Genomic DNA, 72089 nt, shown 5'->3' with positions numbered 1-72089 from the left:
TGGCCCATGAGGTCTCTTCCAACTCTTTGACTCTATGACTCTATGACTATGAAAACTGGGCAAATTCATTGAAGATGATATGATGGTGGAACTCAAGTTGAATAGTTTCCTATGAAAACTGGGCAAATACATTGGAGATGATATGATGGTGGAACTCAAGTTGAATAGTTTCCAATGAAAACTGGGCAAGTTCATTGGAGATGAAGATATAATGGTGGAACTCAAGTGGTAGGCGAGTTCTTTTATACATCCCTTACAAATGTGTATGTATACTGATGCACTCATGCCTTGCTTGAAGTCTCCCCTGCGAGACTTCAATAGGTCTTTGGTCAGATGTAGTAGGGTTCAGCTTATGTTCAACATTTCCAAGGGGGGCATCTAAAAGAGACATGTCCTCTCTCTGACCTTATCCTAGCTGAAAGTCAAAGGGACAATATGTCGAGAATAGGAACAGCCTGCGGGAGTCAGAAATATCAGCGATGATTTATGCAACAGGTTATTCCTGCGTGCCTTTGGAAAGTTCAGGCCTGCCTCTGGGGGATGGAGGAAGCGGAGAATTTGGAATTTGTTTTGCATTACTTCCTATCCCATTGCTCAGAATGAAGTTCATTGTATATGTGTATATTAGACTGCCAAGCTGATGAATATATATATATATATATATATTTGTAATGTTTTTTTTTCGATAGAGTTACAAGCTGGGTAGATGCGGGGAATGCCGTGGATGTAGGCTACCTCTATTTCAGTAAGGCCTTCGACAAGGTCCATGACCTTCTGGCAAGGAAACTAGTCCAATGTGGGCTAGGCAAAACTACGGTGAGGTGGATCTGGAATTGGTTAAATGGATGAACCCAGAGGGTGATTCTGCCCAAGGCTTCCTCTTCATCCTGGAAAGAAGTGGCAAGCGGAGTGCCATCAGCAGGGTTCCCTCCTGGGCCCGTCCTGTTCGGGATCTTCATTCACGACTGAAATGAAGGGTTAGAAGGCAGGATCATCAAGTTTGCAAACAGGACCAAATTGGGAGGGATAGCCAATACTCCAGAGGACAGGAGCAGAATTCAAAATTATCTTGACAGATTAGAGGGATGAATGGCCAAAACTAACAAAATGAAGTTCAACAGGGCCAAATGCAAGAGACTCCACTTAGGCAGAGAAAACAAAATGCAGAGATACAGAATGAGGGATGAGGCCTGGCTTGAGAGCAGTAATTGTGAAAAGGATATTGGAGTCCTTGTGGACAGCAAGTTAAACATTAGCCAACAACAATTAGACCACACCTGGAATATTGTATCCAATTCTAGGCACTGCAATTGAAGAGAGATATTGACAAGCTGGAATGTGTCCAGAGGAAGGCAACTAAAATGATCAAAGGTCTGGAGAACAAGCCTATGAGGAGCGGCTTAAAGAGCTTGGCATGTTTAGCCTGAAGAAGAGAAGGCTGAGAGGAGACATGATAGCCATGTATAAATACGTGAGAGGAAGTCGCAGGGAGGAGGGAGCAAGCTTGTTTTCTGCTGCCCTGGACACTAGGATGCGGAACAATGGCTTCAAACTACAAGAAAGGAGATTCCACCTGAACATGAGGAAGAACTTCCTGATTGTGAGAGTTGTTCAGCAGTGCAACTCTCTGCTCCGGAGTGTGGTGGAGGCTCCTTCTTTGGAGGCTTTTAAACAGAGGCTGGATGGCCATCTGTTGGGGGTGCTTTGAATGTGATTTTCCTGCTTCTTGGCAGAATGGGGTTGGACTGGACGGCCCACAAGTTCTAGGATTCTATGATTATAGACCAGGGGTTCTCAAACTTTTTAAACAGAGGGCCAGTTCACAGTCCCTCAAACTGTTGGAGGACTGGATTATAATTTGGAAAACAACAAATGAATGAATTCCTATGTACCTTGCATATATCTTATTTGTAGTTCAAAAACCACTTTAAAACAATACAATAATTAAAACGAAGAACAATTTTAACAAATATAAGCTTATTAGTATTTCAATGGGAAGTGTGGGCCTGCTTTTGGCTGATGAGATAGGATTGTTGTTGTTGTTGTGCGCTTTCAAGTCATTTCAGACTTAGGTTGACCCTGAGCAAGGGCCGGGTAAATGACCTTGGAGGGCCGTATCCGGCCCCCGGGTCATAGCTTAAGGACCCTTGTTCTAGACCAGTGGTTCTCAACCTTTCTAATGCCGTGACCTCTAAATACAGTTCCTCATGTTGTGGTGACCCCCAACAATATTTTTGTTGCTACGTCATAACTGTACTCTTATGAATTGTAATGTAAATATTTGATATGCAGGATATATTTCCATTGTTACAAATTGAACATAATTAAAGCATAGTGATTAATGATGAAGCAATATGTTTGGGGGAGTATGGACAATGGATGAAGGGATTTGAAGTACCTTCAACCGATTCAGCTCTGACTTCCACAGCCCAATGAGACCCATATAAATTACAGACCAGGACCAAACTTGGCACATAGGACCCCCATGACAAAGAGAAAATACTGGAGGGGTTTGGGGAAAGTAGACCCTGATCTTTGGGAATTGCAGTTGTGTGGATTTATAGTTCACCAGGCAGCAAAGAGCATTCTGAGCTCCACCAATAATAGAACTGAACCAAACTTGGCATACAGGACTTTCATGACCCACAGAAAATACTGGAGGGGTTTGGGGAAAGTAGGCCCTGACCTTTGGGAATTGCAGTTGTGTGGATTTATAGTTCACCAGGCAGCAAAGAGCATTCTGAGCTCCACCAATAATAGAATTGAACCAAACTTGGCATTCAGGACTTTCATGACTAACAGAAAATACTGGAGGGGTTTGGGGAAAGTAGACCCTGACCTTTGGGAATTGCTTCGCGACCCCCGGAAAATGACCCAGCAACCCCCTGGGGGGTCGCTACCCCCAGGTTGAGAACTACTGTTCTAGACCAGTCTTCTGTTTCCCTTCCTCCAACCCACAGCCCCTAAATATTCTCCACCTCTGCAATGTCTGTTTCTGTTTCTGCTTCCTCCTATCTAGGAATCCAACGTCACGTTTACTCCACCGTCTTTCTCCCCTCGAGGAATTCTAGTCATTTGACTTGACAAACTTCATGGTTTGCTCCTATTTGGAAAGCTGAGCATGCCGCCTGGTTCCTCATCACGGGTTTAATATCTCCCTGGGAAGCGTCCTAGGGAAGCGGAACAAACCCCTTGTTTTCCTGTTTTAAGAAAATCATCATAATAAAGTCAATCTGTAAAGAGCCTCATCCCCACAGGTGATATTCCGTTACCTGGAAGATTGATGTTCCCCTTTTGCTCCCCCTGGACCACTGTGTGCAGTTACCCATCAGTCACTGGGCTTGAAATGCGTAACGTTTCCCTGACCTGCAGGGGGGCCATCTGTCATTCTCCATAATAAAAACAGGGACTGAGAGTTTAATAAAGGAATAAATAGCGGCGGATCACTTGGTAAAGATGCTATAACTTTTATTTCCCCCTATAAAACCCAACAGAAGATGTTGGAGGAGAGAGAGGCAGGTAAACAAAGGAGAAGGTGGCACCAAAACCTAGCCCAGGAAGGAAACAAAGGACAACATTTGCTCAGAAAGGACCATGGAAATACATGGCCATGCGTACGGGAGAGTGAGGTGTATAAAGCATGTGCCATAACCTGGAAGAGATGGATTTTCTCCCATTGATCTACTATTCCACTAGGTAAAGGTAAAGGTTGTCCCCTGACATTAAGTCCAGTTGTGTCCGACTGGAGTGTGGTGCTCATCTCCATTTCTAAGCTGAAGAGCCAGCATTGTCCATAAACACCTCCAAGGTCATGTGGCCAACATGACTGCATGGAGTGCCATTACCTTCCCGCCGGAGCGGTACCTATTGATCTACTCACATTTGCATGTGTTCAAATTGCTAGGTTGGCAGAAGCTGGGGCTGACAGCAGGAGCCTACTTCACGGTTCACTTATTGTGGACTCGCTGTTTCGCGGATTTCAAAAAGTATTAATTTAAAATCTATATCACGGTATTTTCACTGTTTCGCGAGTTCTTGCTGCTGCCGCTCTCCACATCCCCACCTCAGTCCTCCCTCCCTCCCTCCAGCCTTGAAGGGCCTTTCCTTCCTTTCCTTCACTTTATTTTGAGTTTATAAAGACTTAAAATAGTGTATAACTACTAAAATAATGTTATAAATACTAAAATAAATAGAGCATCCCTACATCGTGGTTTTTCACTTATTGTGGGAGGTCCTGAAACGTAACCCCAGTAATGAGGGAACACTATACATACTACACAGTGCTCTTCAATATCCTATCTCTCTAAAAAAAAGCCAATGGGATTCTGACCTGCATCAATAGGAGTCTAGTGTCTAGATCCAGGGAAGTCATGCTACCTATCTATTCTGCTTTAGTTAGAGCACACCTGGAATACTGTGTCCAAATATGGGCACCACAATTGAAGAGAGAGATATAATAAGCTGGAATGTGTCCAGAGGAGGGCGACTCAAATGATCAAGGGTCCAGAGAACAAGCCCTATGAGGAGCGACTTAAAGAGCTAGACATGTTTAGCCTGCAGAAGAGAAGGCTGAGAGGAGACATGATAGCCATGTATAAATATGTGAGAGGAAGTCATAGGGAGGAGGGAGCAAGCTTGTTTTCTGCTTCCTTGGAGACTAGGATGCGGAGCAATGGCTTCAAACTACAAGAAAGGAGATTCCATCTGAACATGAGGAAGAACTTCCTGATTGTGGGAGCTTTTCAGCAGTGGAACTCTCTGCCTCAGAGTGTGTTGGAGGCTCCTTCTTTGGAAGTTTTTAAACAGAGGCTGGATGGCCATCTGTTGGGGGTGCTTTGAATGCAATTTTCCTGCTTCTTGGCAGAATGGGATTGGACTGGATGGCCCATGAGATCTCTTCCAACTCTAGGATTCTTTGATTCTAATAATAATAATAATAATAACAACAACAACATAATAATAAATAATAATAAAAACTGGGTGCAATGCCTAAAGACCTTGGCCTGCACTTAAACACAATTGGTGCTGTCAGGGGTGCTTAGAATGCAATTTTCCTGCTTCTTGGTAGGGGGGTTGGACTGGATGGCCAACGAGGTCTCTTCCAACTCTATAATTCTATTATTCTTATAATAATAATAATAATAATAATAATAATAATAATACCATATTTATGAATAATAATATATACTGGGTGCAGTGCCTAAAGACCTTGGCCTGCACTTAAACACAATTGGTGCTGTCGGGAGTGCTTTGAATGCAATTTTCCTGCTTCTTGGTAGGGGGTTGGACTGGATGGCCCATGTAGTCTCTTCCAACTCTAGGATTCTATGATTCAAATAATAATAATCACATAATTATTATTAATAATAATAATAAATACTGGGTGCAGTGCCTAAAGACCTTGGCCTGCACTTAAACACAATTGGTGCTGTCGGGAGTGCTTTGAATGCAATTTTCCTGCTTCTTGGTAGGGGGTTGGACTGGATGTCCCACAAGGTCTCTTCCAACTCTAGGATTCTATGATTCTATCTGGAGATATCTCTATCTCTAGAGATATAATTGCAGGATTGGAATCTACCACACTGGTTCCATAGCTGCCTGGCTTTCCTTGGATCTTGCAGTGGAAGCTCGTGAAGACTAGCCAGGAGCCTTTTGCTTTGGTGTTTAATGTGACCATAGCTGGAGGCCGGAATGGTGCCCCAATGGCCTCCAACATCTGTGGCGTGTTTGTTTTTCAGCCTAGGGATGTTGGAAACGGCACCTAAAGCCAATGTAAGCTGGCTGCCCTTCTGGAAGGCGAGATGCAACAGCTTGAGGCCCGCCTCTCTCCACTTTGGCTCATCGGGGAAGCTGAAGTGTTTTTGGACAGCGCCGAGAAAATTGTCCTGGAAGAGCAACAGAGGGGAGATGCCTCTAGGGAGGAAGACGATTACGAAATGAAGGATGCAATCAATTGGGGGAATGCGACACAGAGGAGCAAGGACTATTAGGAGCCTCCGAGCCATGCTTTGCCTGGGGAGCGGCACAGTCAATATCCGGCACTTTTCATGGACAGCAAACGTGAGCCACTTGTACAGTGACAAGAGTTAGGTCTCAAAGAATATGGAAGGTTCTGAAAGGGAAGGAAGAGGAGATGTGACATTGAAAGCATCCAGACGTCTCTATTCCGCTATGCAGGTATACGCAATCCACGGCCAAACCATGGCCAAATCCACGGCCAATTCTCCAGAGGAGACTAAACCAGACTCTGCATATTCCACTCTTACCCTCAGTAAGTTGTCTCTCCACAAGGAAACTCATGAAAAGCCTTTTAATACAATTTAAAATATACAAAAACAGAATTAAATATCATTGGTTCTTCTAGATCAGGTATGGGCAAACACTTGGGCTCTTTTCTCAGGCCCTCCTCTCTCTCACCATCCTATCCCTCCTTCCTTCTCTCTTTCGTTCTTCCTTTCCTCCCTCCAATCCCTTCCCTCCCTCTTTTTCCCTCTCTCCTTCCTTCCATTCCACACTTTCATCCTCCCTCCCTTCTCTCTTTCCTCCCACCTTCCCTCTCTCCCTCTTTCTCCTTCCTTCCTTCCTTCCTCTTTGTCCTTCCTTTCTTCCCTCTTTCCTCCCTCCTTCTCTCTGTCCCTCTTTCTCCTTCCTTCCTTCCTTCCTTCCTTCCTTCCTTCCTTCCTTCCTTCCTTCCTTCCCCTTGTCTTTCCTTCCCACTTTTCTCCCTCCTTCCCTCCTTCTTTCTCCCTCCCTCTATTTCCTTCCACCCTTTCGTCCTTCCTTTCTTCCCTTCCTCTTACTCCTTCCTTCCCTCCTTCCTTCCTTCCCCTTTGTCTTTCCTTCCTTCTCTCTTTTCTCTCTCCCTCCCTCCTTCCCTCCCTCTTTCTCCCTCCCTCGATTCCCTCCCACCCATTCGTCCTCCTTCCCCCCCTTTCTCCTTCCTTCCTTCCTTGCTTCCTTCCTTGCTTCCTTCCTTCCCCTTTGCCTTTCCTTCCTTCTCCCCTTCCTTTTTGCCCCCTTCCTCCCTCCTTCCCTCTCTCCCTCTTTCTTTTTCCTTCCTTCCTTCCTTCCTTCCTTCCTTCCTTCCTTCCTTCCTTCCTCTTTGTCTTTCCTTCATTCTCTCCTCCCTCCTTCTCTCCCACTTTCCCCCTCCCTCAATTCCTTTGCACCCTTTCCTTCTCTCCCCCCTTTCTCCTTCCTCCCCCTTTGTCTTTCCTTCCTTCTCTCTTTCCTCCCTCCCTTCTTCCCTCCCTTTTTCTCCCTCCCTCAATTCCCTTTCACCCTTTTGTCCTTCCTTCCCTCTTTCCTCCCTCCTTCCTTCCCCTTCTTTCCTTCCTTTTCTCTTTCCTCCCTCCCTACTTCCCTCCCTTTTTCTCCCTCCCTCAATTCCTTCCACCCTTTCATTCTTCCTTCCTTCCCTTTTTTCTCCCTCCTTCCCTCTCTCCCTCTTTCTCCTTCCTTCATTCCCTTTTGTCTTCCCTTCCTTCTCTCTATCCTCCCTCCCTCTTTGCTTCTCTCCCTCTTTCTCCCTCCCTCAATTCCCTTCCATCCTTTCATCCTTCCTTCCAGCTTTCCTCACTTCTTCCCTCTCCCTTTCTCCTTCCTTCCTTCCACTTTGTATTTCCTTCCTTTGTTCTTTCCTCCCTCCCTCTTTCCTTCCCTCCCTCTTTCTCCCTCCCTCAATTCCCTTCCAGCCTTTTGTCCTTCCTTCCCTCTTTCCTCTCTCCTTCCCTCTCTCCTTCTTTCCCTCCCTCCCTTTTGTCTTTCCTTCCTTCTCCCTTTCCTGCTTCCCTCCCTCTTTCTCCCTCCCTCAATTCCCTTCCACCCTTTCCTTCTTTCTTTCTTTCTTTCTTTCTTTCTTTCTTTCTTTCCTTCCTTCCTATCCTTCCTTCCCTCTTTCCTCCCTCCTTTCCTCTCTCCCTCTTTCTCCTTCCTTCCCCTTTGTCTTTCCTTCCTTCTCTCTTTCCTCCCTCCCTTCTTCCTTCCCTTTTTCTCCCTCCCTCAATTCCCTTCCACCCTTTCATTCTTCCTTCCTTCCCTCTTTTCTCCCTCCTTCCCTCTCTCCCTCTTTCTCCTTCCTTCATTCCCTTTTGTCTTTCCTTCATAAGCATATGGTCAATGTCAACAGAAAGAAGGAAACCATGAAAATGAACACAATGTGGCTACCAGTGTTTAAAAAAATCCCTAAAATAATAACATAGAGGTGGTTGTTCGAGTGGTCCAGCATTTCTGTGTTGTTGTAAGGGTTTTGACTGTGTATTCCTGCAAGTCAAACCAAATGGATGGCTCTTGAGGTCTCTTTGTTAGTATTTGCGAAGGTATGGAAGAGTTCCAGTATGGAAAGGACATGCAGGGGTGTCGGGAAGCTATACAAATCCAGCTTCTTCTCGTTGCAGAATGGAAACCTGGAGATGGAGAGCTCTGCGCAAGATGGAGGATAACGTCCTAACCCCGATAATCTGCTTGCGTTGTCCTCCTAACTAGCAAGCCAATCTATAATATGGATAATATCACAGCACATGCGTGGCTGGCAGAGAAGAAGGCAGGAAGGGGAAGCGAGTCACAAAGACAAATGGGCTAATTTCCACCCATGATCATAAAGATCTGTCCCCAGTTGTGGCCATCAGCCCAAGGAGGGGAAGAGAGGCCCACAACTTTATATTGCATCCTCTAAAGCTGGTTTCCCAACCTTTCGAATGCCACAATGCCTTAATACAGTTCCTCATATTGTGGTGACCCCCAACCATAACATTATTTTCATAACTCTCATTTTGCTACTGCTGTGAATCATAATGTAAATATCTGATATGCAGGATGTATTGCCCTATCTGACTGCAAGAGGAAAAACCGGATTAAGTAATCAATGCTTATCTCAGATCAATCACAAAACAATAAGATTGGCTTTTCTTGCAGGCCGATTCCGGACTCGTTAAGCCCCCTGGACATTAAACTCCATAATCCACTCAAGAATGCATTGTATCCCTTCGTCCCGCCTCCCTCCCTTCTGATTCGCTGAAGCGCCGAGGCGGCAGGAGCCTCCTGATTGGCTCAGGTGCACCGCAGAAGGCCTTGATGCATGGGTGACGGCCAAGCCTCCTCCCAGCTGTTTGTGCGTCAGCCAATCCCCTTCGAGCCAGGTGAGGGATGGGGAGCGGGAGTGTTGAACCACACAACTCTGTATTTTCTATAAAAATGGCATTTATTTGTGTAACCACATGCTCTGCTTGGCGAATGATCGCGGCTTTGCATCCTTTTCAGCTGAATCGCTAATAAACATCTCGGTGGCACTTCTTCAACTTTGGTGGGATTCTTTTTGGGAACCTAGGGAATTAAGATACTTAAAATTAGGCTTCTCTTTGCTCACCAACGTAGTGATCCTTCTTTGGTGGGGCTGCAGGGTCTCTCCTCCTGGGGCAGACCCTTCTAAAGTTCCTATCGACTTCACCCTCACTGCGGGAAAACATGCAGGTCAAGAATAGGGCTCCACAGTCACCTACAGAACCACCAACAGGACACCGAACTTGGAGGATAATCTCACTCAGACAATGAGGGATTGCCTAAGTAAGTTAAATACACTCAAAGAGCATTCTGAACTCCACCAATGATGGAATTGAACCAAATTTGGCACACAGAACTGCCAGAACCAACAGAAAATACTGGAAGGGTTTGGTGGGCATTGACATTGAGTTTTGGAGTTGTAGTTCACCTACATCCAGAGAGCACTGTGGACTCAAACAGTGATAGATCTGGACCAAACTTGGCATGAATATTCAATATGCCCAAATTTGAACATTGGTGGAGTTTGTGGAAAACGGACCTTGACATTTGGGAGTTGTAGTGAAATCATGGTGGAATTTAAAAGGGTCTGGCCCTGAAGGACAGACCCTGCAGACCCACTAAAGAGGGCTTGCTACAATGGTGAGCAAAGAGAAGCCCAATTTAAAAGCTTTTTCCTAAATTCCCAAAAGAAATCTCACCAAAGTTGAAGCGCCACTGAGATGATTTTATTGCGATTCAGCGGAAAAGGAGCAATATTTTGCCAAGCTGAGTATACAGTGTACAAAAATAAAGCCTTTTTATACATAAAACAGAGCTTCCAGGTTTGAATCTCCCATTCCCCGCCCTCTGCTGGCTCAATGATGATTGGCTGGCGCTCTTCAGCTGGGAGGAGGCTTGGCCTTTTCCTGAGTACCTGGGCCAATCGCTGGGCTTCTGCTGCCTCGGCGTCCTGACGAATCAGGAGAGAAGGGGAAACAATGTATTCTTGAGAGGATTATAGAAGTAGGAAATGTCCAAGTGGCCAGCGAATCAAAGACAATTCAGTTGTCTTTGAATTGATGTAATAAACTTTGATGCCTGGCAAGCCTGACATTTTTCCAGTGCTGAGATATAGAAACAATTAGGGAATCTAGGCAGTGGTTTCAGTGGATGAAAAGTTGAATCAGTAACAGATTAGGACAAAGTATGGCTTTCCAAAGGCTTCCTTTGTCCTATTGAGATATGGTCATAAATGCCAAGTGACCGCTTCCTGTGGGGGGGGGGCAACTCCGAGACCAGAGGTCATGATCCTTTGTTATTGTCCATGCAAATATTGTCTTTTGATAAGGGCCTTTTCGACTGAAGATTTCCTCCTTTCCAGGGTCAGGGAGGGGTGGGGTCATGTTTGATTTCAAGAGGCTGGCCAATCCAGTGGATGGGGGCTTTTGGTGGGAGGATTCGCTGTCTGTTTCCAAAAAAGAAGAGAAGGACAGGTGGAGAGCTCTTCAGCCTTCTCTGCCAAAGGGATTCCTAAGACCAGTGTTTCTCAACCTGGGGGTCGGGACCCCTGAGGGGGTCATAAGGGGGTGTCAGAGGGGTCACCAAAGATCATCAGAAAACACAGTATTTTCTGTTGGTCATGGGGGTTCTGTGTGGGATGCTTGGCCCAATTCTATTGTTGGTGGGGTTCTGAATGCTCTTTGATTGTAAGTGAACTATAAATCCCAGCAACTACAACTCCCAAATGTCAAGGTCTATTTCCCCCAAACTCCACCAGTGTTCACATTTGGGCATATTGAGTATCCATGCCAAGTTTGATCCAGATCAATCATTGTTTGAATCCACAGTGCTATCTGGATGCAGATGAACTACAACTCCAAAACTCAAGGTCAATGCCTACCAAACACTTCCAGTATTTTCTCTTGGTCATGGGAGTTCTGTGCGCCAAGTTTCGTTCACTTCCATCGTTGGTGGGGTTCAGAATGCTCATTGATTGTAGGTGAACTATAAATCCCAGGAACTACAACTCCCAAATGACAAAATCAATTCTCCCTCCAACCCCACCAGTATTGAAATTTGGCATATTGGGTAAGGTAAAGTAAAAGTTTTCCCCTGACATTAAGTGCAGTCGTGTCCAAGTCTGGGGTTGGTGCTCAATTTCTAGGCCAAAGAGCTGGTGTTGTCCATAGACACCTCCAAAGCCGACATGACTGCATGGAGCTCCGTTTTTGGCTATTTGTGCCAAATTTGGTCCAGTGAATGAAAATACATCCTGCATTTCAGATATTTTCATTATGATTCATAACAGTAACACAATTACCGTTAGGAAGTGGCGATGATAATAATTTTATGGTTGGGCACAAATATTTATTATTATTTATTTATTTATTATTTATTTATTTGCTTTACTTCTATACCGCCTTTCTCAGCCGAATTGGTGACTCAAGGCGGTTTACATAATAAAGGATATCACAACAATATTGAAAAAGGCAATTAAAACACATTATACACGACATACAAGGTCAAAAACAATCATTCTCGTAATCGCAGTGCCTCAGCAACAAATCAAAATCAGAATCCGTAATCAGAATCCTTTATACCAATTCCTATGTTCAGTTGTACCATCTTCCTGTATTCCATTGCACTATTTAGCCAAACGCTTGTTCGTAAAGCCAAATCTTGACCTTCCTCCGGAACGCCAGCAGTGAAGGGGCCTGTCTGATGTCCACAGGTAGGGCATTCCACAGCCGAGGGGCCACCACTGAGAAGGCCCTGTCCCTCGTCCCCGCCAGATGCGCCTGCGATGCAGGCGGGACCGAGAGCAGGGCCTCCCCGGACGATCTTAATGTCCTAGTTGGTTAATAGGTGGAGATGCGTTTGGAGAGGTAAGTAGGGCCGGAACCGTTTAGGGCTTTATAGGCTAACGCCAGCACCTTGAATTGTGCCCGGTAACAGATTGGCAGCCAGTGGAGCTGGCGCAACAGAGGAGTGGTGTGCTCCCTGAGTGCCGCTCCTGTTAGCAACCTGGCTGCCGAACGTTGGACCATTTGAAGCTTCCGAGCAGTCTTCAAGGGCAACCCCACGTAGAGAGCGTTGCAGTAGTCTAAGCTGGATGTAACCAGAGCGTGGACTACCATGGCCAAGTCAGACTTCCCAAGGTACGGGCGCAGCTGGCGCACAAGCTTTAACTGTGCAAATGCTCCCCTGGTCACCGCCGAAATACCCGATATGCCCAAATTTGGATACTGGTGGGGTGGGTGGGATTGATTTTGTCATTTGGGAGTTGTAGTTGCTGGGATTTATAGTTCAGCTATAATCAATGGATGGAGGTAGGGAGGGAGGATGGAAGAAAGGATTGGGCCACATACTTTGACTTTAGAATGGCAGTCTATAGGTCATTTAGAATGAATAGATCTCAATGGTGATGCAAAACACCCTTTACTTGGAGGGAGAGAAATGCTGCCATAAGAAGACATTCTGGGAACATTTCTGGCAAGAGCAAAGGTGGGATCCCATCCTCCCCGCATCACTTTTGCTGCAGCAAAACGCTCCGAGTGTAACCAGATTACCCAAGTCTGGATAATATACTGACAACTGAAACATTCCCAAAGGAGTGTCTTCTTTCTGTGTTCTTTTTCCACCTCATTAGTGGCTGTTTTTGTCAGGGAATCAGTACGGCTTGGAAGTTGGTAGCATTTTCACTGCCCAGGGAAAGGGACCAAGGGATGCATGTTCCAAGGAAGCGGAGCGTTTGGTGCATGCAACGAGAAGGGAAGAGATGAACACAATGTTATGTTTTGGAACAGAGAAGAAAAGACAAAGAAAGCCCCCACCTCCCCAATTCTTGGTGTTCAGAAAAGGGAAAATGCATAGGGAGTGTCTTTGTGTCACCGGTGGCTCCACAGTGCCATCTAATGGCACTTGCCCACTGAGCCAACAACTAGGCAGACACTTGAGACTGGGAAAGGAATCTGATTACACAAAGTCTGGAACATTATCTGCTCCTCCTTTGAAAATGTTGTTTCCTGTATAATTGTGTGGTGCTGACTTTGACTGTAGTCGGCATACTCCAGAAACTTTGTTTTTGTGGCTTACACAAACGAGGTTGAATTGGTTGAGACTATTTGACAGATATGGGCAAACCCAGGGCTGGGGCCGGATGCGGCCCCTTGGGCTCTTTTCTCACCATCCTATCTTATCCTTCCTGTTTTCTCTTTCCTTCCCCCTTTCTTTCTTTCTTTCCTTCCTTCCTTCCTTCCTTCCTTCCTTCCTTCCTTCCTTCCTTCCTCCTTCCCTCCCCCTCCTTCTTTCTCCCTCCCTCCTTCCTTCCCTTCCACCCTTTCATCCTTCCTTCCCTTTTCTCTTCTCTTCTTTCCCTCTTTTCTCTGTCCCTCTCTCCCTCTTTCTCCCTCCCTCCATTCCACCCTTTCATCCCTTCCTCCTTCCCTTCCTTCCTTCCCACCCTTTCATCCTTCCCTCCCTTTTGGCTTTCCTTCCTTCTCTTTTTCTTTCCTCCTTCCCCCTTCCCTCTTTCTTTTTCCTTCCTTCCTTCCTTCCTTCCTTCCTTCCTCCCTTTCATCCATTTTTCCTTCTCTCTTTCCTCCTCCCTTCCCTCTCTCCCTCTTTCTCCCTCCCTCCGTCCCTTCCTCCCTTTCACCCTTCCTTCCTTCCCTTTTGTCTTCCCTTCCTTCTGTCTTTCTCCCTCCCTCCATTTCCTTCCAACCTTTCATTCTTTCTTCTTTCCTTCCTTCCTTCCTTCCTCCTTCCCTCCCTCCCTCCCTCCCTCCCTGCCTTCCTTCCTTCTTTCCTTCCTCCTTCCCTTCCTTCCTTCCTTTCCACCTTTTCATCCTTCCTTCCCTTTTGTCTTCCCTTCCTTCTCTCTTTCCTCCGTCCCTCTCTCCCTCTTTCTCCCTCCTTCCATTCCCTTCCACCCTTTCATCCTTTCTTCCTTCTTTCCTTACTCCTTCCCTTCCTTCCTTCCTTTCCACCTTTTCATCCTTCCTTCCCTTTTGTCTTCCCTTCCTTCTCTCTTTCCTCCGTCCCTCTCTCCCTCTTTCTCCCTCCTTCCATTCCCTTCCACCCTTTCATCCTTTCTTCCTTCTTTCCTTACTCCTTCCCTGCCTTTAGTCTTTCCTTTCTTCTCTCTTTTCTTCCTCATTACCCCCCTCCCTTCCCTCTTTCTTTCTCCTTCCTTCCCTTTTTTCTTTCCTTCTTTCTCTCCTTTATCCTTCAGCCTTCCCTTCCTTCATCATTCCCTTCCTCCTTTTCATCCTTCCTTTCCTCTTTCCTCCCTCCTTCCCTCTCTCCCTCTTTCTCCCTCCTTCCTTCCCTCTTTCCTCCCTCCCTTTCTCCCTCTTTCTCCTTCCATCCTCTTCTTCCTCAATTTAAAAATCTACAAATATACAAACATTAAAACAGAATTAAATATAATTGGTTCTTCTAGATCAGATTATAGGCAAACCCTTGGGCTCTTTTCTCAGGCGCTCCTCTGTCACACCATCCTATCCTTCCTTCCTTCTCTCTTTCCTTCCTTCTTCCCTCCCTCCATTACCTTCCCTCCCTCTTCCCCCCTCTCTCCTTCCTTCCATTCCACCCTTTCATCCTTCCTTCCTTCCTTTCTGTCTTTCTTTCCTCCTTCCCTTCCTTCCTTCCTTCCTTCCTTCCTTCCTTCCTTCCTTCCTTCCATTCCACCCTTTCATCCTTGCCTCCCTTTTGCCTTTCCTTCATTCTCTCTTTCCTTCCTCCTCCCTCCCTTCCCTCTTTCTTTCTCCTTCCTTCCTTTCCTTCCCTTCCTCCCTTTCATCCTTCATTCCTTCCCTCTTCCCTTTTGCCTTGCCTCCCTTCTCTCTTTCTTTTATTCTTCCCTTCCTTCCAACCTTCCCTTCCTCCCTTTCATCCTTCCTTTCTCTCTTTCCTGCCTCCCTCCCTCCCTTCCTCCCCACCCTTTTATCCTTCTCTCCCTTTTCTTGCCTTCCTTCTTTCTTTCCTTCCTCCTTACCTCCCTCCCTCCCTTCCCTTTTTTCTCCTTCCTATTCTTCCGTCCTTCATTTCTTCCCTCTTTCTTTCCCTTTTGTCTTGCCTTCCTTCTCTCTTTTCTTTATTCTTCCATTCTTTTCCTTTCCTTCCATACTTCCCTTCCTCCCTTTCATCCTTCTTTCCTTCCCTCTTCCTTCCTTTCTTCCTTCCTTCCTTCCTCTTTGTCTTTCCTTCCTTCTGTCTTTCCTTTCCTCCCTCTTTCTCCCTCCCTCAGTTCCCTTCCAGCCTTTTGTCTTTCCTACTCTCTTTCCTCCCTCCTTATCTCTCTCCCTCCATCCTTCCCTTTCTCCCTTTCTCCCTCATAAGCCATCCTTCCTTCCCTCACTCACATAGGGCCAACTAACACATCTCAACACAGGATTCCTCTGGACAGGAAGAAGCCAAGCTTTGAAGCTGCAAGGGTATTCAATGCTAATCAAGGTGGCCAATTGCAACATACACACTTGCCTCCAACAGACAAGAGTTCTTTCTCCCACCCTGGACATTATTCTACAGATATATAAACCCCACTTGCCTAGTTTCCAACCGACCTCACAACCTCCGAGGATGCCTGGGCAGAATGGCAAGAGGGAATGCTTCTGGAACATGGCCAGACAGCCTGGAAAACTCACAACAACCCAACACAAATATTCTTTGCTGAACCCCCAAATATTTGTTGCCATGTCTCACATTTTCCCATTTGATTGTATTCGATCGTTCTACTTTGGCATAGAATCATAGAATCCTAGAGTTGGAAGAGACCTCATAGGCCATCCAGTCCAACTCCATTCTGCCAAGAAGCAGGAAAATTGCATTCAAAGCACCCCTGACAGATGGCCATCCATCCTCTGTTTAAAAGCTTCCAAAAAAGGAACCTCTATCACACTCCAGGGCAGAGAGTTCCACTGCTGAATGGCTCTCAAGTCAGGAAGTTCTTCCTCATGTTCAGATGGAATCTCCTTTCTTGTAGTTTGAAGCCATTGTTCATTGTCCTAATCTCCATGGAAGCAGTAAACAAGCTCGCTCCCTCCTCCCTGTGGCTTCCTCTCACATATTTACACATGGCTATCATATCTCCTCTCAGCCTTCTCTTCTTCAGGCTTAACATGCCCAGCTCTTTGAGCCGCTCCTCATAGGGCTTGATCCCCAGACCCTTGATCATTTGAGTCGTCCTCCTCTGCACACATTCCAGCTTGTCAATATCTCTCTTGAATTGTGGTGCCCAGAATTGGACACAATATCCCATCTCTTTTTGCACAGCTCTTTAATCCGCTCCTCATGGGGCTTGTTCTCCAGACCCTTGATCATTAGAGTCGCCCTCCTCTGCACACATTCCAGCTTGTCAATATCTCTCTTAAATTGTAGTGCCCAGAATTGGACACAATATCCCATCTCTTTTTGCACAGCTCTTTAATCCGCTCCTCATGGGGCTTGTTCTCCAGACCCTTGATCATTGGAGTCGCCCTCCTCTGGACACATTCCAGCTTGTCAATATCTCTCTTGAATTGTGGTGCCCAGAATTGGACACAATATCCCAGCTCTTTATGCCCAGCTCTTTAAGCCGCTCCTCATAGGGGTAATTCTCCAGACCCTTGATCATTTGAGTCGCCCTTCTCTGCACACATTCCAGCTTGTCAATATCTCTCTTGAATTGTGGAGCCCAGAATTGGACACAATATCCCAGCTCTTTATGCCCAGCTCTTTAAGCCGCTCCTCATAGGGCTTGTTCTCCAGACCCTTGATCATTTGAGTTGCCCTCCTCTGGACACATTCCAGTTTGTCAATATCACACGAAAGTGAAGAAAACAGAAAAAAGTCATTTATCGTGGCTTTTTGGGGGTAATTATCTCATTACCAAGGAGTAGACATTTCCCTGCTGGAGGAAGGCAAAGGAGAGATGGGCGAAGATGTGTTGTGATTCTCCAAAAGGTAAATCAGGGGGAATCAATAATTTAACACATTCCAAGCAGGTCGGTCTCCTCCCGCGAGTAATCTGTCTTAATAGCCACTTGTGGAGATGATAAATGGTGAATAATTTAGTGTGTGCGTGTCTACACGCGCTACACAACACACACACACGTGCCGACGCCTCCCCGCCGTAATTAAAGAATGTGAAACTTCCTTTGTTACACAAAATTATTGCTGAATAATTCAGAGCCGGAGTAATTACTAAACGGCGCAGGGACCCACCCGCAGAAAAGGCGCCCCTCCGGAGATGTTTTGGCGTGAGGGATTCGCAATGGAGCCAATTACCTCCCAAGCATGTGGGTGATTTAAGCCCAAGTGAACCTGGGAATTCGGAAACGATTTCGACTCAATATTATTTTTCCCCCTAAAGAAAATTATCTACTTATCTTAGACTAATACGTTGCAGTGAAATGAACTTTAGCTAAGGCTCATGTGCTGTCTTCCTCTAAAACCTCCATTTGACAAGTTGACATTTTCCTAGCTTCACAAACAGAAAGAGAACAAGGATTCCTAGTGCTGCAGAATGGGAGGGAGGGTTGAATGAAAAGTAATGCCTCCACCTTCGTTACTTTGATTTCCATCACAACTAAAACAGGCTGTGGTTCGGCCACTCCTCAAAAAGGTCTCCCTTGACTCCACGGTGCTGAGCAATTAGAGACTCATCTCCAACCTCCCCTTTTTGGACAAAGTGTTGGAGCGGGTGGTCGCCTCCCAGCTCCAGGGTTTTCTAGATGACATCAATTACCTGGACCAGTCACAGTCTGGTTTCAAGCCTGGCCACGGCACCGAGACGGCTTTGGTCGCCTTGGTGTACGACCTCCGTAGACAGCTTGACAGGGGGAGTGTGACCCTGTTGGTCCTCTTGGACGTCTCAGTGGCTTTCAATACCATCAATCATGGTGTTGGGGTTCAGCCTGAGTTTGAACTTGAACCTGATTCTCTGTTTGTTCCTCCTGATGTTAATGAAAGTATATTTACTGATGCTAATGGAAATGTACCTTTTGATGCCAATGCTCCTGAAATTAGTGAGGAAGAAACTGCTGTAGGTTTGGAAAATGCCAATGTTCCTGAAATTAGTGAGGAAGGAACTTCTGTAGATTTGGAAAATGAAAGTACCAGTGTTCATGAGAATGTTTCAGAGGGAGACCTTGAACTTTCCCTCCCTTCTGCACCTGTTAACTGTAATGACAACAGAAGGGGCCAAATTTGGGAAGACAGAAGTAAATCACTCAGTTTGCGTCGATCCTCCCAAATTCAAGAATTAAAAACATTGGCTTCAAAACAGAAGGGCGGTTCACGGAACCAATTCTTGAGTTAATTGCCTTACGCCGGGCTGACTGTCTCAGTTCAGGCATCGTTTCAGAATTGATGAAGACCTTGGCAGTTCTCCCGGTTCCCTGGCCATAGTTTGGGAAGATTTCTAGGATATCAAGTACGGTTAGTGGATTGCTAACAGATGCCAGTATTTCACAGTGACACTTTTGGTTTCGCTTTGTCCATTTAAATTCATGTTTGCTGATTTTGCTGTAGCTTTTGACTTGCATTTTTCCTTTATTTTGTAACCATTTTTCTTCAATAAAAAAGGATTGTTTTTCACAGCCAAGTGTGGTGGATAGTTATCTTAGGGCCTCGTTCCCTGCTCTGGATTGCAACACATGGTATCCTTCTGGGACGGCTCTCTGGAATGGGTCTCGGGGGCACCATTCTGTCCTGGCTCCGGTCCTTCCTGGAAGGCCGATCCCAGATGGTGAAGCTGGGAGATGCCTGCTCGGACCCCTGGCCTTTGACCTATGGGGTCCCGCAAGGCTCTATTTTATCTCCCATGCTTTTCTAACATCTACATGAAACCGCTGGGAGAGGTCATCCGGAGTTTTGGAGTTGGGTGCCATCTCTATGCAGATGACGCACAACTCTACTACTCTTTTCCACCTAATTCCAAGGAAGCCCCTCGAGTGCTGAACGAGTGCTTGGCCGCCATCGCTGTCTGGATGAGGAGGAACAAGCTGAAGATCAATCCCGACAAGACAGAGGTCCTCCTGGTCGATCGTAAACCGGATCGGGGTATAGGGTGGCAACCTGTACTGGACAGGGTTACACTCCCCCAGAAGTCACAGGTCCGCAGTTTGGGAGTCCTCTTAGATTCATCACTTATGCTTGAGGCTCAGGCGTCGGCGGTATCCGGGAGGGCTTTTGCACAATTGGGACTCGTGCGCCAACTACGACCGTACCTCGTAAAGGCTGATCTGGCCAGGGTGGTCCATGCCTTGGTCACCTCCAGATTGGACTACTGTAATGCGCTCTACGTGGGGCTGCCCTTGAAAACGGCCCGGAAATTCCAACTAGTCCAACGGGCGGCGGCCAGTTTGTTAACTGGTGCTCCTTATAGAGAGAGGTCAACCCTCCTATTTAAGGAGCTCCATTGGCTGCCATTCATCTTCTGGTCCCAATTCAAGGTGCAGGTACTTACCTACAAAGCCCTAAATGGTTTGGGACCCACCTACCTGCGTGACCGCATCTCCGTATATGAACCCACACGATCTCTCCGATCATCTGGAGAGGCCCTGCTCACGATCCCACCTGCGTCACAGGCACGTTTGGTGGGGATGAAGGACAGGGCCTTCTCTGTGGTGCCCCCCCCCGACTCTGGAACTCTATCCCCAAGGACATCAGACAAGCCCCTGCTGGCTAGTAGGAAGAGCTTGAAGACGTGGCTGTTCCAGTGTGCCTTCCCTGAATAGGAAACTCCTAGCATCATGTCCCAAATGCACTTTACTAGAGATTTAAGTCTGCACACGGCACCTATCTCCAAAAAACCTATCCATTTCAACTGTCATGTCCACCATTTTTTTAAAATTTTATCCATTACATTTGGCCTGGCCTCAGTTTTAAATGCATCGTGGTGTTATTGTCTAATGTTTATTGCTATTGTTTAATGTTATTGTTTTGCTTTATGAGTTTATTTATTGTTGTATTTGTTATACTGTTGTTTTATTGATGTGTTGGCCTTGGCCTCTTGTAAGCCGCACCGAGTCCTTCGAGAGATGTTAGCGGGGTATAACTAAAGTTAATAATAATAATAATAATAATAATAATTCAGTTCTTGTGGGTTTTTTCGGGCTATATGGCCATGTTCTAGAGGCATTTCTCCTGACGTTTCGCCTGCATCTATGGCAAGCTTGGAAGCTTGCCATAGATGCAGGCGAAACGTCAGGAGAAATGCCTCTAGAACATGGCCATATAGCCCGAAAAAACCCACAAGAACTGAGTGATTCCGGCCATGAAAGCCTTCGACAATACAATAATAATAATGTTCGTTTGTGGGATTAACAACCACCAGACGAATTGACACCAAATTTGGCAGCAAAACACATTCTAATCCGATCTATGTCTTTCAAACAAAAAAAAAATGTTAAAAAAATGAAGGGGAAATCACTTAAAGCTCCCCAAAAAGAAAAATGCCTTACAGGGCATGCACAAAAGCCCCTCTCCCCATTGTGTGAGAAGAATGAAGCACCATCCGTTGTGAGGGAAGAGAAGCCTCGCCATGGAGTCCCTTTCCATGCAGGAAGGCAGAGTCCTTTTTCTTTTGGGGAGGGGAGGGATTGAGGAAGGGAAAGAGGGAAGGAAGGAGAAGGCCTGGCCCAATGGAGGAGTGGGGGCTTGGCGAGGCAAGCCCTGGCAGCAGCTGGAGCCACCGCAAAGGCTCCATGAGGCCCATGTGGCTACCAGGCAACACTTCCCCCAAGACCAGATGATTGCAAGGCAAGCCTGACTGCAGGAGCAGCTGCACACCTCCTCCTCCCGGGTTGGCCAGCAACTCTCCAACTTGGGCTCCACATCCCCCCCTTTCACCTCCCCCCCCCCCCCAACCCCTTTAAAAATCCTTACAAACTGTCCTGGAGGAAGGAGAGGAAAGAAAGGGAAAGGAGAGAAGAAAGGAAGGATTGGTGAAGAGAAGAGAAGATTATGAATGGAAGGAAAGGTAGAAGGAAAGAAAGAGGAAGGAAGGGAAAGGAGGCAGGGATGGGAAAGGAAGGGAAGAGGCAGTGAAGGAAGAAAGAAAGAAAGAAAGAAAGAAAGAAAGAAAGGGGAAACTGGTGAAGGGAAGAGAAGAATATTGAATCAGAGAGCACTATAGTTGGGAGACACCTGGTGGGCCAGGCCATCCAGGCCAATCCCATTCTGTGAAGAAGCAGGAAAATCACATTCAAAGCACCCCCCCAACAGATGGCCACCCAGCCTCTGTTTCAAAGAGGCTTTTTTGAGTGTTTTGGCCAGCATGAATATAACTGAAAAGCCTTGAAGCTTCAGTGGCTGCTTCTCATTACTTTACCACCTTCCACCTTAACAGCTTGGCTTCTACTAGCCAGCAGGAAGCCTTTGGTGGGAGGAGTTCCCTAGCCCAGATTGCTTCATGTCTGCAAATCCTCTGTTTTCTGAGGGCCACAGCAACGCGTGGCCGGGTACAGCTAGTATTTTAATAAATCAAACGCAGAAATAATCCTTAGAATGTGCTCCTAAACTATCACTTTTCACTTTTCCACATAATCACCAGACAATTGGATACATTTCTGCCAACAATGAACAAGTTTTCTGAAGCCGTCACAGAAGAAGTCGACACTCTGTTTCCACAACCAGCGTCTCACAGTTCTCTCATCCTGGGTACCCATCGTGCACAGATCTTCCAATAGCCAAGCAAAGCATTGGGACACTGTTCAGGCCTCTTTATCCAGTCCAACTATGGTCACATTAAACACCAAAGCAAAAGGCTCCTGGCTGGTCTTTATGGGCTTCCACTGCAAGATCCAGGGAAAGCCATGGAGCTATGTAACCAGTGTGGAAGATCCCAACCCTGCAACTACGAGGGTTGAATGAAAAGTAATACCTCCACCATCGTTACTTGGGTTTGGATGGGAATATTTTAATAAATCAAACGCAGAAATAATCCTTAGAAGATGCTCTTTAACTACCACTATTCACTTTTCCACATACCGTATATATTCGAGTATAAGCCAACCCGAATAGAAGCCGAGGCACCTAATTTTACCACAAGAAACTTGGAAAATATATTGACTCGAGTATAAGCCGAGGGTGAAAAATGCAGCTGCAACTGAAAATCATCAGTAGGTTAAATGTTTTTGTGTATTTACATAAAACTGTAATTTAAGATAAGACTATCCAACTCTGATGAAACCATTATTCTAATGTTTCGCTTCGCTTTGGTGAGATCGAATAACAAATGTGTGTCTAAGGAACCTTCCTTGTGAGCTTGCTTTTATTCTAAAATCTGCCAAGAGCTGACACTTAAAGCGTGTACCTGCCTACCTGCAGCCGAGCACCGCTCCTCTAGAGTAGAAGCAGGTAAGAAGCCTCCTTAAAGCATGTGTCTACTTGCCTGCAGCTGAGCACCTCTCCTCTAGAGTAGAAGTAGGTAAGAAGCCCCCTTAAAGTGTGTGCCTGCCTGCGGCCGAGCACCACTCCTCTAGATTAGAAGCAGGTAAGAAGTCTCCTTAAAGTGTGTGCCTACCTAGCTGCAGCTGGGCACCTCTCCTCTAGAGTAGAAGCAGGTAAGAAGGCCCCTTAAAGTGTGTGCCTGCCTGAGGCTGAGCACCACTCCTACAGAGCTGAAGCAGGTAATAATCCCCCTTAAAGCGTGTGCCTGTCTGCAGCTGGGCACCTCTCCTCTAGAGTAGAAGCAGGTAAGAAGCCTCCTTAAAGTGTGTGCCTACCTGCCTGCAGCTGGGCACCTCTCCTCTAGAGTAGAAGCAGGTAAGAAGCCTCCTTAAAGCATGTGCCTGTCTGCGGCCGAGCACTGCTCCTCTAGAGTAGAAGCAGGTAAGAAGCCTCCTTAAAGTGTGTGCCTACCTGCCTGCAGCTGGGCACCTCTCCTCTAGAGTAGAAGCAGGTAAGAAGCCCCCTTAAAGCGTGTGCCTGTCTGCGGCTGAGCACCGCTCCTCTAGAGTAGAAGCAGGTAAGAAACCTCCTTAAAGCATGTGCCTACCTGCCTGCAGCTGAGCACATCTCCTTTAGAGTAGAGCAGGTAAGAAGCCTCCTTAAAGCGTATGCCTATCTGCCTGCAGCTGGGCACCTCTCCTCTAGAGTAGAAGCAGGTAAGAAGCCTCCTTAAAGCGTGTGCCTGTCTGCAGCCGAGCACCGCTCCTCTAGAGTAGAAGCAGGTGAGAAGCCTCCTTAAAGCATTCCTAAGCTTCCTAAGCTTCCCTTCCCAACATTTCTGTCTGCAGCTGAGCACCGCTCCTCTAGAGTAGAAGCAGGTGAGAAGCCTCCTTAAAGAGTCTGTCTGCCTGCCTGCAGCTGAGCACCTCTCCTCTAGAGTAAAACATCTTAAATGCCTGAAATGTTGGGAAGGGAAGCTTAGGAAGCCCATAATGGGCTGATAGAAAACAGATCTTTTGGCACTCCAGACGAAAACAGATATCTGCCCTCCCAATTTTGGAAGGCTTCCAAAATCGATTGGGATCATCACCGAAAGCTGGGATACAAAACGGGTCAAGGTTTACCCTGAATGCACAATCCTAGCCATTAGCCACAATGTCTGGAAGTGATGCAAGTCATATTCTTCAAGAGACGGAGGCGACTCCGAACCCAGGATCCAAAATGCCTATTGATGCCTTAGAAAGGGCGAGTCATTTTTCTTTCCTGGCTGGTATTTAACACCAGTCAATCCGTCAATAAATCAATCAAGCTTTATTACAGTCATATCATCCCGCCAGGTGGAAACACAGAACACAACGGAAAAGACAAACAAACAGCAACGGCAACAAATACCATTTATCCAGTTTAACTAATGCAGTCAATCAATTGTGCTCTCCCATGCATAGTAATGAGAGAGGGGGAGTTAGATGGAAAATGTATAATTTAACATTGATTAACAGCTTGTGCCAGGAAAACGAGAGCAGTAGCATTTCCTTTGGATGTTCTCATTCGATACAGCATCTCTGTTCTAACTCCAAAATACTTCCTAAAGCCAATGGATTCCTCCAACATCTAAGTGGCTAGGAACATATTTCAGTGCCTGCTTCCAAGGGCCACTCGTATAAAGAATGATTTGCCCAAACTCTAAGGCTTTGCTTGCTTTGGATCACAGCTTTTCAGTGTCACAAAGAAACCCAACATCTAACCAACACTCTCCCTGAATCATGGTGACTTATTTATTTATTTATTTATTTGATGCACTTATTAACCGCCATTCTCAGCCCATTAGGGCGACTCATGGCGGTGTACAATACACATAAAAGACAATTACAAAGGAGCTAATTACAACAACATATAAACTATACAACAACTACATACTACACTAAAAATCCGCTTCGTCTCATAGTGGAATCGTAACCAATCTCATATTCCTTGTTCCGTTCCAATCTTCTTTACCACATTGTCGTAGCACTTAATTAAATGCCCTCTCGAACAGTCACGTCTTAAGGCTTTTTCGAAAGGACATGAGGGAGGGCGCCTGTCTGATGTCTGCCGGGAGAGTGTTCCACAGCCGGGGGGCCACCACCGAGAAGGCCCTCTCCCTCGCCCCCACCAGCCGTGCCTGTGAGGCAGGCGGGATCGAGAGAAGGGCCTCCCCAGACGATCTCAAGGTCCTCGTGGGCTCGTAGGCCAAGATGCGGTCCGAAAGGTATTTTGGGCCGGAACCGTTTAGGGCTTTGTAGGCCAAAACCAGCACCTTGAATTGGGTCCGGTAGCAAATCGGCAGCCAGTGGAGCTGGGACAACAAGGGCGTTGTGTGCTCCCTGCCACCCGCTCCAGTTAGTAACATGGCTGGCGCGCGCTGAACCAGCTGAAGCTTCCGGGCCGTCTTCAAGGGCAGCCCCACATAGAGAGCGTTGCAGTAGTCAAGGCGGGATTTGACAAGAGCGTGTACCACCGTGGCCAAGTCAGACTTCCCGAGATACGGGCGCAGCTGGCGCACGAGCCTGAGCTGTGCAAATGCTCCCCTGGTCACCGCTGAAACCTGGGGATCCAGGCTCAACGATGAGTCCAGGGTCACACCCAAGCTGCGAACCTGCGCCTTCAAGGGGAGTGCGACCCCATCCAGCACAGGCTGTAACCCTATGCCCCGTTCGGCCTTGCGACTGGCCAGGAGTACCTCTGTCTTGTCTGGATTTAATTTCAGTTTGTTCGCCCTCATCCAGACCGTTACAGCGGCCAGGCACCGGTTCAGGACCTCGACAGCCTCCTTAGTAGCAGGTGGGAAGGAGTGACTTATAATAAGTATCTTGAGTTTTTAGCCTTTGACCCTTTAAATATTTGAAAGGATATTGAAGAAGAGACAGGTTTGCTTTCTGCTTCTCTAGAGACTAGGACACAATTGAGCCATGGATTCAAATGGAAGGAAAAATTCATTCCACCTAAACATTAGGAAGACTTACTTACTTACTTACTTAGGGGATCCCTCGTTGTCCGAGTAGAATTGTCTTCCAAGATCTGTGTCCTGGCGGTGGGTCCGTAGGTGACTGTGGAGCCCCATACTTGACGTGCATCGTCTCCCGCTGTGAGGGCATCGGTTTCCAGGTGGAAGGTGGTCCCGGTTGGGATTGGCTTGATGCACCTTCCGCTTGGCACGTTTCTCTCTTTTGCCCTCCATTCGTGCCTCTTCAAATTCTACAGCACTGCTGGTCACAGCTGACCGCCAGCTGGAGCACTCCAATTCTGGGCACCACAATTCAAGAGAGATATTGATAAGCTGGAATGTGTCCAGAGGAGGGCGACTAAAACAATCAAGGGTCTGTAGAACAAGCCCTAAGAGGAGCGGCTTAAGGAACTGGGCATGTTTAGCCTGAAGAAGAGAAGGCTGAGAGGAGATATGATAGCCATGTATAAATATGTGAGAGGAAGCCACAGGGAGGAGGGAGCAAGCTTGTTTTCTGCTTTTCGCGAAGGCTGATCTGGCCAGAGTGGTCCATGCCTTGGTCACCTCTAGGTTGGATTACTGTAATGCGCTCTACGTGGGGCTGCCCTTGAAAACAGCTTGGAAATTCCAACTTGTCCAACGAGCAGCGAACAGGATGTTAACTAGTGCTCCTTACAGAGAGAGGTCAACCCTCCTGTTTAGGGAGCTCCACTGGCTGCCGTTTATCTTCCGAGCCCAATTTAAGGTGCAGGTGCTTACCTACAAAGCCCTGAATGGATTGGGACCAGCCTACCTGCGTGACCGCATCTCCGTCTACGAACCCACACGTTCACTACGCTCATCTGGAGAGGCCCTGCTCGTGATCCCGCCGGCGTCGCAAGCACATTTGGTGGGGACACGAGACAGGGCCTTTTCCGTGGTGACACCCCCCCCCCCCCCCGTCTCTGGAACACTCTCCCCAAGGATCTTAGCCAGGCCCCTACATTGGTAGTCTTCAGAAAGAACTTGAAGACCTGGCTGTTCCGATGTGCCTTTCCCGATTAGGAAATCTCCAATACCAAGTCCCAGACGCACTTTATTAGAATTAAGATTGCCGCACACAGCACATTGCACTGCCCTATAATCCTTACATATCACCTGTCACCTCAGCACTTTTTAATCCTGTACCCTTCACTCTGGCCCGGCCCAGTTTTTATCTTATTTGATGTATTGTTTATTGCTTGTGGTTCTTGGTTGTTTAATACTGCTTTAATTGTTTTTAATTTGCTTTAAGTGTATTGTTATGTTGTGTATTGAGGCCTCGGCCTTTGTAAGCCGCATCGAGTCCTTCGGGAGATGCTAGCGGGGTACAAATAAAGTTTAATAATAATAATAATAATAATAATAATAATAATAATAATGCTTCCTTGGAAACTAGGACACGGAACAATGGCTTCAAACTACAAGAGAGGAGATTCCATCTGAACACGAGGAAGAACTTCCTGACTGTGAGAGCTGTTCAGCAGTGGAACTCTCTGCCCCAGAGTGTGGTGGAGGCTCCTTCTTTGGAAGCTTTTAAACAGAGGCTGGATGGCCATCTGTCAGGGTGATTTGAATGCAATATTCCTGCTTCTTGGCAGGGGGTTGGACTGGATGGCCCATGAGGTCTCTTCCAACTCTTTGATTCTATGATTCTATGACTCAAGGGCCAGGGATTCCCAGTTCTCAGTGTCTATGCCAGAGTTTTTAATGTTGGCTTTGAGTCCATCTTTGAATCTCTTTTCCTGTCCACCACCATTCCATTTTCCATTCTTGAGTTCGAAGTAGAGCAACTGCTTTGGGAGACGGTGATCAGGCATCTGGACAATGTGGCTGGTCCAACAAAGTTGGTGGTGGAGGACCATAGCTTCAGTGCTGCTGGTCTTTGCTTCTTCTAGCACACTGACAGTCACCAGCCAATCCCTCTCCAATGCCAGAAATAATTACAGACCATTTCCGCTCCCTTGGCAGCCACCTCTCCACAAAAGTCAACATTGACACTGAACTACAACACCACCTGAGCTCTGCAAGTGCAGCATTTTTCCGAAGGAAGCAGAGAGTGTTTGAGGATCGGGACATCCGTAGGGAGACCAAGGTGCTTGTTTATAAAGCTATTGTCCTCCCAACTCTGCTATATGCCTGCGAGACATGGACTGTCTACAGACGTCACATGCAACTCCTGGAACAATTCTATCAGTGTTGCCTCTGAAAAATCCTGCAAATCACTTGGGAAGACAGGCAGGGAAATGTCAGCGTGCTAGAATTAGAAAGAAGCTACTGATGGTTGACAGTGCACTACTTGACAGTGCTCCAAGAACAAAGGCGATGATTTGGGACAATCAGGGGTGTTCTGACACGTGCTGGGCCTGTAAAGAATTGCCTTTAAAATAGGACGTGCAACTTGAGCCCAGCGGGAAGCCAGGGGGTCCTGAAGAGAAGTTCTCAAAGATTTTCCACCACAAATGGTCTTTAGATGGTTTGTGAAGTATAACAAAGTCCTTTATTAATGAACAATCAAACAGAAACTTCTCTTGTCTTCAGTAAAGTTAAATAAATGCTTCCAGGCTTTTATGCAACTGGTGGCTTCCTAATCATGTCCACGAGGGACAGGCAATTGTCTTCAATAACTGTTTCTTTACTTTAAAGGAAAATCCCTTTTTAACTTCTCCCAGGCTGACTGTAATCTAAGCCTTACTGATGTGGGCCCCGCTACCAGGTCGAACTGCGTCTCGAGCACCGAGTGGACCTACCAGTAAGGCCAGTAGATTCTCCAGCTGGAGTTCTTTGATCTTCCAAACTGTTTACCCTCTGAAATTCCTCAAAGCTTTAGGGCTGTTTCCCTGGAAATCTTTGGAGATCTTTGGATGCTCTTCAGACTGTTCTCCCCCGGAAAGTCTTAAGGGTTGAAGCTTTTGTACAGGAGAAGCTTGTACACGTCCTCTAAATTAGCTTTCCTTACTGAGACTAACTAAAAATTGCTCCCTTCCCTTCCCAATTGCCCTGAACAAGGGGCGGAACCAAAACTTACCTATGATGGACAGGTGACTTGCCCTATGACTGCAACCAAAGGAAGCCACCTTTCTGCAGAATCCCTGAAACCTTGGACTGCAAGCAAACATTTAATACAAAGCAAATAAAGTTGGAGCTCCTGGTACAGCCGTACCAGCACAAGGGGCTTGTCTGTCAATAAACGAGTTAACAAATGCATACTCTAAACCTCTGTTTCCATGGGTAGCAATCTCTCAGCCTTGGGTGAAACATTTTGCTGTACAAACAGTCCTGGGCTTATCTGGGCTGGCACAGGAAGTTATCTATCTACATATGAATGATGGACTCTGCGATTACCTGGTGTGGGAAATGGCCAGAAGGATTTTTGGAGCCTTACTGTTCTCAATGGATTATCTCAGCAGGGTATGGAGAGTTGACTGTTTCTGGGCTGCATTTTGCAACATTTTATACATTTCATATATAAGAAATAGCTACATTACACAATTGAAAGATACAAATTGCATAGGTAGTCATGTGAAATAAATACAATTTATTAACGAGTTTAACGATAGAGTCTTGGGCATATTATGTGTGTGTGTGTGTGCTCCTGGTCTTCTGAAAAAGGTTTTTAGAAAAGTAAAAATCATATATTTATTATGGAACCCTTGGTGAAGTAGAAATCTTCAAGGGAAAGGGTTATCATTGATTGGTTTGTGTTGATCATTAATCTATCGTTGGAGCAAGGGATTTTTCCATCTGGCCTAAAACAGGTGGTGGTTAGACCACTCCTGAAAAAGACCTCCCTTGACCCCACGGTCTTGAGCAATTATAGACCAATCTCCAACCTTCCTTTTTTGGGCAAGGTGCTGGAGCGGGTGGTCGCCTCTCAACTCCAGGGCTTCCTTGATGACATCAATTATCTGGATCAGTCACAGTCTGGTTTCAGACCTGGCCACGGCACCAAGACAGCTTTGATCGCCTTGGTGGATGACCTCCGCAGAGAGCTGGACAGGGGGAGTGTGACCCTGTTGGTTCTCTTGGAGATCTCAGCGGCTTCCGATACCATCAATCATGGTATCCTTCTGGGACGCCTCTCCAGGATGCTCCTTGGGGGCACAGCTCTGTCGTGGCTCCAGTCCTTCCTGGAGGGTCGATCCCAGATGGTGAAGCTGGGAGACACCTTATCGGACCCCTGGCCCTTGACCTGTGGGGGCCCGCAAGATTTCATTTTATCTCCCATGCTTTTTAACATCTACATGAAACCGCTGGGAGAGGTCATCCAGAGTTTTGGAGTTGGGTGTCACCTCTATGCAGATGACACACAGCTCTATTACTTTTTTCCACCTAATTCCAAGGAAGCCCCTCAGGTGCTGGACAAGTGTCTGGCCTCTGTGGCTGTCTGGATGAGGAGAAACAAGCTGAAGATCAGTCCTGACAAGACAGAGGTCCTCCTAGTTGATCATAAACCAGATCGGGGTATAGGGTGGCAACCTGTGTTGGACGGGGTTGCACTCCCCCTGAAGTCACAGGTCCACAGTTTGGGTGTCCTGGACTCATCACTTACGTTTGAGGCTCAGGCGTCAGCGGTGGCCGGGAGGGCCTTTGCACAATTAAGACTTGTGCGCCAACTGCGACCGTACCTCATGAAGGTGGATCTGGCCAGGGTGGTCCATACCTTAGACACCTCCAGATTGGACTACTGTAATGCGCTCTATGTGGGGCTGCCCTTGAAAATGGCTCGGAAATCTCAGTTGGTCCAACGGGTGGTGGCCAGGTTGTTAACTGGTGCTCCTTATAGGGAGAGGTCAACCCTCCTGTTTAATTTATTTATTTATTTATTTGCGGCATTTATATGCCGCCCTTCTCACCCCGAAGGGGACTCAGAGCGGCTTACAATATATATTTTCATACAATATATTATATTAATAACTTAGTACAATATCAGTATATATTACTATATTGTGCTATACCATTATATTGTAATATTATTAGTAATATTATTAGTAATATTACATGTAATGTAAATATATAATTTAAGGAGCTCCACTGGCTGCCATTCATTTTCTGGATCTAATTCAAGGTGCGGGTTCTTACCTACAAAGCCCTGAATGGTTTGGGACCAGCCTACCTGTGTGACCACATTTATGTGTACGAACCCACATGATCTCTTTGATCATCTGGAGAGGCCCTACTCGTGCTTCCACCTGCATTGCAAACACAATTGGTGGGGATGAGAGAGAGGGCCTTCTCCGGTATTCTCCATCAATCGCCCTGCATCTTGTCCATGCCTAGCATTATTTTTTAAACTTTAATTACATTTGGCCCAGCCATAGTTTTAAATGTGCACTGTATTTGTTTAACGTTTATGCTACTTGTGTATGTGTTTTATTTTTAATTGCTTTGTATTGTTATTGCTTGTATTGTTTGTATTGTGGGCTCGGCCTCATGTAAGCCACACCGAGTCCCTTTGGGGAGATGGTAGCGGGGTATAAATAAAGTATTATTATCATCATCATCATCATCATCATCATCATCATCATGGTTCGCCAACACCATGAATGGTGAGGAATGGGAATGGTGATATGGAAAATGCCGGCTCTTTGGCTTAGAAATGGAGATGAGCACCACACGCCAGAGTCAGACATGACTGGACTTAATGTCAGGGGACAACCTTTACCTATGGCAGTGTTGAAGGGCCCCAGTTTCAGACCGAGCTATTAGACTGCCATCGTCCTTGGAAATATTTACATCTAACAAGTGCTTTTTTCAAATTCACTTATTTTTTTATTTCTATTTTTTGCAGACCCTATTTTCAGCAGCAACATGTGCTGAAGTCAAACCCATTTCCATGTGGTGTGAATGGGGGAAATCCCCCCACAAAAACCCCCAGACAGAATGGATTTTCCAACTTCCTAGTCTGCTTTGTTGGTCCTCATTCAGGAATGCCAAATTATTGAAGACCTCGTGGAATCTATACGGTGTTGGATGCCGGGACAGGAAAAGACAGAACACCGGGGGCTTTCCTCAGTGTGACACATGACATTCTGAACATGATTGAGGATGTTGAAAAAAGGCACATCTCTCCCATCGGGGTCATGGCAGGATATTATCCACATTACAACTGCCCCGATTCTGTTCCCTTTTCTGTACGCATCTCTATAAGATCCAGGAAGGACAAGTCACCTACTTCCTACCTTTTGTAACTGAAAGGAGAAAATACGTGCATATTTCTTGTTTTTCTTTCCCTCTTGGAAAAAAAAATCTACTCCACCCTGCAACTTCTCTTATCTTATAAGAACATTCAGCACTTATTGCAGTCATTGGATCGAGGAGCACGCAACGCACATACTTCCGACAACGTCGCACCACCTGGAACTGAAGCTATGGGCAACTGCATCCATGCGGTGAGTCTTATGGGAACCCCTTCTTTAGGCTTCACGAAAAAGGCATTTTGAGCTGGATTTGGTTGGAGAGCTAAGTCGTTGTCTTTCAGGATTGCAGAAACCAGAAGGAGTGCAATTGAGCGCTGTGCCCAATAGGCTTGTGCATTTGGGGTAAACCTTGACCCGTTTCGTGTCCCGGTTTTTGGTGGGGACCCAGTCCATTTTTTGGGAGCCTCCCAAAATCAGGAATCATAGAATCATAGAATCAAAGAGTTGGAAGAGACCTCATGGGCCATCCAGTCCAACCCCATTCTGCCAAGAAGCAGGAATATTGCATTCAAATCACCCCTGACAGATGGCCATCCAGCCTCTGCTTAAAAGCTTCCAAAGAAGGAGCTTCTACCACACTCCAGGGCAGAGAGTTCCACTGCTGAACGGCTCTCACAGTCAGGAAGTTCTTCCTAATGTTCAGATGGAATCTCCTCTCTTGTGTTTGAAGCCATTGTTCCGCGTCCTAGTCTCCAAGGAAGCAGAAAACAAGCTTGCTCCCTCCTCCCTGTGGCTTCCTCTCACATATTTATACATAGCTATCATATCTCCTCTCAGCCTTCTCTTCTTCAGCCTAAACATGCCCAGTTCCCTAAGCCGCTCCTCGTAGGGCTTGTTCTCCAGACCCTTGATCATTTTAGTCGCCCTCTTTCTCTGGACACATTCCAGCTTGTCAATATCTCTCTTGAATTGTGGTGCCCAGAATTGGACACAATATTCCAGATGTGGTCTAACCAAAGCAGAATAGAGGGGTAGCATTACTTCCTTAGATCTAGACACTATGCTCCTATTGATGCAGATATCTATTTTTGCACTGGGGTCCCAAAAAATCTGCTTTATATCGGCCAGTTATTAGGAGGGGGGGCTTCCCACCCAGTCTCCCCTTTCTGCCACATGGGTTAAAGAGGCTTCTTCTTACCTGCTGTTTCTGCTCTAGAGGTGGCGCTCAGCTGCAGGCACTGGCAGGCATGCACAGTGTCTGGGCCTGCATGCCACACACACACTCTCTTTCCAAGGCAAGGAAGCAATCAAATCACTCTCAACAAAAGATTCCCCCCAGGCACTTCCAAGCCATTAAATACTAATCAAGGTGATCAGCTGAAACATTCACACCTAGCTCCTGCAGACAAAAGTCCTTTGTCCCACCCTGGTCATTCCACAAATATATAAACCCATTTTCCTACTTCCAACAGACCTCACTATCTCTGAGGATGCTTGCCATAGATGCAGGCGAAACGTCAGGAGAAAATGCCTCTAGAACATGGCCATATAGCCCGGAAAAACCTACAACAAACCAGAAGCAAGTTCTGTTTCTTACTCTAGAGGAGTGTTTCTCAACCATCCCAATTAGCATACAATGGGCTGACTGTGCCTGGAGCAAACTTTTGTTGAGAGGCAATTAGATGTCCCTGTCTGCTTCCTCTCTGTTGTGGTGCTGTTGCAATATTAGAGTTTTTTTTAATCAAGGTAGTTAGTTGAAACATTCACACCTAGCTCCAGCAGACAAGAGTCGTTTGTCTCACCCTGGTCATTCCACAAATATATAATCCCATTTTCCTACTTCCAACAGACCTCACTATCTCTGAGGATGCTTGCCATAGATGCAGGCGAAACGTCAGGAGAAAATGCCTCTAGAACATGGCCATATAGCCCGGAAAAACCTACAACAAACCAGAAGAAAGTTCTGTTTCTTACTCTAGAGAAGTGTTTCTCAACCATCCCAATTTTTTGTGTGTTGTGTCAGGAGCAACTTAAGAAACTGCAAGTCGCTTCTGGTGTGAGAGAATTGGCCGTCTGCAAGGACATTGACCAGGGGATGCCTGGATGATTTGATGTTTTTATCATCCTTGCGGGAGGCTTCTCTCATGTCCCCGCATGAGGAGCTGGAGCTGATAGAGGGAGCTCATCCGCCTCTCCCCAGATTCGAACCTGCGACCTGTCGGTCTTCAGTCCTGTCAGCACAGGGGTTCTCATTCTCATTCACTGGACCAATTTGGCACAAATACCCAAAATTTGAATACTGATGGGGTTGGGGTGGGTTTTGACAAGGAAGAAGGTGCGCGCACAGCAAGAGAGGAAGGGGAGCGGTGAGCACTTTCCCCTCCCCCCTCGCGCGGCTTTTCTACTTCCTCCCGCCGCTGCCCCTGCCACCGCCACCACGGCCGCGCATGGGATCAGGAAGAAGGAGAGCAAGCCTGCGGAAAAGCCTGCCGCAGAGGCTTCCTTCTCCTCTGCCGCCGCCGAGGAAAGCTCGTGCTCCGCGAGAGGGGGAGGGAATGACAGAAAACTGGGTGGTCATCTGTCAAACTGACCAGTAGCGGCTGCATTTTTCACCCTTGGCTTATACTCGAGTCAATAAGATTTCCCAGTTTTTTGTGGTAAAATTAGGTGCCTTGGCTTATATTCGGGTCGGCTTATATTCGTGTATATACGGTATATAAGAATTTGTGTCCCTGCATTGAATGTTTGTGTTGTAGCTCAGCGTCCTGACAGAGCTGCTACTCCTAGTAGCAGTGGGGAAAGGTCTCCTCGGGAGTCAGAGAGTGAAAGGTAGCGTCAACACGTTAGGGAAATCCTCCTGGCACCAAGCGACAGTGATACGTTTATGGTAGGCCTGGGTAACAACGCAAAAATTTGTTTCTAAAATCGATTTGTAATTGGAGTTTTTTTTGTTTTGATATTTAAAATAATTACAAAACTTTCCCCAAAAAAAGTTTCGGTATTTACGAAATTTCGTAAATATTTACAAAACATTTTGTAAAGATGGCGCCCTTTTTTTTTCAATATTTTTTCAATATTTTTTAAATTTAATTATTAATTTAGTAGAATAGGGATTAATTATTATTAATTATTATTAAGGAGGGAAGGCAGGCACTCACTCTGGCGGGCCCTCTCGCTCGCCGCTCGCTCGCCCCTCTCGCTCCAGCAGACAAGAGTTCTTCCTCCCACCCTGAACATTATTCCACAGATATATCAACCCCACTTACCTAGTTTCCAACAGACCTCACAACCTCTGAGGATGCCTGCCATAGATGTGGGTGAAATGTCAGGAGAGAGTGCTTCCGCCCCTCTCGCTCGCCGCTCGCTCACCCCTCTCGCTCGCCACTCGCTATTATTATTAATAGGCAATGCTAAGCAAGCTGGCCAATTGCAACATTCAGGCAGGAAGCAGCCAGACCATGAAGCTGCAAGGCCATTCGATGCTCATCAAGCTGGCCAGCTGCAACATTCACGCTTGCCTCCAGCAGACAAGAGTTCTTCCTCCCACCCTGAACATTATTCCACAGATATATCAACCCCACTTGCCTAGTTTCCAACAGACCTCACAACCTCTGAGGATGCCTGCCATAGATGTGGGTGAAATGTCAGGAGAGAGTGCTTCCGCCCCTCTCGCTCGCCGCTCGCTCGCCCCTCTCGCTCGCCGCTCGCTATTATTATTAATAGGCAATGCTAAGCAAGCTGGCCAATTGCAACATTCAGGCAGGAAGCAGCCAGACCATGAAGCTGCAAGGCTATTCGATGCTCATCAAGCTGGCCAGCTGCAACATTCACGCTTGCCTCCAGCAGACAAGAGTTCTTCCTCCCACCCTGAACATTATTCCACAGATATATCAACCCCACTTGCCTAGTTTCCAACAGACCTCACAACCTCTGAGGATGCCTGCCATAGATGTGGGTGAAATGTCAGGAGAGAGTGCTTCCGCCCCTCTCGCTCGCCACTTGCTCGCCCCTCTCGCTCGCCACTCGCTATTATTATTAATAGGCAATGCTAAGCAAGCTGGCCAATTGCAACATTCAGGCAGGAAGCAGCCAGACCATGAAGCTGCAAGGCCATTCGATGCTCATCAAGCTGGCCAGCTGCAACATTCACGCTTGCCTCCAGCAGACAAGAGTTCTTCCTCCCACCCTGAACATTATTCCACAGATATATCAACCCCACTTGCCTAGTTTCCAACAGACCTCACAACCTCTGAGGATGCCTGCCATAGATGTGGGTGAAATGTCAGGAGAGAGTGCTTCCGCCCCTCTCGCTCGCCGCTCGCTCGCCCCTCTCAGCAAGTATCGGCAGGCGGCCATCTTACGTATTTCCGAAATGGACGGAAATACAAAATTTTTTGGCGCCTGCCGTTTCGATATTTAAAAACACTTCCAGGTTAAAAAAAAATGTTTTGTAATCGTTTCGTAATTCAAAAATTAACGAATTTTTTAACGAATTACGAATTAACGAAACGAATTGACCAGCCCTAGTTTATGGGCTTCTCGGATTACGACATGGGGAATGGGGAAGCATCTAGAGGTGTTAAAAAGGACTGTTTGTGAGCCAGAATCTGAAGGAGAAGCACAGAGGACGTGTATTCGGGAGTTACTTAGGGAACCCACTTCTGAGGAGGACTTTTTGGGCTTTGAGGGGGATTTGGGGTCTGGAAGTGACGTGGAAAGGGAGGAATTGGATTGGACTCAGGTACGGAATATAAGAGACATCTGCAACCAGCCCACTTCCAGTGAGGAGTTCGAGGGGTTCATGGGGGACTGGCAGCCAGGTGATTCTTGGCAGAATCTGACCCCTGATATAATTGGCAAAGGTGGAGAGATGGGCATTCAGCTGCAGACTTGGAAGCAGATGATAGCGATGAAAGGGTGGGGAGCTCATCAAGCTCTGACAATGAGCTTTAAGATATAAGGGAGTACTGTTGGCACATCCAGTTGCAGGAAGCAAAGTGTCCAAATGGGACCTTACTCTTTGCCTTGACAAACTCTCCCCTTTGGGTCCCGGGTTCCAGCCTTGTGAGTTCCTGTTGTTCCAGCTTTCCAGCTTTGATTCCTTTGGATTGACCTCAGGACCGCTTTGACCACGCTCTGGCTTTTCTGGACTTTCTGTGTTTATATTTTTGGGACTGAAACATGCTTTTGTTCTGAAACTGTGATTTTCTTGCTCCAGTGACTGTATTTCTGCTACATATTGATTTTTAAGCAGTTTGCTTCATTTTTAGTTTAATCTGGATTAAGAGTCTACACTATAATCTGGATTATATTTTAGTTTGCTCTATTGACTCAATTTTGGTGTCAAACTACTCCAATAGACTTCAGCACTGCAGCTAAGTGCTTTTCAAGACTTTTTGTTATCAATAAAGCTGTGTTTTTTTCCCATTTGAACTGTGTCTGGCGTGTTTGAAGGCATCTGGGTGTAAGACTGTAGGTTTATGTAGCAAATAATCACTCACAAGTCAGTCTGGAAATGAATATAATTTGCTTGTTTCTCCACAGCAAAGGAAGACACTATTGCCTTTTCCCCACCACCACTTCCTTTTATACCCTCTCCCAAGTTCCAACACAAAGTCTCCAGCACCCTCTGCTGGCTTCACAATGTCAAAATGTCAGAGAAAGAAAACTGCGGCAGCCAGGATGATCCAGCCAGGATGTCATGCAGGAAATTTATGATGTCTCCACGACGTCAGAAATTGACTCCTGACACTGGGTCCTGACAGTTTGCCATATATATGCTGTGCTCTGCCCTGAGTGCCCTTTGGGGGGAGAAGGGCGGAATATAAATGTTTTAAATACATAAATAGTGCTGATCTGCTATAATTCTGCAGTGTGGATGCAACCCAAAGCTCTGTATTGCTGGGAAAGATCGCCCTCCCTTGTAATATCTGCTACCAATCAGAATAGACAGGCTAAGAAAGATGGATGACAACGCTCAGTGCGAGACAGCTATATGTGTTCAATATTGTCCCATATTGGATGATCGACTGCTTTTAAATGGGGTTGTAAGTGGGTACTTTGCATGTCAGGAGAGGGAGAGAAGAAAAGAGAAATATTTCTTGGGAAGCTCTTGGAAATAACAATATTTATATAAACGAGCAGGAAAATCTACAAAAAAGGCAGGCAGGCAATCAATCTGTAAACACTGAAATATCAATACCAAAAAAAAAAGAGAGGATACTGTTATAACGGTGTTGTTCTGTCAGCAAACTGCATGGCTGGCAATGAAACCCTCCTTAATCCGCGCTGCTGAATTTGCAAGGAAGGCTACTTTGTGTGCGATGGATGGGTGGCTTTGACAGCTTTTATTCTGCACTGGCAAAACGAAACAAAACACACTCTGCTGTGATATCGGATGAAGAGGGAAAACTTGCATTTTGTGAGGAAGGTCCAACATATTTCCCAACTGAATTGAGAGACACTTTTCAGTGTGCATGCACTTCTGTCAATTCAGTGAGAGCCAGAGCTCCCAATGGTTACTGTCATATCTGGGCACCACAATTGAAGAGAGATATTGACAAGCCGGAATGTGTCCAGAAGAGGGCGAGTAAAATGATTAAGGGTCTGGAGAACAATCCCCATGAGGAGCGGCTTAAAGAGCTGGACATGTTTATAGAATCATAGAATGATAGAATCAAAGAGTTGGAAGAGACCTCATGGGCCATCCAGTCCAACCCCATTCTCCCAAGAAGCAGGAATATTGCATTTAAATCACCCCTGACAGATGGCCATCCAACCTCTGTTTAAAAGCTTCCAAAGAAGGAGCTTCCACCACACTCCGGGGCAGAGAGTTCCACTGCTGAACAGCTCTCACAGTCAGGAAGTTCTCCCTAATGTTCAGATGGAATCTCCTTTCTTGTAGTTTATTTTATTTATTTATTTATTTAGCAGTTTTGTATACCGGTCTTCTCACCTCCGTTCGAGGGACTCAGGCCGGTTTCCAGCATCAATATTACAGACAGTCATTAAAACATCATATTCTAAATCACACTAAACCACTAAAATAGCAAATACAGTCATACAGTTTGAAGCCATTGTCCCATTGCGTCCTAGTCTCCAAGGAAGCAGAAAACAAGCTTGCTCCCTCCTCCCTGTGGCTTCCTCTCACATATTTATACATGGCTATCATATCTCCTCTCAGCCTTCTCTTCTTCAGGCTAAACATGCCCAGCTCCTTAAGCCACTCCTCATAGGGCTTGTTCTCCAGACCCTTGATCATTTTAGTCGCCCTCCTCTGGACACATTCCAGCTTGTCCATATCTCTCTTGAATTGTGGTGCCCAGAATTGGACACAGTATTCCAGATGTGGTCTAACCAAGGCGGAATAGAGGGGTAGCATTACTTCCCTGGATCTAGACACTATGCTCCTATTTAGCTTGAAAAAGAGAAGGCTGAGAGGAGACATTTTTTATTTATTGTGTCATCAGCAACCAGACATTTGTATTACATTTTTAACAAAAACAAACAAACAAACAAACAAAACACAGAATTTGCAAGCTTGGTAGTTGATTAAATGTCCTTTGACCAGTACCTGGCCACTTGGAGTGCCTCTGGTGTTGCCACAAGAAAGTCCTCCATTGTGCATGTGGTAGGGCTCAGGTTGCATTGCAGCAGGTGGTCAGTGGTTTGCTCTTCTCCACACTCGCATGTCGTGGATTCCACTTTGTAGCCCCATTTCTTAAGGTTAGCTCTGCATCTCGTGGTGCCAAAGCACAGTCTGTTCAGGGCCTTCCAAGTCGCCCAGTCTTCTGTGTGCCCAGGGGGGAGTCTCTCATTTGGTATCAGCCATTTATTGAGGTTCTGGGTTTGAGCCTGCCACTTTTGGACTCTCGCTTGCTGGGGTGTTCCAGCGAGTGTCTCTGTAGATCTAAGAAAACTATTTCTTGATTTAAGTCGTTGACATGCTGGCTGATACCCAAACAGGGGATGAACTGGAGATGTCTCTGCCTTGGTCCTTTCACTATTGGCTGCTACTTCCCGGCAGATGTCAGGTGGTGCAATACCGGCTAAACAGTGTAATTTCTGTATTGTTGAAGGCTTTCATGGCCGGAATCACTGGGTTGTTGTAGGTTTTTTCGGGCTGTATGGCCATGGTCTAGAGGCATTCTCTCCTGACGTTTCGCCTGCATCTATGGCAAGCATCCTCAGAGGTAGTGAGGTCTGGTGGAAGTAGGAAAATGGGTTTATATATCTGTGGAATGACCAGGGTGAGACAAAGGACTCTTGTCTGCTGGAGCTAGATATGAATGTTTCAACTCACCACCTTGATTAAAAAAACTCTAAAATTGCAACAGCACAACAACAGAGAGGAAGCAGGCAGGGACATCTAATTTCCTCTCAACAAAAGTTTGCTCCAGGCACAGTCAGCCCATTGTATGCTAATCAATGTGGTCAGTTGAAACATTCACACCTAGCTCCAGCAGACAAGAGTCCTTTGTCTCGCCCTGGTTTTCCACAGATATATAAATCCTTTTTCCTACTTCCAACAGACCTCACTACCTCTGAGGATGCTTGCCATAGATGCAGGCGAAACGTCAGGAGAAAATGCCTCTAGACCATGGCTATATAGCCCGAAAAAACCTACAACAACCCAGTGTAATTTCTCCAGTAGTGTAGGGCGCAGACACCCCGTGATAATGTGGCATGTCTCATTCAGAGCCACATCCACTGTTTTAGTGTGTTGAGATGTGTTCGACACTGGGCATGCATACTCAGCAGCAGAGTAGCACAGCGCAAGGGCAGATGTCTTCACTGTGTCTGGTTGTGATCCCCAGGTTGTGCCAGTCAGCTTTCGTATGATATTGTTTCTGGCACCCACTTTTTGCTTGATGTTCAGGCAGTGCTTCTTGTAGGTCAGAGCACGGTCCAGAGTGACTCCCAGGTATGTGGGTGCGCTGCAATGCTCCAGTGGGATTCCTTCCCAGGTGATCCTCAGAGCTCAGGATGCTTGTCTGCTCTTAAGGTGAAAGGCACATGTCTGTGTTTTAGATGGATTAGGGATCAGCTGGTTTTCCCTGGAATAGGCAGTAAGAGCACCACGGGCTTTGGAGAGCTTCTGTTCTACCATCTCAAAGCTCCCTGTGTTCTGTCGCCGCTGGGCTTGAACTTATAGCAAAACTATAAGTTACTATCTTTTATTGGGGGGGGGGGGGGGGTCATGTTCGACTTCATTTTGATGATGTGAGTCTTGAAGTTGCAGCCTGGAAAAGCAACTTTCCTGAGCTCTGGCCTAGGCTTTGTGAAAAAGCCGCTGACCGTCAAAGCGAAAGCCAAAACGCTGATCTTGAAAGGGAACTTTGGTCTGACCCAGCAGGCCCTTGCCTTATGATTCTGAGCACTCATTTTTTGGAAAGCTTTATTGCAAGGCTGTTTGTTATTTTATGCTGCCTTCCGTATTTTCCTGATTTTATCGGGTTTGTAATTCAGCAATTTTTATTGTCTCTTAATGACGGTTTTGTAAAAACGTCCTTCCTCCCCTCGGAAGCCAGCTTGAGATCTTTTTAAATTAAAAGACGGGGCATAAAATGGTTCGCCACGTGAAGGAACGGCGAGGTTAAACGGGCTCGATAAAATGTTCGGAATGAATAAACATAGAGCAAGAAGGGGAATGAAAGGGAAGAGAGTTTGGAGAGAAGGAGGAAAGATATAATGAGAGAAAGGGGGAGAAAGAAGGGGAAAGAGAAGAGAAGAAAGGGGGACAGAATGGAAGAGACACAGAGAGGGAGATGTATTTATTTATCATGTCAGTAGCGAATTGAGAATACAGTCATAATGTATGTTAAAAAACACAAACAAAGTTACAAACTTGGCATTATACTAGATTTCATTTGACCACTTGGAGTGCCTCTGGTGTCACTGTGAGAAGTTCCTCCATTGTGCATGTGGCAGGGTTCAGGCTGCATTGTAGTCAGTGGTTTGTGGTTTCCTCGTCTCCATACTCTATGTCATGGACTCCACTTTGAAGCCCCATTTCTTAAGGTTGGCTCTGCATCTCGTGGTGCCAGAGCTCAGTCTGTTTAGTGCCTTCCAAGTTGTCCACTCTTCTGTGTGCCCAGGAGGGAGTTTCTCATCTGGTTTCAGACACTGATTGAGGTTCTGGGTTTTAACCTGCCACTTTTGGACTCTTGCTTGCTGAGGTGCTCCTGCACGTATCTCTTTAGATGTTTGGAAGCTGTTTCTTGACATAAGGCATTGACTTGCTGGCCAATATCCGAACAGAAGATGGGCCGGAGATGTCAATACCTTGGTATTTTCATTACAGGCTGCTACTTCCCAATGGATATCAGGTGGTGCTGATGAGGAGATATTGGAAATATAGATATTTATTAGGGCTGGGCGGTTTCGTTTCGTTAATTCGTAATTCGTTAATAATTCGTTAATTTTTTCAATTACAAAACGATAACAAACCATTCTGGAGCAATTTTTTTAAAAAACGAATTTTTAAACACGTTTTGTAAATGCTTCGTATTTCGTTATTGTATTCGTTTCGTTATTGTTCTGAGGTCGTTTTGTTATTATTTCTGCATGTCTGGGGCAAGTTTTTTGTTTAATTAGTGAAAAAAAATTATAATATCACACCAACAGTCAACAACAGAGGGAGAGGGAAGCTTCAGAAGTTTTTGGAGGTTTTTTAGCGTATTTCGCGGTCGCGTCCACCATTAACGAATCGATTCGTTATTGTTTCGGAAATCGATTCGTTAATGTTTTGTAATTTTTTTCACATTTATGAAATTTCGTAAATATCGAACTTTTTAAAAGGAAAATTTTGTAATTATTTTAAATAACGAAACGCAAAAACCCCCAAAAAACGAATCGATTTTAGAAACAAATTTTTCCGTTTTTACCCAGGCCTAATATTTATCTATATATATAAAAAGGGTGTTCAACGGGAGAGCAAAATGCGAAAACCTCCCGACAAAAACTCACCAAATTTGCCGTGCACATACCTCAACCCACAAGGTATGCACAACACTCATCAAAAATCCAAACAACATTTCAACAAACTCACAGTTACAAAAACCAACTGAGCATGCGCTGTGCCCAGAGGAGGAAGTACACACGCAATGCACTCTGGGAACTGTAGTTCTAGAACGCGGCCTGCTCACTGGGGGCCAGGATGTTGTGTGAACGGAGAAAGGAAGGAAGGAAAGGAAGGAAGGAAGGAAGGAAGGAAGGGGAATTTGGGAAGAGGAAGAGAGGGAAAAAGCGAAGGAAGAAGAGAAAGGGAGGGAAGAAAAGAAAGGAAGAAAAGGAAGTCTGGAAGTCAAGAGCGAAGGAAGGAAGGAAAGAGATAGAGAGGGAAGAAAGGAGAGAAAGAGGAAGGAAAAAAGGGAGGAGGAAGGAAAGAGGAAGAGAAGGAAGGAGGAGAGAAGGAAAGAAAAAGGGAAGGGAGGAAAGACGGAGCAAAGGAAGAAGAGGGAAGGAAGGAAAGAAATAAAGAGAAGGAAGGATGGGAGCAAAAAGCTAAGGAAGGAAGTAAACAGGTAGAGAAGGAAGAAAGGAAAGAAAACAAGGAAATGAAGGAAGGACTGAAAGAAGGAGAGAAAGAGGGAGAGAAGGTTGGCCACAGCAACGCGTGGCGGGTAAAGCTAGTTTATGTATAAATTGTATGTACTTTACAAGCACTGAAATGTATAGAAAAATCAGGCTCTCTCTGTATCAGAAATCCAAGCTGCTGTCCAGGCACAGCAAGAAGGAGGGGAACATTCCAGGAGAGAGATAAGCAACAGAGACTGGTACAACATAGCCCAGTGCCTTCCTTCTAGGGAAGGACCCAATGCCCCTCCCTCATGACAGGTCAAAGTAGGCCCCTTGATTGATGAATGTAAGCTGTAAGCTGCTGCTAGAAAGAAATACACAGAAACATGCCTTTTGTATGTTGGAAGATAGAATTTGATATTCCTATGATGCTAAAATGACACAGAGAATGACGTCAATGTATGGAGAAGCATGTTCTTTGTTTGACTGCAATTGGAGGGTATAAAAAGGCCGTCAACACTTATATCATTTGCTCTGGATGCTTTTGGACAAAGCTCCACTCCAGAGCCCCAGCTGGAAATAAAATCCATGCTTTTTTTCCGACCTCTGGAACTCTCTTTGTCTCTTTTCCTCAAACCTTCTCCTTGCCATTTCAGTGCAATGCTAGCTAAACAGTATAATTTCTCCAGTGGCATAGTGTAGGCATCTGGTGATAATGCACATGTCTCATTAAGAGCCACATCCACTGTTTTATTATGGTGAAATGTGTTCCACACTGGACATGCATATTCAGCAGCAGAGTAGCAAAGCACAAAGGCAGATGCCTTCATTGTGTCTGGTTGTAATCCCCAGGTTGTGCCAGTCACCTTTCCTACAATGTTATTTCTAGCACCCACTTTTTGCTTGATAGTATAGCAGTGCTTCTTGGAAATCAGGACATGGTCCAGGGGAACTCCTAGGTCTTTTGGTATGCTGCAATGCTCCAGTGGGATTCCTTCCCATGTTGTCCTCGGAACTCGAGATGCTTGTCTGTTCTTAAGATGGAAAGCATACATATGGCTCCGGCCCAGTGTACCTGTCCGAACGTATCTCCTTCTATGTCCCACCTCTGAGTTTAAGATCTTCGGGGGAGGCCCTGCTCTCAGCCCCGCCTCTATCACAAGTGAGGCTGGTGGGAACGAGGGGCAGGGCCTTCTCGGTGGTGGCCCCTTGCCTGTGGAATTCACTCCCCGGGGAAATTAGGTCATCAACATCCCTCCTCTCCTTCAGAAGGAAGCTGAAAACATGGATATGGGACCAGCCTTTAGGTAATCTGGCAGATTGACAAGATAATGACAACCAGAAATTGGAAAGGACTGTGGTAATGCTGAATGGACTTACGGATATGAGAACTCAGTGAACGTTGGCCACTATATTAGCTTTTAATTAGAATCATAGAATCATAGAATCAAAGAGTTGGAAGAGACCTCATGGGCCATCCAGTCCAACCTCATTCTGCCAAGAAGCAGGAATATTGCATTCAAATCACCCCTGACAAATGGCCATCCAGCCTCTGCTTAAAAGCTTCCAAAGAAGGAGCCTCCACCACACTCCGGGGCAGAGAGTTCCACTGCTGAACGGCTCTCACAGTCAGGAAGTTCTTCCTCATGTTCAGATGGAATCTCCTCTCTTGTAGTTTGAAGCCATTTTTCCGCGTCCTAGTCTCCAGGGAAGCAGAAAACAAGCTTGCTCCCTCCTCCCGGTGGCTTCCTCTCACATATTTATACATGGCTATCATATCTGCTCTCAGCCTTCTCTTCTTCAGGCTAAACATGCCCAGTTCCCTAAGCCGCTCCTCATAGGGCTTGTTCTCCAGACCCTTGATCATTTTAATTGTTTAATTGTTATTGTTTTAATTGATTGTTTTAACTACTGTGGTTATTGCTGTTATGTAATTTATTTGTTGAATTGTTGGCATCGAATTGTGCCGGTGTAAGCCACCCTGAGCTCCCCCCTTGGGGGTTGAGAAGGGCGGGGTAGAATTGACCGAAATAATAATAATAATAATAATAATAATAATAATAATAATAAGTGTTTTAGATGGATTAGGAATCAGCTGGTTTCCCCTGTAATATGTTGTAAGAGCACCTAAAGCTTCAGAGAGCTTCTGTTCAACTATTTAAAAGCTCCCAACTCGAGCGGTGATGGCACGATCATCAGCATAGATGAAAAATTTGTCCCTTCTGGCAGTGGCTGAAAGAAATTGAGAGAAAGAGAGATGGAGAGGAAGAGAGAGAGGGGAGGGGAAGGGGAAGGGGAGGGGAAAGGTGGAAGGGAAGGGGAAGTGAAAGGGGAAGGGGAAGTGAAAGGGGAGGGGAAGGCGGAAGGGAAGGGGGAGGGGAAAGGGAAGGGGAAGTGAAAGAGGAAGTGAAAGGGGAAGGGAAAGGCGGAAGGGAAGGGGGAGGGGAAAGGGAAGGGGAAGGAAAGGGGAAGTGAAAGGGGAAGGGGAAGTGAAAGGAGAAGGGAAAGGTGAAAGGGAAGGGGGAGGGGAAAGGGAAGGGGAAGGGAAAGGCGGAAGGAAAGGGGAAGGGAAAGTAAAAGGGGAAGGGGAAGTGAAAGGAGAAGGGAACGGCGGAAGGGAAGGGGGGGGAAGGGAAGGGGAAGGGGAAGGAAAGGGGAAGTGAAAGGGGAAGGGGAAGGCGGAAGGGAAGGAGGAGGGGAAAGGGAAGGGGAAGGGGAAGGAAAGGGGAAGGGGAAGTGAAAGGGGAAGGTAAAGGCGGAAGGGAAGAGGGAGGGGAAGGGGAAGGAAAGGGGAAGTGAAAGGGGAAGGGGAAGGCGGAAGGGAAGGGGGAGGGGAAAGGGAAGGGGAAGGAAAGGGGAAGGGGAAGTGAAAGGGGAAGGGGAAGTGAAAGGGGAAGGGAAAGGCGGAAGGGAAGGGGGAGGGGAAAGGGAAGGGGAAGGAAAGGGGAAGGGGAAGTGAAAGGGGAAGGGAAAGGCGGAAGGGAAGGGGGAGGGAAAAGGGAAGGGGAAGGAAAGGGGAAGGGGAAATGAAAGGGGAAGGGGAAATGAAAGGGGAAGGGAAAGGTGGAAGGGAAGGGGGAGGGGAAAGGGAAGGGGAAGGAGAAAGGGAAGGGAAGCGAGAAAAGAAATAAAAGGAAAGGAAGGGAAAGGGAAAGGAATGGAAGGAGAAGGGGGAAGGAAAGGAAAGGATAGTGTCTGCTCATATCAGGCTTAAAGAACAGAATTGAATGTTTACTAAACTATAGCCAAGAAAGAATGAGCTGGGGTTAGCAATGCATCTTTTTCTAATTCAACCTTGCGATTTTATCCTAACCTCAGGGATCCTAGTGAGAAATGGACCCATCTTTTTTCATATAGAGGAAGATACCGAAGGCGAAGGAAAGGAGATTGTTACATTGACAAATTTTGAGAAAAGCCTTCCTTTGAGGGAGGGGATAGCAACCATCTATAGAAAATAAACAACACGTATTACCATATACAGCACTTAATTTCAATGCATTAGGTATGGGCAGGGCTTAGATTAGTCCGGAAATGCCTCTAATCCGAAGACCCATATCCCTAAACAGTAACTAAAGGGGGTTTGTGAGTAGTGATGGGAGAAACGCTGTGCTTCTCTGAGACTTTATTCCATCGTGACTTTAAAGAGTCCTTGGGAACAGGTGCTGGGGCCATCCCTATCTCAAGCATAACATTTTTTAAAAAAGGGAAACTATAAAGGATAAGAAAATGATCTTGGAGATTGTTGGATCTCACAAATTCACTAAAAAAGCCCTGGGCAAGCTGTTTTTCCCCCCCTCCCATCCTCGCTCCTGTCAAACTGAGATACCAATTCTTATTATACATTGAGAGTGCCGCAGTGTGAACTAGTAAGTGCTGTCTGCCAAGAGTGTGAATCGTAAGGAATCGACGTTATATGTATACCCACTCTATGCAGTTATAGTAGTTTGAGTCCACTTTCACTTGGTATTTATTTGTCGTGTCAGGGCAACCAGTCAATTATATTACATTTCTAACAGAACAAAGCAAACAAACAGAGAAAATACAAAATTTGTGAGTTTGGTAGTTGATTAAATGTCCTGGCCACTTGGAGTGCTTCTGGTGTTGCCGCAAGAAGGTCCTCCATTGTGCAGGTGGAAGGGCTCAGGTTGCATTGCAGCAGGTGGTCAGTGGTTTGCTCCTCTCCACACTCGCATGTTGTGGATTCCACTTTGTAGCCCCATTTCTGAAGGTTGGTTCTGCATTTCGTGGTGCCAGAGCGCAGTCTGTTCAGCGCCTTCCAAGTCGCCCAGTCTTCTGTGAGTCTCTCATTTGGTATCAGCCATTGATTGAGGTGCTTGGTTTGAGCCTGCCACTTTTGGACTCTCGTTTGCTGGGGTGTTCCAGTGAGTATCTCTGTAGATCTTAGAAAACTATTTCTAGATTTAAATCGTTGACATGCTGGCTGAAACCCAAACAGGGGATGAGCTGGAGATGTCTCTGCCTTGGTCCTTTCACTATTGGCTGCTACTTCCCGGCAGATGTCAAGTGGTGCAATACGGGCTAGACCAGCGTTTCTCAACCTGGGGGTCGGGACCCCTGGGGAGGGGTCGCCAGGGGGTGTCAGGGGGGTCACCAAAGACCAGCAGAAAACACAGCATTTTCTATTGATCATGCAGGTTTTGTGTGGGAGGTTTGCCCCAATTCTATCATTGGTGGGGTTCAGAATTGTCTTTGATTATAGGTGAACTATAAATCCCAGTAACTACAACCCCCAAATATCAAGGTCTATTTTCCCCCAAACTCCCAAAAGTGTTCATGATTAGGCATATTAAGTATTCATGCCAAGTTTGACATCAAGATTCATCTTTGTTTGAGTTTACAGTGTTCTTTGGATGTAGGTGAACCACAACTCCAAAACTCAAGGCAAAACCCACCTAATCCTTCCAGTATTTTCTGCTGGTCATGGGAGTTCTGTGTGCCAAGTTTGGTTCAATCCCATCACTGGTGGAGTTCACAATGCTCTTTGATTGTAAGTTAACTATAAATTCCAGCAACTACAACTCCCAAGTGACAAACTTCCCCCAACCCCACCAGTATTTAAATTTAGGTGTATTGGGTATTTGTGCCAAATTTGGTCCAGTGAATGAAAATACATCCTGAATAACAGCTATTTACATTACAATTAATAACAGGAGCAAAATTACAGTTATGAAGAAGCAACGAAAATAATTTTATGGTTGGGGGTCTCCACAACATGAGGAACTGTATTAAGGGGTCACGGCATTAGCAAGGTTGAGAACCACTGGGCTAGACAGTGTAATTTCTCCAGTGGTGTAGGGCGCACACACCCCGTGATAATGTGGCATGTCTCATTAAGAGCCACATCCACTGTTTTAGTGTGATGAGATGTGTTCCACACTGGGCATGCATACTCAGCGGCAGAGTAGCACAGCGCAAGGGTAGATGTCTTCACTGTATCTGGTTGTGATCCCCACGTTGTGCCAGTCAGCTTTCGTATGATATTGTTTCTGGCACCCACCTTTTGCTTGATGTTCAGGCAGTGCTTCTTGTAGGTCAGAGCACGGTCCAGAGTGACTCCCAGGTATTTGGGTGCGCTGCAATGCTCCAGTGGGATTCCTTCCCAGGTAATCCTCAGAGCTTGGGATGCTTGTCTGTTCTTGAGATGAAAGGCACATGTCTGTGTTTTAGATGGGTTGGGGATCAGCTGGTTTTCCCTGTAATAGGCAGTGAGAGCATCTAGAGCTTCGGAAAGCTTCTGTTCTACCATCTCAAAGCTCCCTGCTTGAGCAGTAATGGCATGATCATCAGCATAGATGAAACTCTCTGTCCCTTCTAGCAGTGCTGGTCATTTGTGTAGATGTTGAACATGGATCTGCTTCTCTGGCCCTGGAACTCAACAAAAAAGCTCCTGTTTTGTAGCAGGTTTCCTATGAAGCGGGTGAGGTGGTAGTCCTTTATGATATTATACATTTTTCTCAGGAGGAGGCGGTGATTCACAGTGGTTCACAGTACATAGGCTGCTGACAGGTCTATGAAGACAGCTCCTGCGATCTTTCACTTGGTAAGGCTCCATCATATCAGGGGCGGCTGAAGCCATAGGCAAGATACGCGTTTGTCTATAGCGCAAATCCCCAAGGGGTGCTCTTGTGACACCCCCGCACACATAGCAGATTTTTTGGGGGAGAGGCGTCAACATACTGTTTGCATACACTTGAAAATTACCTAGGGCCAGCCCTGTATGGAATCCTAGTATTTGTAATTTGATGCAGTACTTTGAACTATCTGCTAGACATCTCTTAAGTGCTATAATTTAGGGGAACTAAGGTTATGTAGAAAATTCTCAGTCGCTAATCTATCGATACACATAAATAAAAGTTAAAATACGTATCTGTGTGTGGCTGGGGTGTCCACCTCCACAAACAGCTATAGCTCCTACTACTCAGGAGACACCAATGGCCCTCCCTCCAATGACATTTCAGCAGAGGCGGCCCTAGGTAATTTTCAACGGTAAGCAAACAGTATTTTGGCACACACCCCCCCAACCAAACATTGATATATATTTTCTGTTTGTTGTGGGAGTTCTGTGTGCCATATTTGGTTCAATTCCATCATTGGTGGAGTTCAGAATGCTCTTTGATTGTAGGTGAACTATACACCGCAGTAACTACACTTGCCGCACTTGCTCTCTTGCCTGGCCCGCTTTGGGTCCAGAGGCGTGCCTGAAGACCCAGGTGTGTGCACCAAAAGTCACCTCTTCTCCTGACTTTCTCCTCAGCCATTGGGACCAAGAGAGAGAGAGAGAGAGACAGTAGGGCTGGGCGGTTTCGTTTCGTAATTTCGTAATTCGTTAAAAATTCGTTATTTTTTTTTATAACGAAGCGATATTGAACCATTCAGGAGCAACTAAAAAACGAAACGAATTTTTCCAATTCGTTTCGTAATTGTTTCGTAATTGTTTCGTTATTGATTCGTAAATGTTTCGTTATTATTTCCGCATGTCTGGTGCAAGTTTTAGGGTTGCTGTTTGTTTTCTCAGTGAAAAAAAATATAATTATCACACCAACAGTCAACAACAGAGGGAGAGGAAAGCTTCAGAAGTTTTTTTAGCGTATTGCGCGATCACGGCCGCCATTAACGAATCGATTCGTAATCGATTCGTAATCGTTTCGTAATTGTTTTATGATTTCCGAAATTTCGTAAATATCGAACTTTTTTAAAGGAAAATTTCGGAATTCTTTTAAATGAAACGTAAAAAACCCCCTAAAAACGAATTGAGTTTAGAAACAAATTTTTCCGTGTTTGGACAGCCCTAAGAGACAGAGGTGGAGATGCCCACCTTTCCTGAAGATAGGTGCAAAAACAAAGGAGGGAGCAGAGGTGGGAGATACCTCCAGCCGGAGGGTCTCTCTCTCTCTCTCTCTCTTGGTCCCAATGGCTGAAGAGAAAGTCAGGAGAAGAGGCAACTTTTGGTGCGCACGCTGGGGTCTTCAGGCACACCTCCGGACCCGAAGTGGGCCAGGCGCGGCGGCTCCACCCCTTGGCCCACCCGCAGATTGGGGAGAGGAGAGGAGGCGGGGGGAGTGCCGGGGGATCGGGAAAGGGATCGAACACAGAGAACGATTGGGCGCCAGCTCTGCTCGTGCATCCGGTAGCCGGGTGGAGCAGGAAAGAGAGCGGCTAGGTGAGGCTCAAGGGCCTGGCCTCTTTGGGAAGAGGATCACCCAGCAGTGAGGCAAGAAAGCCAAGGCTCCCCCCGGACTGTTAGGGCTGTTGTGAGCTGAGGGGGCGCTCCTCAAGTGGCGGTCAAGGGGCATTTACAGAGGCGCTTCTGCGCCCCTGGCAAAAAAAAGTGTTCTGCAACCGCTTACTTCGCGTAATGGACGAGCCGCCCCTGCATTTCAGGTTATAGAGAGCGCCATAAACATGTACAAGAGCCCTGCCAATGTCCTCCACCAACACCACACTGTCCACCATCCAGGAGACGGCTTTCATACAGGGGAAATTTCATCCTAGATTTTATGTGTTTCCTCCGCCACAGGCATCCCAGTATTTCCGACTCTCTCCATTGGTGTGGAATTTGCATGACCCCGCCCACTTCCTCTCCCTTAACCCTTTCCTATTTTTTTCTTTGGCACACAGCAAACAGAGAAATTGATCAGCAACTGAATATACTAGAGAGATTTGGGGAGAATTCGCCATGATTTATAGGAGTTGTAGATCCTGGGATGTATAGTTCACTTGTAATCTAACTCCACCAACGAAGGCTCTGGAACTAACTTGGCACACAGAAGCCCCATGACCAACAAAAAATACTGGAGGGATTTGGAGGGATTTATAGGAGTTGTAGTTCACCTACATCCAGAGTGCACTGATGGATCTGGACCAAACTTGGCATGCATACCCAATATGCCCAAATTTGAATACTGATGGGTTTTGGGGGGAATTGGCCTGGATATTTTGGAGTTGCAGGTACAATGAGCACTTCTTCTCTTCATCCTTTCATTCTTGGTCTTTTTCCTTACTGCCCTTCCTTCCTTCCTTCCTTCCTTCCTTCCTTCCTTCCTTCCTTCCTTCCTTCCCTTCCATCATTTTTATCCTTCTTTCTTTTCTTCCTTCCCTCTTTCCTCCCTCCTTCTCTCTCTTCATCTTTCTCCTTCCTTCCTTCCTTCCTTTCTTCCTTCCTTCCTTCCCTTTTCTCTTTCCTTCTTACTTTCCTTTATCCTTTCTTTCCTTCCATCCATCCTGCTCTTCATCTCTTCATCTCTTCATTCCTTTTCTTTTTCCTTCCTCCTTCCCTTTCTACCTTCCATCCTCCCCTTCTACCCTTTCTTCCTTCCATCCTTGCCTCCCTTTTTCTTTCCTTCCCTCATTCCTCCCCCTTCCCTCTCTCTTTCTCCTTCCATCCTTCCCTTTAATTCTTTCTTCTTTCCTTCTCTTTTTTCTTTCTTTCCTTCCCTCTTTCCTCCCCCTTCCCCTTCTCCCTTTCTCCTTCCATCCTTCGTGTCCACCCTTTCATCCTTTCTTCTTTCCTTCCCTTTTGTCTTTCCTTCCTCCCCTCTTTCCTCCCCTCTTCCCTCTCTCTTTCTCCTTCCACTCTTCCCTTTAATCCTTTCTTCTTTCCTTCCCTTTTGTCTTTCCTTCCTTCCCTTTGTCCTCCCTACTTCCCTCTCTCCCTCTCTCCTTCGACCCTTCCCTTTCATCCTTTCTTCTTTCCTTCCCTTTTGTCTTTCCTTCCTTCCCTCTTTCCTCCCCTCTTCCCTCTCTCTTTCTCCTTCCACTCTTCCCTTTAATCCTTTCTTCTTTCCTTCCCTTTTGTCTTTCCTTCCTTCCCTTTGTCCTCCCTACTTCCCTCTCTCCCTTTCTCCTTCGACCCTTCCCTTTCATCCTTTCTTCTTTCCTTCCCTTTTGTCTTTCCTTCCTTCCCTCTGTCCTCCGTCCTTCCCTCTCCCTCTTTCTCCTTCCATCCTTCCTTTCCACCCTTTCATCTTTTCTTCTTTCCTTCCCTTTTGTGTTTCCTTCCTTCCCTCTCTCCCTCTTTCTCCTTCCATCCTTCTTGTTCTCCCTTCCATCCATCCTTCCTTCTCTCTTTCCTCCTTCTCTTCCTCCCTTCCATCACCGAGCAGCCAGTCCTCCTAGCAGGGAGTGGAGGCAAGAAGGTTTGCCAAGGCCTGGTGTAGATGCACCCTAAGTAACTAAAGTAGTTACTTAAGGAGAAATTGGAAAGTTACTATTACTAATTGTCTCCAAAGTGAACTTTCCAAGCTCCGTTCAGCTTTTTCCTAATTGTTCTATGACAGCTAAAGCACAAAGTGTACCAGTTTTGCCTTGGGGGAATTCCTCCGGATTGGTTGGACTACCACCAGTTCCTCTTTTTCTGCATGAGGGTAAAAATCAATTTCAGATCTGTTCCGAAAGATAACTGCACATTGTAATTTAAATCTCTTACTGGAAGTAAATCTTAAAAGAGGGCCTTTGGGGTTTTGGAATGAGGGGGGAAACCCATAAATAAGAGGGGAAACTGAGAAGTGTTGATCATGGAGGAGGCGGTGAGAATATCTCAGGAATCCCAGAAGAACCGCATGTGTTTTGTTTATTGGATCCAGTCCAGGACCTAAAGTTCCCCACTTTGGATTACAACAGTCTCAACCTTCCTGGAAGGGTGTGGTGGACACTGACCTTGTGTTTTGGAGTTGTAGTTCATCTACATCCAGAGAGCATTGTAGACTCAAGCAATGATGGATCTGGACCAACTTGGCACAAATACACAAGATACCCAAATGTGAACACTGGTAGAGTTTGGGGAATATAGACCTTGACATTTGGGAGTTGTAGTTGCTGGGATTTATAGTTCACCTACAATCAGAGAGCACTGTACTGCATCAATGATGGAATTGAACCAAACTTGGCACACAGAACTCCCACAACCAACAGAAAATATTGGAATGGTTGCATGGGCATTGACATTGCGTTTTTGGAGTTGTAGTTCACCTACATCCAGAGAGCATTGTAGACTCAAGCAATGATGGATCTGGACCAACTTGGCACAAATAGACAAGATACCCAAATGTGAACACTGGTGGGGTTTGGGGAATATAGACCTTGACATTTGGGAGTTTGGTGGGCATTGACCTTGCATTTTGGAGTTATAGTTCACCTTCATCCAGAGATCACTGTGGACTCAAAAAATGATGGAGCTGTACCAACTTGGCACAAGATACAAGATACTCAAATGTGAACACTGGTGGAGTTTGGGGAATATAGACCTTGGCATTTGGGAGTTGTGGTTGCTGGGATTTATAGTTCACCTACATCCAGAGAGAACTGTGCACTCAAACAACAATGGATCTGGACCAAGCTTGGCACAAATACTCAATATGCCCAAATGTGTGGGGATATAGACCTTGAGATTGGGAGTTGTAGTTGCTGGTATTTATAGTTCACCTACAATCAAAGAGAGCACTGTACTCCATCAATGATGGAATTGAACCAAACTTGGTACACAGAACTCCCATGACCAACAGAAAACACTGAAATGGTTTGGTGGGCATTGACCTTGCGTTTTGGAGTTGTAGTTCATCTACATCCAGAGAGCACTGTGGACCCAAACAATGACGGATCTGGACCAAACTCGGCACCAATACTCAAGATACCCAAATTTGAACACTTGGGGATTATGGACCTTGATATTTGGGATGTGTAGTTGCTGGAATGTATAGTTCGCCTACAATCAAAGAGCACTCTGAACCCAGCCCACAAATTTTTTTTTTGTCGTGTCAGGGGTGTCCTGTTGTGAGAGAATTGGCCGTCTGTAAGGACATTGCCCAGGGGACGCCCAGATGATTTTGATGTTTTATCATCCTTGTGGGAGGCTTCTCTCGTGTCCCCGCATGAGGAGCTGGAGCTGATAGAGGGAGCTCATCCGCCTCTCCCCGGATTCGAACCTGCGACCAAACTTGGTACACTACCTACATGGCCAACATTGAACATTGGTGAGGTTGGGAGGGCTATTTTTGAATTCTGGAAGTTGTAGTTCACCAATACCAAAAAGGACGAAAAGGACAGGGGGGGAGATCTTCAGCTTTCTCTGCCAAAAGGGTTCCTAAAACCATCAGAAATATGTGTTTTGTGATAGTCTTTGGTGACCTCTCTGAAGCCCCCTCACAACCCCCCGAGGTTGAGAAACATTGGATTACAACTTGTTCAAACCGTGAAGATCTTTCTTGGCTCTGCTCGACTTTCACCTTTTTCTCCCCCAAAGACTTCCTTTTTCCTGAATTCCTTCCAATCAGTTCTTTCCTTTGTCCATCAGCTTCGGGAATGAGGTTTTCTCCTTCCATTCCCATAAATCTGAGGCAATCATCCTGCTGTCTCTCGCAACAATGGGGTTTGAAGCACATTAAATCAAGTGCCTTAATGGGGTTGATGTGCTAGAAAACACTTCCACTTCCCTCCCTGAGGAAGGCCCCTTTTCGTGCGAATGCGGCTTCGGACAGGACAAGACTGGCATCCATCCCAGGATCATCCACTAAACAAGCGCAGGGAAGTCCGGCTCATGCCAGGCCATTGTTCTCCCTTGTTATGATTGCAGTGACCTGGAAAAAAAAAGGAATGATTTCTGGATGCTTTTCCTAATCAAAGCTCTCTTTGGTACATAATAAACTCAGGAACTCAATGTAAAAAGGACAATGTGACGGCCACTAACTGATGTGAGGAATGGAAGAGAATGGGCACATTCTTAGAATTATAGGAATCCTAGAGCTGGACGAGACCTCATGGGCTATCCAGTCCAACCCCATTCTGCCAAGAAGCAGGAAAATCGCATTCAAAGCCCTCCCGACAGATGGCCGTGCAGCCTCTGTTTAAAAGCTTCCAAAGAAGGAGCCTCCACCACACTCTGGTTGTGACGGCGCGAGTGGTGCCACCTATATGTAGAACATTAATAGGAGCATAGTGTCTAGGTCCAGGGAAGTAATGCTACCCCTCTATTCTGCTTTGGTTAGACCACACCTGGAATATTGTGTCCAATTCTGGGCACCACAATTCAAGAGAGATATTGACAAGCTGGAATGTGTCCAGAGGAGGGCGACTAAAATGATCAAGGGTCTGGAGAACAAGCCCTATGAGGAACGGCTTAAGGAGCTGGGCATGTTTAGCCTGAAGAAGAGAAGGCTGAGAGGAGATATGATAGCCATGTATAAATACGTGAGAGGGAGTCAGCTTGTTTTCTGCTTCCTTGGAAACTAGGATGCGGAACAATGGCTTCAAACTACAAGAGAGGAGATTCCATCTGAACACGAGGAAGAACTTCCTGACTGTGAGAGCCGTTCAGCAGTGGAACTCTCTGCCTCGGGGTGTGGTGGAGGCGGGCGGGCGGGCGGGCGGATGGATGGATGGATGGATGGCTGGAAGGAAGGAAGGATGGATAGATAGATAGATAGATAGATAGATAGATGATAGATAGATAGATAGATAGGATAGATAGATAGATAGATAGATAGATAGATAGATGGATGGATGGATCGAAGGATGGATGGATAAAAAGAGAGAGAGAGAGAGATCGAAGGATGGATGGATGGATAAAAGGGTAGATAGATGATAGATAGGTAGGTAGGTAGGTAGGTAGGTAGGTAGATAGATAGATAGATAGATAGATAGATAGATGGATGATACAAGGGTGGGTGAGTGGGTGGGTGGGTGAGTGGGTGGATGGATAGATGGATGGATGGATGAGTGGGTGAGTGAGTGAGTGAGTGAGTGGGCGAGTGAGTGGGCAGGCGGGTGGGCAGGCGGGCGGGTGGATGGATGGATGGCTGGAAAGAAGGAAGGAAGGATGGAAGGAAGGATAGATAGATGATAGATAGATGGATAAAAAGATAGAGAGATAGAGAGAGAGAGAGAGATGGATGGATGGATGGATAAAAGGGTAGATAGATAGATAGATAGATAGATAGATAGATAGATGATAGATAGATGGATAAAAAGATAGAGAGATAGAGAGAGAGAGAGAGATGGATGGATGGATGGATAAAAGGGTAGATAGATAGATAGATAGATAGAGGATAGAAGGGTGGGTGAGTGGGTGGGTGGGTGGGTGGGTGAGAGAGTGAGTGAGTGAGTGGGTGGGTGGATGGATGGCTGGAAGGAAGGAAGGAAGGAAGGAAGGATAGATAGATAGATAGATAGATAGATAGATAGTTAGTAGGGCTGGGCAACCACGGAAAAATTTGTTTCTAAACTCGATTCGTTTTTAGGGGGTTTTTGCATTTCGATTTTTAAATTAATTCCGAAATTTTCCTTTAAAAAATTTCATTATTTACGAAATTTCGTAAATTACAAATCAATTACGAATCGATTCGTTAATGGCGGGCGCAATCGCGCAATACGCTAAAAAAACTTCCAAATGAGACAGGAAGCTTCCCTCTCCCTCTGTTGTTGACTGTTGGTGTGATAATTTATTTTTTTTTCACTGAGAAAACAAACAACGACTATAAAACTTGCACCAGACATGCGGAAATAATAACGAAACGATTTTGAATCAATTACGAATTGATTTCGAAACAATTACAAAACAATTACGAAACAAATTGAAAAAATTCATTTCGTTTTTTAGTTGCTCCTGAATGGTTCAATATCGCTTCGTTATCAAAAAAAATAACGAATTAATAACGAATTACGAAATTAACGAACGAAACCGCCCAGCCCTAATAAATAGATAGCATTTGGCAACATGTGTTTATATGGGGTTTAGCATTTCTGAAACATACCTTTGTTGTCGTCAACGTGAGTTCATTGATGCAATTTGGGAGGGGGAGAGAGCACACAAAATGCATTTTTTTAAAAAAACAAAACATTATTTCATGAGGAACAGACTGCACCAATCTGCCTTTCCTTGCTGGTCCCCATCGTTTTCTTTTCTCCTTCTTGCTGCGAATGCAGGTTTCTCCTCTTCCGCCAAGCGCAACGCCCTGGCCTTTTCCTGAGCTGCTTGGCACTAATAAACGTAACTCGCAGACAATAAACTTGTTTAAGAAAAGGCTAAGGTGAGAAATAAATTTCCATTAATTCAGAGCTGCGGCCTGACAGGGGAGGCATAAAGTTATCAAAGCAAAAGGGAGGCAAGCAGGGAGGCTCATTCTCATGCTGGTGGAGTGTGCCCTTCAGAGCCTTCTTCTTGGGCCAAATGCATCTCGTGCGCCTTGAGTTTTAAACCCGGCGCACACATATACAAACGCAGACTCCCACACCTTTCCCATGTATTAAGGAACACAAAACCTTGCAATACTTCAAGGCATACCTAATCCATCCTTCAGCCGCTGGGTGCATTCAAAGCATCGGCGGCTGCCCCATCACTCCACTTAACCCTCGCCCACAGTTTTTCCTATAAGAGTGTAAGCTTTTGCCAATAGCCCTTGAGTCTTGCACAGATGCCTTTTTGTTAAGAGAGAGAAAATAGTTGCCATTGGGCAAATACTCACACCTTATAGACTTCCCGTGATTGAACACCCCTTATCTAGAATTCCACAATATTCCATATTCCAAAATTGCCCGCCCGAATGGCTTGGAGAGCAACACTGTTGCTTTCCGATGATTCAGTGGATGCCAACTTTGTTTCATGCAGAATATTATTTAAAATATCGGGTATGGTTGCCTTTAGGCTATGTTCGTGAGTTGTATTTGGAACATGAATGCAGAGGCGGCCCTAGGTAATTTTCAAAGGTAAGCAAACAGTATTTTGGCACCCCCCCCCCCCCAACCAATCAGATATATATTTTCTGTTTGTCGTGGGAGTTCTGTGTGCCATATTTGGTTCAATTCCATCATTGGTGGAGTTCAGAATGCTCTTTGATTGTAGGTGAACTATACATCCCAGTAACTACACTTGCCGCACTTGCTTGCTTTGGGTCCGGAGGCGTGCCTGAAGACCCCGGCATGTGCACCAAAAGACACCTCTTCTCCTGATTTTCTCATCAGCCATTGGGACCAAGAGGGAGAGAGAGAGAGAGAGAGACAGAGGTGGAGATGCCCACCTTTCCTGAAGGTAGGCGCAAAAACAAAGGAGGGAGCGGAGGTAGGAAATACCTCCAGCCGGAGGGGCTCTCTCTCTCTCTCTCTCGGTCCCAATGGCTGAATAGAAAGTCAGGAGAAGAGGCGACTTTTGGTGCGCATGCTGGGGTCTTCAGACATGCCTCCAGACCCGAAGTGGGCCAGTTGCGGCGGCTCCGTCCCTTGGCCCACCCGCGGATTGGGGAGAGGAGAGGAGGCGGGTGGAGCGCTGGGGGATCGAGAAAGGGAGCGAACGCGGAGAATGATTGAGCGCCGGCTCTGCTCGTGCACCCAGTGGCCGGGTGGAAAAGGAATGAGAGGGGCTAGACGAAGCTCAAGGGCCCGGCCCCTTTGGGAAGAGGATCGCCCGGCAGCAAGGCAAGAAAGCCGAGGCTCCCCCCGGACTGCTAGGGCTGTTGTGAGCTGAGGGGGTGCTCCTCAAGTGGCGGTTGAGGGGTATTTACAAAGGCGCCTCTGCGCCCCTGGCAAAAAAAAGTGTTCTGCGACCGCTTACTTCGCGTAATGGACGAGCCGCCCCTGCATGAATGTCTTGTTTAGGCTTGAGCATAATCTCTGAGATAGATAGCGAATTTGCTCATTTGCAAATTTCAGATATTCCAAGCTGGACACATTCCAGCTTGTCAATATCTCTCTTGAATTGTGGCGCCCAGAATTGGACACAATATTCCAGGCGTTGTCTAACCAAGGCAGAATAGAGGGGTAGCATGACTTCCCTAGATCTAGACACTAGGCTCTTATTGATGCAGGCCAAAATCCCACTGGCTTTTTTTGCCGCCACATCACATTGTTGGCTCATGTTTAACTTGTTGTCCACGAGGACTCCAAGATCTTTTTCACACGTACTGCTCTCGAGCCAGGCATTGTCCCCCATTCTGTATCTTTGCATTTCATTTTTTTCTGCCTAAGTGGAGTATCTTGCATTTGTCACTGTTGAACTTCATTTTGTTAGTTTTGGCCCTTCATCTCTCTAATCTGTCAAGATCATTTTGAATCCTGCTCCTGTCCTCTGGAGTATTGGCTCTCCCTCCCAATTTGGTGTCGTCTGCACACTTGATGATCATGCCTTCTAACCCTTCATCTAAGTCAGTGTTTCTCAACCTGGGGGTCGGGACCCCTGAGGGGGTCGTGAGGGGGTGTTAAAGGAGTCGCCAAAGACCACCAGAAAACATTGTATTTTCTGTTGGTCATTGGGATTCTGTGTGGAAATTTGATCCAATTCTATTGTTGGTGGAGTTCAGAATGCTCTTTGATTGTAGGTGAACTATAAATCCCAACAACTACAACTCGCAGATGTCAAAGTCTATTTTCCCCAGACTCCACCAGTATTCACAATTTGGGCATACTGAGTATTTGTGCCAAGTTTGGTCCAGATTAGGCTTGGGTAACCACGGAAAAATTTGCTTCTAAACTCGTTTTGTTTTTAGGGGGCCCTTGCGTTTCGTTTTTTTTAATAATTCCGAAATTTTCCTTTTAAAATTTTTGAAATATACGAAATTTCGTAAAATTACGAATCGATTCGTTAATGGCGGACGCAATTGCACAATATGCTAAAAAGACCTCCAAATGGGACAGGGGGAACTTCTGAAGCTTCCCTCTCCCTCTGTTGTTGACTGTCGGTGTGATAAAACAAACAACAACTATATTATATTATCATGCACCAGATATGTGAAAATAATTACTAAATAATTACTAAATAATTACTAAATAATTACTAAACAATTACGAAATAATTACGAAATAAATTGAAAAAATTGTTTCGAATCTAATTTACTCCTCACACTATTCTTGCATGGCTCAATATTGGATCGTAAGCTAATTTAAATACGAATTAATAACGAATTACGAAATTAACAAACGAAACCGCCCAAGCCTAGTCCAGCTCAATCATTGCATGAATCCACAGCACTCCTCTGGATATAGGTGAACTACAACTCCCAAACTCAAGGTCAATGCCCACCAAACCCTTCCAGTATTTTCTGTTGGTCATGGGAGTTCTGTGTGCCAAGTTTGGTTTAAATCAATCACTGGTGGTGTCTAGAATGCTCTTTGATTATAGGTGATCTATAAATCCCAGCAACTACAACTCCTAAATTACAAAATCAATCCTCCCCCCAACCCCACTAGCATCCACATTTGGGCATATTGGGTATTTGTGCTCAATTTAGTCCAGTGAATGAAAATACAACCTGCATGTCGGATATTTACATTACGATTTATAACAGTAGTAAAATGACAGGTATCAAGTAGCAACGAAAACAATAATATGGTTGGGGGCCACCACAACATATGGAACTGCATTTAGGGGTCACAGCATTAGCAAGGTTGAGAACCGCTGATCTAAGTCATTAATAAAGATGTTGAACAGGACCGGGCCCAGGACGGAACCCTGCGGCACTCCACTCGTCACTTCTTTCTCCTCTATTTCTTCTTTTCCATTCCTCTTCCTTCTTCTCCTTGCCTTCTTTCCTCTCCCTCCTTTTCTCCCTCCTTTTCCATCATCATTGGTTCATGAACCCTTTACATCTTTACATCTACTGAATTGGACATGGCTCTCAACAAATGTAATAATGGCAAAGCAGCTGGCTTGGATGATCTACGGATGGAACAAATCAAGAACTTTGGTCCAAAAGCAAGGCACTGGCTGCTGGAGCTGATGAACAACTGCACTGCATCCTGTCAGATCCCCAAAATCTGGAGGAAAGCAAGTCATCGCCATCTTGAAGCCAGGCAAAGACTCTAATGACCCAAAAAGCTACAGACCAATCTCCCTGTTGTGCCACCTCTACAAAGTTCTGGAGAGACTTACTTTGCATAGAATTATGGAAAATATAGACCCCTGTCTGATCCCACAGCAAGCTGGCTTCAGGAAAGGCAAAAGCTGCACATCGCAAGTGCTGAACCTGACTCAGCACATAGAAGATGGCTTTGAAAGGGGGCAGATCACAGGAACTGTCTTCATAGACTTGTCAGCAGCCTATGATACTGTGAACCACTGCCTCCTCCTGAGAAAAATGTATAATATCACAAAGGATGACCACCTCATGCGCCTCATAGGAAACCTGCTACAAAACAGGAGCTTCTTTGTTGAGTTCCAGGGCCAGAGAAGCAGATGGCGGAAACAGAAGAACGGCCTGCCTCAGGGGAGCGTGCTTGCTCCATCCATGTTCAACATCTACACAAATGACCAGCCACTGCCAGAAGGGACAGAGAGTTTCATCTATGCTGATGATCGTGCCATTACCGCTCAAGCAGGGAGCTTTGAGATGGTTGAAAAGAAGCTCTCCGAAGCTCTAGGTGCTCTTACTGCCTATTACAGGGAAAACCAACTGATCCCTAATCCATCTAAAACACAGACATGCGCCTTTCACCTTAAGAACAGACAAGCATCCCGAGCTCTGAGGATTACCTGGGAAGGAATCCCACTGGAGCATTGCAACACACGCAAATACCTGGGAGTCACTCTGGACCGTGTTCTGACCTACAAGACGCACTGCCTGAACATCAAACAAAAAGTGGGCGCTAGAAACAACATCATACGAAAGCTGACTGGCACAACCTGGGGATCACAACCAGACACAGTGAAGACATCTGCCCTTGCGCTATGCTACTCCGCTGCTAAGTATGCATGCCCAGTGTGGAACACATCTCACCACACTAAAACAGTAGATGTGGCTCTTAATGAGACATGCCGCATTATCACAGGGTGTCTGCGCCCCACACCACTGAAGAAATTACACTGCTTAGCCGGTATTGCACCACCTGACATCCGCCGGGAAGTAGCAGCCAATAGTGAAAGGACCAAGGCAGAGACATCTCCAGCTCATCCCCTGTTTGGGTATCAGCCAGCACGTCAACGACTTAAATCAAGACATAGGTTTCTCGGATCTACAGAGATACTCGCTGGAACACCCCAGCAAGCGAGAGTCCAAAAGTGGCAGGCCCAAACCCAGCACCTCAATCCATGGGTGATACCAGATGAGAGACTCCCCCCTGGGCACACAGAAGACTGGGCGACTTGGAGGGCGCTGAACAGACTGCGCTCTGGCACCACGAGATGCAGAGCCAATCTCAAGAAATGGGGTACAAAGTGGAATCCTCGGCATGCGAGTGCGGAGAAGAACAAACCACTGACCACCTGCTGCAATGCAACCTGAGCCCTGCCACATGCACAATGGAGGACCTTCTTGCGGCAACACCAGAGGCACTCCAAGTGGCCAGATACTGGTCAAAGGACATTTAATCAGCTACCAAGTTTCAAAATCTGTGTGGTTTTTTTCTTTTTCTTTTTAATCTGTGTGTTTGTTTTGCTCTGTTAGAATTGTTGCTGTTAGAATAGGTTGCTGATGACACGATAAATAAAAAATAAATCATTGCTTACAAACACGAGGCAAGACTGCACTTATTAGTTCATTAATGTTTGAAAACTACCTGCTTCTAGTTGGTGAGAATTATATATTGGGAAGGCCAGTTCCATCTCTTTCTGAAGCAGAGGCGAAAGAAAGAAGAGTTAAATCAAAAGCTACAGCCAGGGAAATTTGTGGCATCGTCTTCCGAGCCCAGGCAGTGGATGTGCCCTTCCGAACACAATTACTTTGGGTAAATATGGCCGGGGGGAAATGGGTGCAGAGCTTGCCATAAACAGTCAGTAAATCCACCTGGGATGGTTTATGTCTTGTCCTTCCAATCTGTCTGACAGAAAGTGAGTCCCAGTGCTTATGAATCAGGAGTCCAGAGAAATGGGGTAACATTCAGATCAGGAAAAACGAGGCAGAACAAATACGGATAAAGTTGATCAAACTTATGGTATGCATCCTATAATCTTCCAAGCAATCTCAAGATATATGTGTTGGAAATAGCAACCTTCTACAAGCCTCCTATACTAGTTATTTCTTATGTATGTAATTCAGATTGCTTACTATATTTTATACAAGCTGTACCAATTCACGCGTTGCTGTGGCCAACATTTTCTCCCTCTTTCTCTCCTTTCTTCCCTTTTTTGCTTTAATTCTCTCCTTCCTTCCTTCTCTTCCTCTTCACTGTGATTGGCCAAGGGAAAGGCTGTTTCTGAGACTCCAGGCAGGGAGGGGAGAGCAGGCATGTTCATTGCATGTTCAGGTGAGGGAGAGCATGTGAGGCTGGAGGGAGGCTCGAGCCAGAAAGTCCCTTCAAGGCATGGTAGTTCTGTATGGGATGTTTGGTCCAATTCTATTGTTGGTGAGGTTCAAGGGGCTCTTTGATTGTAGGTGAACTATAAATCCCAGCAACTATAACTCCCAAATGTCAAGGACTATTTTCCCAAACTCCACCAGTGTTCACATTTGTGCATATTGAGTATTCATGCCAAGCTTGGTCCAGATCCATTGTTTGAGTCCACAGTGCTCTCTGGATGTAGGTGAACTACAACTCCCAACTCAAGGTCAATGCCTACCAAACCTTTCCAGTGTTTTCTGTTGGTTATGGGAGTTCTGTGTGCCAAGTTTGGTTCAATTCCATCATTGGTGGAATTCAGAATGTTCTTTGATTGTAGGTGAACTATAAATCCCAGCAACATCAACTCCCAAATGTCAAGGTCTATTTTCTCCAAACTCCACCAGTGTTCACATTTGGGCATACTGAGTATTCGTGCCATGTTTGGTCCAGATCCATCATTGTTTGAGTCCACAGTGCTCTCTGGATGTAGGTGAACTACAACTCCCAAACTCAAGGTCAATGCCCACCAATCCCTTCTAGTGTTTTCTGTTGGTCATGGGTGTTCTGTGTGCCAAGTTTGGTTCAATTCCATCATTGGTGGAATTCAGAATGTTCTTTGATTGTAGGTGAACTATAAATCCCAGCAACCACAACTTCCTACAATCAAAGAGCATGGGATGTATAGTTCACCTACAATCAAAGAGCATTCTGAACTCCACCAATGATGGAATTGAACCAAATATGGCACACAGAACTCCCACGACGAACAGGAAATATATATCAGTGATTGGCTGGGGGGGTGCCAAAATACTGTTTGCTTACCATTGAAAATTATCTAGGGCCGCCTCTGACAACAAGCTACACAAATTGGCCAGAAGCTCACTCTGACCCGGACTGGCTTTGAACTCATGACCTTTTGGTCAGTAGTGATCTTAATGCAGCTGACACCCAGCCAGCTGTGTCACAGTCCCGGTGAAAGGGTCTTTGAGTGAAATTTGCAAATGCTAAGCAAGGGGCTTTGAATGAAATTAACAGCAAAAGAAAAATATACCCTTTCTCTGTAGAAAAGGAGCAACACGGAAGAAAATATTTTTAAGAAACAAGATGTGACATGTAGAGGGTGGAAGTTGTGTTGTGGTTAAGTTCAAAGGTTGTGGTTAAGCACAGAGTCTGCAGGTACAAGAAGGTACTTTCCATCAAAAGGTCAAGGGAGAGGGGCTGGAAAGAGAATACTTTCCATGACCTATTACTTGAGTATAAAAATCAGCAGAAAAGGAGGAGGGGGGTGGCAGTCACTTGAAGGGTAGCATCTGCGTATGCTGCCAGGCTGTCCGTCTTCTTCATGAAGAAACTAAAATAAACCTTGTTTTCTTAATTTTTGGGGGACTGTCTCCTTCCTTACGTGTTCACGTGATGTGGGCCTAAGAAGACCCAATTTAGGGTCTCTAACACTGGTGCTATAAATCCCAGCAACTACAACTCCCAAATGACAAAATCAACCCCCTCCAATCCCACCAGTATTCAATTTTCGGCGTATTGGGTATTTGTGCCTGCGAAGACGCTGCCAATTGTACAGGGCTGCCACCAATTTGCGAAGTCTATCCCTCTGACACCAAATTTGCGATGTCTGCACGCACCAGTTGTACAATTGTGCCAATTGCGAAGGTGCAATTCCAACAACAGACAGGGTATAGGGTTTTTAACTTTAAAGAACCCACCCTCTGTCACCAATTGTATAGACTGTTCTTAAATTCTGCCACCGATTATACAGGTGCGGATGATTATGGATGTAATTACGGTAACTGCCACCAACGTGAGGTATTGCCGATGAGAACTGGCTCCCCAGACGCAGATAAATTGAGATGACACGGTCTTCAACAAAAGTTAATAAGTTTATTTTGTACAAAGCATATGGTTACAGGCTGTTAAATAACTTGGAATAACTTAGAATAACTTATAGAACTTGGAATGTAACTTAGTTTGCAATACAGTTCACTCTTCTCGATGACACACTTGTGATTGACTTTTACTGTGGTGGAGCACTTTCTTAAACAATGTTTCCTGAGGTAAATAGCCTTCCTATTCGATCCTTTCTTGATCAAATCCTAGATCTCTAGTTCTTTTCTAACTAGTGATCTAAACAAGCTTCCCTTAGTCCTCTCTGACTAAAGAAACTAATTAGGTTTCTCCCTTCAGCCTTCCTAGATTGAAGAAACCGCTATTCACACACACTGCTTCTCCACTCTCCTCTCTCAACTGCTATCTCCGAACTCCTAACACCAACTGAACTGCTTCTTTTCAAAGACGCAGATAACATTCTCTTGCTCCGCCTACTTCTCACTCTCTTGCCTGGTCTCCTTGGCAACGCCACTGTGGATACAACCAGTTAGCTCTAGCTTCAGCTACTGTTACCAACACGAATATATTCTAACAGTTAAACATATACACAGTATCAATAACTTCTGCACAGTGCCAAATTTGGTCCAGTGAATGAAAATACATCCTGCATATCATAGAATCATAGAATCAAAGAGTTGGAAGAGACCTCATGGGCCATCCAGTCCAACCCCCTGCCAAGAAGCAGGAATATTGCATTCAAATCACCCCTGACAAATGGCCATCCAGCCTCTGCTTAAAAGCTTCCAAAGAAGGAGCCTCCACCACACTCCGGGGCAGAGAGTTCCACTGCTGAACGGCTCTCACAGTCAGGAAGTTCTTCCTCATGTTCAGATGGAATCTCCTCTCTTGTAGTTTGAAGCCATTGTTCCGCGTCCTAGTCTCCAAGGAAGCAGAAAACAAGCTTGCTCCCTCCTCCCTGTGGCTTCCTCTCACATATTTATACATGGCTATCATATCTCCTCTCAGCCTTCTCTTCTTCGGGCTAAACATGCCCAGTTCCCTAAGCCGCTCCTCATAGGGCTTGTTCTCCAGACATTTACATAATGTCTGGAGAACATCAGGCATTTACATAATGATTCATAACAGTAGCGAAATGACAGTTATGGCATAGCAACGAAAATAATGTTATGGTTGGGAGTCACCACCACATGAGGAACTCTATTAAGGGGTCACAGCATTAAGAAGGTTGGGAAACGCTGCCTTAATTAATCTCTGGATTGCTGAAGAAATTTAAGGTGGAACGAGTTCTGAAAAACCAGGCCATGCATCTCATGCCTTTATCATGTCTTCCTTCTTTTTTAGAATAAGAGCCGGGTCACAACGCTGGACTTTGAAGAATTCGAAGACTTGTTGGCCAACTTTACCAGTAACTACACCTATGATGAGTATCCATCCTACGATGGTATCCTTCCTGAGCCGTGCCAGTTCACTTACTGCCTCAATTTCCTCAGCAGCATCTTAGCATTGCTGGTGGTCATCAGCCTTTTGGGCTTAGTCTCCAGCTTGGCCCTTGGCCTATCCTTGGCCAAGAGTCCCATCATGTGGAAGGAGCGCCATCCAAGAAAGTATCAGCTCTTCTTAATGTCGGGAGCCACCGGTCTCTTTGCCGCCACCTTGCCATTCTTTGCCGTGGGGATCAAGCACGGGTGGGTCTTTGGTCCTCATTTCTGCCAGGTGGCCCGTGCCTTGAAGTTTGGCTGCCTCTTTGCACAAGGGTTGATGGTGGCCGGTAGTGCATGTCACATGCCTTCAGCCATTCCTCACTCCATCTTCCTCACCGTACTCTGGCTTCTGGGATTCCTGTGTGCGACGCCCGCGATTGTCATTAGCAGCCCCGGCGATGACTGCTTCTCAAGCTTGGAACCAGATCTCCAACTGTGGTCTCTGGCTCACATCCTGGTCTCTCTGGCTACTTTTGTCATCCTCCCACTGGCGATGCTTGTGACCAAAGTGGCTCTGAAGTGGCATGGAGAAAGCAAGTGTATACAACTCGATCTGGGCTGGCTTTTTTACATTTTCTGGTCGCCCTATGGAGTAGTCCTGCTCCTGGACAAATTACGACAGGATGGGTTGATAACGTCTACTTGCCGTTTCCAAGAACATCTTGACTACTTTCTGGGGTTATCAGAAGGATTTGGCATCCTGCATTGTTTCTTGTTGCCCCTCTTAATTTTGGTTTCGGGCATCTGTCGCCGACGAATCAGCAAAGCAGGAGGACCCTAAATCAGTGGTTCTCAACCTTCTGAATGCCGCAACAGCTTAATACTAGGCTTGGGCGATCCAGTTCGTTAATTTCGTAATTCGTTATTAATTCGTATTTAAATTAGCTTACGATCCAATATCGAACCATGCAGGAATAGTGTGAGGAGTAATTAAGAATCGGAACAATGTTTCCAATTTACGTAATTATTTCGTAATTATTTCGTAATTATTTCGTAATTATTTCGTAATTATTTTCGTATGTCTGGTGCAAGTTTTACAATCTCGCATTTACCCCACTTCCGGTCCCTTTGCTCTGCTGCTTCCCTCCTCTTTCCTCATGCTTCTTCTTGCCTCACTCTAATATACAATGCTATAATATAATATATAATATAATAATAATATAATAATATAATATATAATATTATATTATATTATTATAATACTATTACATTATAGTATTGTATATATTATATTATATTATATTATAATATTATATATTTTATTACTATATTATTATATTATATTATAATTGTATAATATAATATAATATAATACATATAATATATTATAATATTATATTATATTATATTATATATATAATATTATATATTATATATATAATATTATATATTATAATATAAAGTAATATAATATAATAATAATATAATATAATATACAATAACATAATATAATATAATATAATAATATACAATAATATAATATAATAATATTATAATATAATATACAACAATATATTATAATAATATTATAATAATATAATATAATATAATATAATATAATATAATATAATATAATATAATATAATATAGTTGTTGTTTGTTTTATCACACCAACAGTCAACAACAGAGGGAGAGGGAAGCTTCAGAAGTTCCCCCTGTCCCATTTGGAGGTTTTTTTAGCATATTGCGCAATCGCGTCCGCCATTAACGAATCGATTCGTAATTTACGAAATTTCGGAAATTTCGAAATTTCAAAATCTTAAATTTCGGAAGTCCTCAGAATTTAGACACACTAGCGCACTCTAGAAACGAAACGAGTTTAGAACCAATTTTTTTCTTGATCGCCCAAGCCTACTTAATACAATTCCTCATGTTGTGGTGACCCCCAACCATAACATTATTTTCGTCGCTACTTCATAACTGTAATTTTGCTACTGTTATGAATTGTAAATAAATAAATAATAAATAACTTGGAAAAGTAAACATCTGATATACAGGACCTATTTTCATTCACTGGACCAAATTTGGCACAAATACCCAATACACTCAAATTTGAATACTGGTGGGGTTGGGAGGGTTTTTTTTTTTTTTTGTCATTTGGGAGTTGTGTTGATGGGATTTATAGTTCACCTACAATCAAAGAACATTTTGAACTCCACCAATGATGGAATTGAACCAAACTTGGTACACAGTTCTCCCATGACCAACAGAAAATACTGGAAGAGTTTGGTGGGCAGTGTCCTTTGGTTTTGGATTTGTAGTTCACTTACATCCAGAGATCACTCTGGACTCAAACAATGATGGAGCTGGACCAAACTTGGCATGAATACTCAATATGCCCAAATGTGAACACTGGTGGGGTTTGGGGAAAATAGAATCTTGACATTTGGGAGTTGTAGTTACTGGGATTTATAGTTCACCTACAATCACAGAGCATTCTGAACCCCGCCGATAGAATTGGGCCAAACCTCCCACACAGACCAAACTCTACACAAATACTCAATATGCCCAAATATGAACACTGGTGGGGTTTGGGGAAAATAGAATCTTGACATTTGGGAGTCCCATTTGCTGGGATTTATAGTTCACCTACAATCACAGAGCATTCTGAACCCCACCGATAGAATTGGGCCAAACCTCCCACACAGACCAAACTCTACACAAATACTCAATATGCCCAAATATGAACACTGGTGGGGTTTGGGGAAAATAGAATCTTGTCATTTGGGAGTTGTAGTTACTGGGATTTATAGTTCACCTACAATCACAGAGCATTCTGAACTCCACTGATAGAATTGGGCCAAACCTCCCACACAGACCAAACTCTACACAAATACTCAATATGCCCAAATATGAACACTGGTGGGGTTTGGGGAAAATAGAATCTTGACATTTGGGAAATCCCATTTGCTGGGATTTATAGTTCACCTACAATCACAGAGCATTCTGAACCCCACCGATAGAATTGGACCAAACCTCCCACACAGAACCCCCATGTGGGCCACAGCAACGCGTGGCAGGGGACGGCTAGTAATATAATAAAACTTTATTTATACCCCGCTCCATCTCCCCCAGGGGGACTCGGGGCATCCTTGAAGTGACTGGTCTGACCTTGAAGGAGCTGGGGGTGGTGACGGCCGACAGGGAGCTCTGGCGTGGGCTGGTTCATGAGGTCACGAAGAGTCGGAGACGACTGAACGAATGAACAACAACACACAAAAACATAACAAAACCAAAAAATAAAATACATAAAATGCAAAAACCAATTTAATAGACAACACAGCAATATAAAATCAAACATCAAAACAAGGTAATTTTTCCGAATTTATTCCGAATTACGAAGAGTCCGAGGGTACCTAACCATGCCTAATAGATAGTTTAGACTCGGGGCTCTTCCCTCTTTCAGAGTCTGCCCCTCAGAAAGAAAGACCTGCCTTAATCCTCCCTCTGGCTCGTTTCTTGGAATGCCTCTGAGGATGGTTATTTGAATGCATCCTCCATCGCCAGTTCCCTGCCAACGTTGTTTGGGTACAGGCTGCAGAGAGGTGGCAAATTAGACCCCGAGGCTTTAGGAAGAAGGGCCTTTTCTGGAAAAATAAAACTCCAGATCCCTCCCTCCTTCTTTCCTCCAGCCTTTTCCATCCAAAACCTTGCAAGGAGGCACCCTGGAGAGCTCTTTTGTTTGCTCACTGAGAGGAGAGCTGCTCGCTCCATTAAGGTTGACAGAAGAAGAGAGGAAGGCCTGCCTTGGTCGCTTTTGCAGACCTGAACTGGAAGCAATACCTGCGATGAAAACATTGTGACAATTGGACTGGAATGGCAACCTGGGAGGCTGACAGGGAGTGCCATTTATGCTCAACCAATTTGGGCACTGAACGGTATTTAGGTTCATTCTGGAAGGGGTTGCATTGCAAGGAGAGAGTCTGGGAAAGAGTATTGCCCCCAAACCTAGGTAAAGGTTTTCCCCAGTTGTGTCCAACTCTTGGGGTTGGTGCTTGAAAAGAAGCAGGGGAGCTGAGGGATAATTTATTGTTGCCACCAATTTGAAAGGAACCAGTATTCAGGAGATTTTACCCCAGTTCCCAATTTTAAAAAGACTTAGCCGATTTGCAATGGAGGTTGCCGATTAGGAACCAAATTTACCATCAAGTTAGAAGGGAGGCTGTTCAATTGCACCTCCTCCTTTATTAAGAAAGTAATAACTTAGTAGTAATTACACTGTATATACTGTAGCGTGACTGGAGAGAAGAATGTAGATTTATTTGGTTACTTTTCCCTACGTTTCTGCCACCACGTGAGGTAAGTTGTAATATTGAGAGAAATGGCACTTTGGACACAGAATAGACGGAGCTGAGGCAATCTTCAAATAAAAGTTAACAATTTTATTAAGTACACAGCGTGTGGTTGCAAGACGTAACTTTTCCTTGTTGCACTTGGAATAATACTTGTAACTTTAACAGTTCATTCTTTCAAGTAACACAGTATCTTTCTGACGTAGAGCACTTGTTTCAGACAAAGTTTCCATACAGGGATGTTTCCCTTAGTTGATCCTCCCTAGATCAAATACTAAGTAAACTATTCTTTAGCCTCTCCTTAGACTAAAAGAATACCAGCTATGTTTCACCATCCGGCTGCACTAGCCTGAGAAACTTCCAATAGACAAACCCAGCTTTTCAAAGCCTCAAAGTTTTGCTTCAC

General features: G+C 45.5%; 1 protein-coding gene across 1 annotated transcript; it reads left to right on the top strand.

Annotated features, from left to right (window-relative positions):
- Positions 1-31779: 31779 nt before the first annotated feature.
- On the top strand, positions 31780-68310 carry ACKR1 (atypical chemokine receptor 1 (Duffy blood group)). The gene is made up of 2 exons (XM_060758533.2): positions 31780-32028; positions 67252-68310. Exons 1-2 carry the CDS (start codon positions 32008-32010, stop codon positions 68170-68172), a joined length of 942 nt encoding a protein of 313 aa, XP_060614516.2. The 5' UTR covers positions 31780-32007; the 3' UTR covers positions 68173-68310.
- Positions 68311-72089: the final 3779 nt, after the last annotated feature.

The sequence above is a fragment of the Anolis sagrei genome, chromosome 12, assembly GCF_037176765.1.
Source record: "Anolis sagrei isolate rAnoSag1 chromosome 12, rAnoSag1.mat, whole genome shotgun sequence".
NCBI classification, from domain to species: Eukaryota; Metazoa; Chordata; class Lepidosauria; order Squamata; family Dactyloidae; genus Anolis; species Anolis sagrei.
Note: the sequence above shows the minus strand (reverse complement) of the source record. Positions and strands in the feature narration are given on the sequence as shown.

Bases quoted from the DNA above. Each gene is read 5' to 3' on its own strand.
- ACKR1 (XM_060758533.2), top strand. From the start codon at position 32,008: ATGGGCAACTGCATCCATGCG. The intron at 32,029-67,251 runs GTGAGTCTTATG...CTTCTTTTTTAG, and splicing joins TGGGCAACTGCATCCATGCG to AATAAGAGCCGGGTCACAAC.